Below are 72,089 nucleotides of genomic sequence, written 5' to 3'. Positions count from 1 at the left end.
GAACAAGCAGATTTTTCCATTAAAGTTGTAGGTATTACAAAATGGATAGAGAAGCATCCATTGAATAAGGTTTGAAAGTTGTTCTAGGCCTTGTTGAAATTGATGCATAAGGCCACCACTCTTGAATTAAAATCTCTATAAGCAGTTCTCTATAAAATCTCTAAAAGTCAGTGCCTTTATGGATGCAAGCAACTGAAATGATCAGCCTGGTCTTTGTCAAATTTTTCCATTTTGATGGAGGCAGTCCAGGGAGTTTCTGGGCAGTGACTCTGCTGGGTCTGAGGGACAGTGACTCAGTGTGACCTACTGCTCTGGGGCATTTGCTTGGACATCTTCTATAATCAGAAGAATTATATTTATTTGCAGAATACATTTCTATTTAGACCCTGAGTATATGGACAGTTCAGTGTTATTAACAAAAGGAAAACCTCTAAACTTATCTTCTGCTGAAACGGCCAGCAGGTCATCTTCCAAGAGGAGGGTTTCTTTTGAGTGAGTGGAATTGGATTTCACCCAATTTTAAAAGTAGAAGTATAAAAAACACGATCTGATAATCAGGCAGCACTTGTATCTTGGTGTCCTAATTCTGCCAGTTCTTTAGCAACCTCCTAGAGTTTTTCAAGGAAAACTGCATAAACAACAACAATGGCAAAAATAGCAAGGCTGCTCTTAGAGAAACAAACACAATTAGTAAAATGGAAAATAAAGGTGCAATCTTTAGAGGTTAAAATGCTGTAACAACCTTCCCACAAAAGGAATATCCATAAACCTCCTGGAGACTGCAGTCTATGGGGTATCACCTGGGTAGGGATATTGCCAGAGAGGTGGGATTTGAGAGGACAGACCTGGGAATGAAGCCATGGTGCTTTGGCTCTGGTTAGCTCAAGGTTCTCTAGGAAGCCCAGTTGAAGGCCTTGGCTCAGGAAGGTCGCAGCTGTCCCTGGGCAGTGCGGAGCCAGCGCTGCACAGCACGCTCGGCTGTGCCTCTGGAGAGGAAAACAGCCTGAAATTCAGTTCTCCCAAGAGAGCAAAACCCGTCTGGAGACACTGTCTCATGACTGGACAGAGCTAGAGATTTTTCTGGCTTATTTAAAATAATCTGGGTAAGCTCCACTGAAATAGAGCAGCCATTTGTTCCCCTGAGGAGATCTGACGTCGTCCCAAGTGTGAGCAGTGCCCGTGGGTCAGTTCCTACAACAGATTTACAACCCTGCCACAAGCAGCAGGAGTAAGGCTGGGTATGTCATGCTTGCTTGGCATGACATGGCTTGATGTAAGAAATACAGAATGGAGCTAATATAGTTACTAAGCTGTTTGTGTCCAGGGAATGCTGAGCACATGCGGAGCAGATGGAAGAGATTTAAAAACCATAGAATTATAGATGAGAAATGCTTACAATTAAGCAACAAACATGAGATTTCTCTGTAGTCTCTTTCCTGATTATTTTGAAGGGTGTTTAGGTGAAAAAGGCTTGACATACAAAAGCTACTGTTAACTCCATTTACAATCAAATTAATTCAACTCAAACAACGCTTTTCAAAATGATCTTTGTTTCCATTCACTCCAGCCTAGCAAAGGAAAATCAATGTGTTTGACATCACCACTTAATTTAGAACATTTTTAGTTGTCTGATGAATCTGATAATTCAGCTTGTCCTCTACTGTTTCAACTACTAAGGAAATTCCAACTAAGGAACTGCTAGATCAGGTATCCTGTGTCCCAGGTGACCCAAAATCCCCATGATGGTTTTAGCACCATTCTTAAGAGAGCCATGCAGACTTAGTGAATAAGAGACTTGTTCACCTGAATATGGCAGAGCATTTAGTTTAAAGGACATTGGCATCAGTATTAGAAAACTCAGAATTAAAGGATGATGTATTGAATATTCTTTTTATTTTTCTGCTAGTAGTGCAATTCATTAGTAACTATTCAGTAGAAAACAAAAGAAGCTTAATAGTTCCTTCTTGGTGGGAAAGTCTCTCCACAAAAATCATGAAGTATATATCTTTCTATGACCCTTAAATGATTTTTTTCCCTAAATTCTAGTTTCTAAGGTTCATGTGTGTTCCTCCCACTGTGCTCATAACTGAGCAAAGCTGAATAATCCTGCAGCAAGAACTTGTGCTTGTGCTGCTGCTCACAAGCCTCGTGGTGTGATCTTGGCACAAAACCAACAGTACAAAATTGAAAAAGACCACGAATTTTACTCTAGCCCCAGGGTTTTCTAAAAGCACAGGCTCTCAGCCTAGTTTGTGTTAAGACTGTTTTTTCAGATCACTGACAGGGTGTAAAATTACAGACTGGTCAATGCAGATAAAGCTGACATATATTTTCAAGCACAGTGAGAGTTTAAGGCTATATTTAACAAAAACACTGAGTTCTGTGTTTGGGGAATACACTCTGCCTCCATACCCAAAAGAGTCCCCAGAATCCAAATTCTCTCTAGCTTCTGTTGATCACATCCCACACACTGGTTTCAAATTTTATCAGATTGTGCCTGTTTAGGGAAAGAGGTATGTTTTTGAGGTAAATACATGAAAGATGGATTTTTTAAATGAATCCAATTTTTAACTCTCAAGGACTTAGTGTCTTTTCTCTATAGTGCTGCTAAAAATGCAGCCTTGGATTTCCTTTTCATGCAAGAGAAAACGTGCAGTCTTGACAAGCTTGAGAAAAGGGACATATTTTCTGATGTTGCCTAGAGCACATCTGTGCATAGAGCTATTTCTGCCTTTATCTCTGATAACATTAGACTTCTAGGGTTAGGAAGGAGCTGCAGACCAAATGCTGAGTTTTACAAATCTGTCTGTAAATATCATAGTAGAACTCCTGGTACAGTGAAAAACCTGGGCAAAGTGATTCTCCTTAACACTGAAAATTAGGTTCCCTCCCCAAACAAATGTACTGCCTGTATTTTATCGACTTCTAAATATTTGCAATTAATACTGTAAAGTCCATTTCTTTGAATCATATATGACAGGAATCTTTCTTTGGTGGTAAAGGTTATTTTTGTTCTGGGGAGCACAGAGCACTTTCCAGATCTTTCTGAGATATTTTGTATTATCTGACATTTCTGCAGGCAACATTTGCTTAGTGGTGAATTGGATTGTAAATTCTACAGCTGTGAAGTCGTAGGAAACGAGTCTTGGCAAATTTCTAAATAAAGCTCTGGTAAGGAGTGATTGGGAATTTAATGAATACAGATTGTGGAATCAATCTCTCAATGTGTTTTGATTAGGGTAAAATGCACATATAATAGGGGTTTTTCTTGAACCACTAAATATGACAACACTGAAATTTATTATGTACTTCTATTTATATTACTTTCTTTTGCTTTTCATTCTTATAAAACCTTTCAAATACAAAAGATTGTTTCTCTTTAAGTTCTTCAGCTGGGAGGATTTAAATACAAGTAGAAAGTTAAGAGGCCACAATTCCAGTGCTGAGAAACTCAAAGGTTTTATAAGAATGAAAAGCAAATAAAGATAATTTTTTCCCTGTGCATGGAAAGAAGGCTCTGTACGTGTGTTGCATGTCAGACTTTACTTTATGATTTTTGTATTTATAGCTTTATAAGAAGAGGATGCTCAGAGAATTGCTCTGGTGGTTTTATTCTGCATTGGGGAGTCTCTCTGATAAGGAGATTTTCTGGGCAAATGAATCAAGTTGAAATCTCAGCACATCTCGCCCTGGGTAGCCCCACAGTCTGTCTGGGCCCAGCCATGTCCCTGTGTCCTTCTTCTCACACAGCACAGTAACAGTCCCTGTGGCTGATGGGGGTGGATACAGCTCTTTCAGATGCTGCTGCTGTCATTCCTCTGTTGTCTGGAGAACAGATTGCAGAATGAAATTAACTTTCCCTGACAGAAATAAATACAATACACAGAAAACACAGTGTTCCTGAGTCCAAAAGAAAGAAATTCCATGGATTTCTACTGGGACTGGAGTAAGATTTAGTCTTGAAAGGAACATCATCATTTATAACTTATAGGGACAAATATCTGAAATTTATAAATGCCTAGTGTATGAAACTTCCTGTTTCCATTGAGGTCAATGGCAAAATTCCCATTTATTTGAGTGCCAACATGATCTGGACCACAATAAGACATGTTTCCCATTAAAATTATGTTATAATTAACATTTGGAAATTGCTTAACAAGATGGATCTGATAGCTACAGAAGATGTGGGTCATTAGAATAAATTGAATCTTTCTTTGTTTCTCTACTACTGAAAATTAAGTAGTGTGCTTGTTTTTACCAAGATCTGTAAACTTTTCATCCTGTACCTCATTATGGTTAAAGCCACCTTAGTATACTTTGTGAACATTGTCAAAACACATGGAAGTTTCTCTTAAGGTGATGTGGTTATCATCAGCCATATTCTTAAATTTACTTCCCAGTCGAAAGAGGAACATTTCAACTCATGGTCAAAGAAATATGGTAATTGTCAGTAGAAGGAGGAACCAGATACTCCTCAGGCAGCAATGGTTGCAGGATGCCCAGGAATGGCAGCAGGCATTTGGCTGAATAGTTCACATGGCTGAGTTCAGGAGTAAGGTCCTACCCTGGTAGGGATCAAGAGGAAACACAGGACTGGACCCCACTCCTGCACCTTTGCAGTTCTGCCTCCAGGGAACACCTGCCTGTGTATGTAAATTGTTTATGCTTTTCAGAGAGAGAAATGCAAAACCCTGGATGCACTTTCTGAATTCTAATTCTGATGTTGATGTTGAGCCTCCCTGTGGCCCTGGACCGCTGATATTTATTGTGTGCTTTGTGCCAGTTTGCCACAGCCATTTAAGTGACAGGCTTTGTCTTTAAAAAAGGGTGAAAGGAAGAGGTCAAAGCTGAAATGGAAAATAATTGATAGTGTCTCAGTGTATGTTGAACAGATTCTTATGCTACAAACTGCCTAATTGCAAGACTGATGATTCCAGGAATCAGATCTGACTCAGTGTAAATGTATCACAAAGATGCTGTTTCCGTCACTTAAGATGCTGTTTCCCCATAAGCAAAACTTGACTAATCTCTTTAATGGCTGAAAGGTTTGTGTGAACTACACAATTACTCAATGATTTCTGGAGATGAAAGATTGTATGGGAATACAGGCTAGATGGTTTTGTTGTCAGGGTGGTTTTGGTTTGGTTTAGCTTTTAGCTTTTCTGTAAGTTCTTCAGTTTAGTAGAAACAGAATTTGAGTTATATTGGTCATGAGTCTTTGCTTATCCCTATATTGACAGAGTTTCAGCTTTTGCCTGATTAAGGGCTGCCTTATGGTAGATTTGATCCATGCATGAATTTTCCCAGCTATCAAGATGGTATTTTATTTTAAACTGAAATAGTTCCATCTGATCTGCTATGCAAGCCAATAATAAATGGCAAAGTACTCAATTCAGAAAAATAAAATAATGGGGGGATTTTTTTTCTGTACTTCATTTTGTTCTGTGCAGTTCATCTTGGGCTAGGGAGAGAAACAAATATTGTTATGGAAAGCAAAGAACAGCAAATATGTTTATGTATTTCTAATTTTGTCTTGGGTGTTGAATTGCCCTGGGTTCAGTTGCATAATGATAAGTAAAGCAACTGGACACAGTCCAGGGCAAAGTGATGCATGAAACCAGCACTTTTCTCCCCTAGTGTGTGAAAATTTGTATCAGCAAGAAACAGATAGTCTAACTTGTATGTAGCTGGAGAACTGCCTGCATTTTGATACCTACATTCTTTTAAAATGACTCATTCTTCAGGGCAGACACCGGATCCTAGTGCTGAGGCCCAGCAGTGACATGCTGACACTGGGCTTCATTAACCCTCCACCCTCCCCCTGCGCTGACGTGACCCCAGCAGGGCCACCAGGGAAACTGCGGGCAAGGCTGGGGGAGAGGCTTCTTGGGTGGGGATAAAGCTCAAAATTCCACCTCACAAATCCATACTGGAGCCAGGGTTCAGTCTGCACTCTGCTACCTTCTTGTCATAGCCCTGCATGCCAGGTCCTCACCACTGGAACTCCTGTGTGTGACTGCCTGTGGTGGTCTGGCTGCAAAACCCAACATCCTGGTCAGCTGCCTTCTGTCCAAGAGATGGGACAAGGTGCTGCCTTTATAAGGAAAAGGCCAGCCATTGCTTTTCTGCTGCTAATCAAATATATTGGTTGTTAAAGGATCAACAATTTTTAAAAAAATCCCCACCTATGGGAATGATTCTTTTCTTTCAGCATGTTTCACCAGGAAAAACTGATATGTGACTTTCTGAGAACTATGTAAAATGAAAGACTTGTGAAAAAAGGCCTGTGGTGTTTAAAGGAAATTACATTTTTTAATAAACAAATTACCTTTAAAACAACCCTCAATCATCAGACAGAGTAATCAAAGAATAATTTCTCTGTTTTGCCTTTTTTAAGAAAAGTAAGAAATGTAAAGCATTCTGTTTTTTACACAGCACCCTAACAGCTACTTTTATATGGCACAGAATAATAGTATTTGTGTGAAAGAAGGAGGGGGAGGTTCAATTCTGGAATGAATCTCCTATTTAGTTCTGGGTGTATATTTTTTATTCCAAATCCACATCCAATCTCTAGGAGGTAGATCTTGTAGTAGGATTTGAAGTGGCGCAAGAATAAGTATGTAAATAAGTCAGATTAGTGTCAGGAGTGAGGAATGTTTTAACTAATGCTACAGACTAAGCTGGTGTAAAAATGTGGCTAAAGATCACACAGATTTGGATTGTTACTAATCAGCCAGTCTGCAACTCTGTACTTTGGTTTTTCACACTGTGACTCTTTTAAATAAGACACAAACATACAAACACATTGCAGATTTATCTGTGGTAGGTGGAGATCTGGAGCCTAATTGTAATTAGTAGTAGCTGTTTATGGCTGGCTTACACACCTCCCAAGGCTGAATTAGCAGCAGCAAAGCGAGCACATCTTCCCCCACTGTGAGAGACAGCTCTGACCTTTGAGTGTTCAGCAGGCCTTTGTGAAACTGCTGGGATTTATTAATCACTTGGATTGTTTGGATTGACAAAAGGACAACTCGAAAGATGGTAAGTCATCATGAATGTGGGAGTTCATTTCTGTGATCTCTGAATGGTGTTTAAAGGTTCATAATTTATTCCCAAGTGACTGAATGACTGAAGCAGCGGGGCAGGAGTAATGTCTTCCCGCTTTTTTTTTTTTTTTTTTTTTTTTTTTTTTTTAGATGCATAGTATTGCACTTTTGGATAAGGTGTAACAAACCCTGCTCTTGGAGCCTCAGCTGTGGAGTATTCTGCTCTTACAATGGTCCAAGGAGTGCTGTATGCTGGAAGTCATTGATGGAGCAGTAGAGGGATCAAACTGGGCAAATTGCTCTAACTAAAACCAAAGCAGAAGGATAAACACTGTCTCCTCCAGCTCAGTTGAGCTATTCAGCAGTGGCTGAAAGTTGTCATCAAGGCTGAGGGGCACAGTGCCACCCGAGGCTTTGTAATGGCTTTGGTGCTGCTGTGGTGCTCCTGGAGGGTGATGCAGAGCAGTGGACTATTATTAATCCCAAATAAGCACCTTGCACTCCATGACACATCCTTGGTATGCAGCAGTCAACAAGCCTGGAACTCATCTGTGCTGAGTATAAACTCATTGAATTCTGCACCTACTTGACAGCCAGTCCTTGCAGATTAGATTATTTTTCTTAGAGCAGGCAAGATTTGCCTAAGAGGAAATGTCATAAGAATGGGATGGAAAAGAAGAGTGAATTATGTTGCTTAAAGGCTGGTCCTGCTAGAATAGAAGGGATAATGCACTAATCAAATTTTGACAAGGTATTAAGGAGAAAAGATGGGAAAGCATTTTTGAGCTGCCTGCACTAAAGCTGGATGCCTGAAAAAATAAGGCAGTTCTTATGCATAAACATAATTTTGATTTAGTTGGCATTACCCAGGGATAAGTCATACATCTATAGCAGCCATAAACGTCAGTGCCTGAAAGAATGGGCCTCACACATGCTGGTGATGCCAAGAAATCAGGGAGACCACCTGTTCCAAGATGAAGTACAATATAAATAAATACAGATACCTCATCTCGCCCAGCTGGTACCAGCACAGGTAGCACGTGTTGCTTGTGGACATGATTGTGTGACTGAAGCACACATGGCCTGACCTGCTTGTACAGGACAAAGAGAAGTAACAGAGGGAGGGATCATAATAAAGAACTGTTTTGGGAGAATGTTTCGCTGTGATCAGCCTCCTTCAAAAAAAAAAGGCTGGTTTTCAGGCTTTCAGGCAGGGAAGGAAAGGTGACCCATGAATTGCACTCGGAAGTGGGGCTCCTAGTGGCAAAGATGGAGAGATGAAAGTATTGGACTTATCAGTCAGGGCTTGGCTTGTTGAGTCCTCTTCCTTTGTGCTTTCTGAGAGACAATACAGCCAAAGCTGAGAATGGAGACTGAAGAGAAATAAATAGGCAGGGAGCAGGGAATGACGAAAAGACAGAAAAATAACAAGAGTGAAAAGGTGAACAAGATGTTGTTGTGTAGTACTGCTGCTGTTGTCTGAGCCTGGCAGGAAGAACAAGACAAGGCTGGTAGTCTGCAAACACTGACTTAGGAGCCCTGGCAGGATTGACATCAGTGTGTTATGTCTCTTGCCTCAATTTTCTTTCCCTTACTGCGTCTCCTTAATATGTTTGTTACACTTCATAAGACTTCTTAAAACCTAAAGCCTTTAGTCGTGGAGGATTTGCATTGATGTAGGAAACACTTGTTCAAGGACTAAGAGTGTTCAGTCCTTGCCCAGCTTGGCTCCTGGCCTCTGGCCTGTCCCCAGCCTAGTTCTGCATCCCTTTGGAATGCCCAGCATTCTACCATTGAGAATGCCCAGTTCCACATCCCGGTGCTGGGAATGCCCAGCTCCCGTCCCACCGTCGGGAAGGCACGGTTCCCCGTCCCGCCGTCGGGAAGGCGCGGTTCCCCGTCCCACCGTCGGGAAGGCGCGGTTCCCCGTCCCGCCGTCGGGAAGGCGCGGTTCCCGTGCCGCCGTCGGGAAGGCGCGGTTCCCCGTCCCGCCGTCGGGAAGGCGCGGTTCCCGTCCCGCCGTCGGGAAGGCGCGGTTCCCGTGCCGCCGTCGGGGAGGCGCGGTTCCCCGTCCCGCCGTCGGGAAGGCACGGTTCCCGCTGTTGGAATGCTCCGCTCCCTGCGCAGGGAGGCTGCTGGGCGCCACCTCGTGTCTGCCGCGCTGGGGCCGCGGCCGCGGGGTTTTTGGGAAGGGAGGATGACTGGGTCGTCGCTCGGCGCTGGGAAACAGCAGGATCGAGCAGCGGGATCAGGTGCTGGGCTCTGCCTTCCCGCGGAACACTCGGCAGCCGCCGGGGTCCGCGTGCGAGCGGCACAGAGCAGCTGAGGTCGTAATCAGGTAAAAAACATTGAGCCTCTAAAGCTTATTTGAAAATCGTATTTTATGGAAAAAGCTGTCCCTCTTACACTGCTGAGTCAGCCAGGAGGATGGATATGAGGATTTAGTGATAGGACACTAAATTCTGCTCTGCAGTGCAAAAAGCGAGAGACAAAATATCAGCAGCAAGGTCAAGGAAGCTTCCAGGGCTGCCCCTTCTAACTGCTCTGCTGTTTTGTGTCACCTCAGTCTGTGACTCCTCTGGCTCCCTCAGGTGAGCACAGAGCTGCTCTGACATAACCCAGACCCTTTCCATCCTGCCAGGGTGTCTTGTACGTGATCCTTCATTCCCCTGTGATCTTTTCTGGTGCATTCCTCTGCAGTGGAGGTTCAGCTTTCCAGAAAGATTTTCCCCTAAGGTCTTGGTTCTCTCATTAAGCTGTGAAAAGCTCCCATTGGCATCAGTACCTGATTTACATCACCCATGCTAAACCTTATGTAGATGCCTTCTATTATGTAGACAAACATTGGATCCTCAGATGAATGAAGAGCCCAATTTCAAACAAAGCAGGTCTTTGGGATTTGAAATATCCTGCAGTGTCATATCCACTGGGACACAGGAGTGTCTAAGTGCATAGGCAGGGACTATTGGAATTATGCTTATTCTAAGCAAAAAAAATCACCTTATCCTGATAGGCTACAACTTACACAGGATTTTATTATTAAATCAGAATTATTCATAACAATTTCATGTTCAAAACTCCAGAAAAATAAGAAATTATTTCATGTGTTGGAAAACCCAAGTAGGCTGTGTGAGAGCCCCAGAGTCACATTATGATATCATTGGGAAAGGGCTGAAAAGCAGCATAATAGAGTGAGATCAAACCATGGCACATGTGTTGTTGCTACTGTTACTAATACTGTTTCCACAACTGTTTGAGATGTTGTAGGTATTTCTCAGACATAAAAGAAAGAATTACATTTGGCCAGGTAGTTCACAGTTGGATATGAGCTGTTTATTTCAGTTTGACATGGAAACAAATAAAACAAACACAACATTAGCAATTATTTGGCTTCCTGTTGAGAACATGTTATGTAACTACTCTGGCTTTCCTCATAACACAGGGTGGGGAAGATGATAACTGTAGAGAAAGGAATAATGCAGACATACACCCTGCAGTATGTCAGAGAATCTCCCTTGGCAGGTGCAGAAAAGGCGTCCTTGAACTTCCGCAGTGTCACAGCTTTATCGCATTCCATACTGTGATAAAAGAGCAGAATCAATAACTCAGGGGATGGCGACTGTGCAGCTGATGCTGAATAGAAGTCTTAGGAGGTAAAGAGTATTTAAGAAGAACATAATAAGCAACCCAAATTTCTCCAGTCTTCTGTAACCCGTTTAATTTCAGTTAGCAGGGACCAGCCCACAGGACAGTTACTCCAGATTTATACCAATACAAGCAAGAATGGAAAAACAGGCAATTGAGAAATGAAAATTCAGCAATAAGATTGTTCCATTGCCCAAACTAATCATTGGATGACATTTTGTTCTGTACAGAGTGCATTATGTTTGAAAAGGGGGAGCCACACTGCACTAGTAGGTGCTCCAGTGCTGCAGAAAGGTCCTGGAGAGGAGGAGTTGGTCCATCTACACACCTACACAAATCCTTCTACACATCAGTGCAGCCAGGTGCAAATCCCAGCTGCCTGGGAGGAGAAATACATCATTTGGCTATGTGTCATCCAATGTACTCTGCACTTCCCAGGCAGATGTAATGTTTTGGAGGTGAAGTTGAATAACTGGCAAAGGCCCACTATTTCAGAGAAATGTGAAAAAATCTCAGAAGCTAACTTGTGCAGCAATGAGGATGTGCTGGGAGGAGCTTGCTGGTCCTTTGCTGGTGGAACACTTTGGGAATCAGAAAACTCTGTGAAGCATGGGATCCACACACAAGAAATACAGAACAAGACAGATCAAGCCTTGTTTCAAGCCTCTGTTTGTATATCCCAAACATTGATTGCCCACAGACTCATTTTCTTAGTTATGAAATTCTTCAGTGGGAATACCAAGTTCCATTAAGATTGCTTAGGTTCTTTACCCTTACTTCTCCCTTTGAAACACCATGCAAGAGTGTGCTCTCCTTCAAGAGCTAGAATTGTTTTCTATAGTTTTCAGTCTAAACATCTTGCTGACCAGATTATAAAAATTTTATCTCAGTCATGTTAACCTTTAACTTAATTCTTTTCCCACTCTATTTATCATAAGATCTATTTATAAAAGACTTGCATATTGTTCCTCCACTGTCACACTGAAGATGTTCATGTTCTTTTTATCTCTCCCTAAGACTGCTAATTCTGTAATTGCTTTAATAGCCAGTCTGCACTGATTCCAGTTTAAGCTAATCTTTTTCAACACTGTTGACAGGAACTGTATAAATATTTCACACAAAATCTTATCAGTGCCTTGCCTAAAAGTGCCAATATTTCCTTCTCTGCTAAAAATCTCACCTAACCCATCTGAACACTACATTATCTGTTTCCACAGCTGTGTTGTGCTGGCAGATTTGGCACACTGTCAGTCTATCAGAACACTCGGATCTTTTTCCTTCTCTGTTGCTTCCAGCTGATGAATCCCAAGAACATGACTTTGCAGTTCACGTTATTAAATTTCTATCACTGCAGGCAAGAAGGTCATCTAATTCCAGTGTGGTGATCTGCTCCTCCTCAGGACTAGCAATACCCTCCAGCTTTTTATCACATGCACAATTTTTGAGGCTGGGCCTGATGATGCGCCTAGTTCATGGAAATGTGGATTATACGGTATTGCTCCAAAGAGTGATCCCTGAGAACTGTTGGGTAATTTGCTCCATTCTTGTAACTCCCTTTTTATTATAACCTGTTGCTCCTTCTTCGCATTGTTTTTATATTAATCCCTAACACCTCCACTTTCAGTAAGGAATTCCTGCAGATCACTGTATCAAATGATCTGTTTGAACTTCAATAGACTGATTTCACTGCATTATTTCATTCCAGAGAGACAATTATCTTACTCAAGATACACCAGCTCAGTCTGATTTCCTCTGCTCTGGAAAACCATGTATGTTTTCTCACATTCTGTTTGCCTCCCTACAATTAATTTGTTCTAAGACTTGGCATTATACTGAATTTCTAAAATACATTTTAGAATATGTATACTTTCTAAAAATACACTTCAGAATATAAACATTGTATTTGCTATGCTGAAATTCCTAGGCAAGCTTTCATTGAAATTCATTAAACACTGGTTGCTTTCACTTGTAAATTCATATATCAGTTATTTCAGTATGCTAGGGAGGAGATTGTATGTATTCCTCAATAGTTTTTTGCATTAAGAAGTATACTCTGTTTTTCCTAAGACTTGTAATTTCTGTTAGACTACTGCTTCCTTTATATGTCAATCCCATCTGTTATTAGCCTAATGTCAAAGCAAAGGATCATTGCTTATTCTCAAGCAACACCATCTCTTGTTAGCTGATTTATTATTTAAGAAAACCACCTTATATCATCCCTGTGTCTATGATGGAGCTCTGCTATCAGTGGTAGCATTAATTTTCTGCTTTAGGTCTGGGAAGTGAAAGTCTTCCTTAAACAAGGAATTGCAGTTATTACTTTGCTGTAATTTTATCTCTCTTATAATTTATATTCAAGTTTGAATAGAGGAAGGAGGCTGTAAAAGATCCTCAGCACTATCCTGCTGGGGCAGTTTTTGTCATCCCTAGTCCGAGTTATTGCCACCCTAACAGAATTTGTTTGGTCAGTATGATCACAGATTGCTTTATACTCCGTCATTTCCTCAACATTCAGTGACAGCCTCCTTCTCCTCTCATTTCTGTCTTCCCTAACAAACTCCCTACATACTGCATTAGAGGGAATTTTCCGTTCTCAGCAGAAATGCAGAAGACGTGTCCATGCTCCAGCAGAGCTGCTGATGAGCTCCTGATATCTCGCCTTGCCTTTGGCATTGCCATTCTGTCTGGGCAAGACAACTTTCAAGGGAGACAGGGCATGTCCTGTGTGAGGCCCAGGGGGAGGCTGTGTCTTGCCATGCCCAGATGATAACCAAGCCCTTTTCACAATCAAAGATGACCTGAAAATAGATATTTGATAGCTTAGCTGCCTGTGTGAACACCCTGACTCCACAGGTCTTCAGGCCCTGACTACCTTCTCAGGATTGTAGTAGAGAAGTATTAATATGAAGAAAGAGTACAAAAACACTGATTTTTGGGCTTATTGATTTGCTCCCCTGTGGATGTCATATTTCCAGTATTTTTCTGGCATTCACAGCCAATGAGAATAGTCAGAGCACCTCCTATGGAGAGATCTACTTGAGCAAATCTGCATGTCTTACTTGTTCTTCAGAGAAATTATTTTAGCCACATCACAAAGCCATTCACTGAGGTTATAAATTTCAGCAGAGCCAGGGGAGAAATATGCTCCTACATACTTGATCTCCTGAATCCATCAGAGATTTGCTTCTTGGCACTGACTGCAACATCAAACAAAAAATAAAGGACTTGTTGAGAAATGACATTGCTGGAGTTCTTTTGGCCCAGTCACTTGTGTCTGCACACACCCAGTTGCTGTGGCTGGGAGTGCCTCCAGACAGAGCTGGGTGATGCAAAGCATTTTCCAAATGTTTGCACCATGAAGAATTGCCATTATAGGCTCAGGAGCAACTGTTTTCAGAAAGTAAATATTGTGCATTTCTAGATTAGATAATAGCTAAGGGCAGCACGCGTTGTGGCTGGAGCCTGAAGGAAAAGCATAGCAGCAAGTCTGAAGAGCAATTCTTGTCTCCTACAGCAGGATGAGACTTGGGCTCTGCTGCTCAAGGAATGCTCTCCCTTTCAGCCATTATCAGTGGCTGCAATGCATCATGCTTAATTTTTCAGAGATGTAAAATTAAATTAGACAGGAGGACAGCAGTAAAAGGTTTGGTGAATTGGAGGAAAAGTAATAAGTTTGTATCTGATTCATCTTCAAACCATTCCATCAGAGCAAAAGCAGCCCAGTTCTCTTCAAAGTGCCAGCAGCTCCACAGTGTTCACAGTTTAGCAGCTCTGGTCAGAACTTCTGCCTTTCTCCATGCAGCAAGAACAGTTCTTTAACTGCAACATTATTAATTCAGATACAATAGCTCTCCTGTTGTCTGGTAACATTTTTGGACTATGTTTCCTTATTGCTGTTCTCATGCCTTTCCATTGTAGTATGTTACAGAAAAGATTACCATTTACCTGGTATATTGTATCTGCAAAACAGTTTGGTAGGTCTTAATTAGTAGTTCTCAGAGTGTATTAGGAGGTAATTTCTCAATGGAGAGGATAGGAACAGCAATTTCAGTATTGAAATGTCCCATTGGTATTTCTGTGGACTGTTTGTGGCTCCGAATATTTTTTAGAGATATTTGGTCAGAGGTACGTCTTTAGAGGAGTTTGGGGATTGATTACTGCAAAAGGAAAATATGGTTTAAAGTCACACCACCAGTGCAGTAGTTTCTAAAATAGAGTGGTTGGTAAAGAAGTTTTGGCCTATTGGTAACAAAGTACCAAAATACAGGCCTTCTTCCCATCAGCAGAATGTCAGGAAACTATCTGAAATTTCTTGTTGTCTTGGCAAGGCACCTGCATCTCTAAGAGTTCTTTTTGCTTGCCTGTGTGGAAAGGTGGCTGAGACAGGAGGTTGTTTCACCTGGGGGAAGAATTGCACGTGGGAAATGGCTGCTGAAATAAACACTTGATCTTATGTCTGCAGTTTTAGGATGGAGACTGAACAGGAGTCTTACCTAAAGCTGGTCAAACAGTCCAGCTTGTGTGATTCATAGCAGAAATTCCATGCAGGAATTCTATGCAGTCTGTATAATTCTACTTGGGCTGGATGCCCCATTGGGCAGATAGGGTTTTGTCCATGATTTCAGCACTTAGGAAGGGTGTCCCTGCAAATTATACCAGAATTAAAAACTTATGAAGAAAATTGGGCAAATGTGTGCTCTGTTTCTGAACATCATCTTTCAGCTCCAGCTCAGTGGAGTTTTGCACATGTAGCAGTATGTGTGACAGCTTAATAGAGATGGCAAGGATACCACAGTATTAATGACACTGTAATTAATACCAGCAGTATTTTAATAGTACCTAACTGCCAATATATGTCCCAGGTCCAATTCAGGGTGACTGATTGGTTCAGAAAAGCATGTTGTTTTCGGGCCTCTACACTCAAGGCAATTACTATTTCAGCTTCTAGTCTGCAGCATCAATCTACCTCTTTTCAAAGCATTATATTCACATTGGTTTTTTGATAAAACGAACTTTGCAATGGAAACTCTTGTTCTGACTGCCAGGCAGTATTACCAAATCAGGGCTGTGACCCTGTAAGATGCACATGAGTCAGCATTGGGTTCAAGTCCTGACTGCAGAATCAAAGTGCAAAGACTTATTTGGCTTGTGGGATAGAGAAGCCTTATTCAATATCTCACATCTCATTCTGTAACCTGAAGATGCACAGTGTGAGTTTCCAGGGGTTCATTGCTTGAGGGTTAAGCAGAAAGGAAGGTCCCAGCATCTTTGCCTGTTTTTTTAGTTCACCATAGGTTCATTAGCATTTAGGGAAAATGCTTTATGAGTGATCACACACTTCTTTGTTCCAAACTGTATTGTAATGTGAACTACATGTCACAGAATAATCTTTCCTGTTTACAGAACTAGACAGTCTAGACTTCAATTTATTTATGATATTTATTTAAAGCTTCAGTTTTGACCTAGATCCAGTTCTCATTTCTGAAAGATACATAAAGTTCTGACTTTTTTCAGCAGCAATTTTCTTCATAAGGCTGTTATTATATATTTATGTAGAACCAAGAATTCTGACCTCTTATTATCTTATTACATGAACCATGTAGTATTTTTAACAACAGTCAATTGATTCTATGTAAAATTATGCACAGGCTACTGCAGTCAGGGGGAAAAAACCTTGTGGTCCACACGTATTTGTTATTAACTGCTTTAATTTGACATACATAGTTTTAATAGCAGCAGTGTCAGAGGAATTATTTGCATCAGAGTCTGTGGAGAGAAAAATCAAGGAGGAATTCTATTCACCCCAAATTAAGCTTTAACGCTGCAAAGCTGTCATTATGTGTATCAAAGGCTGTTGAAAGTCATGTTGCTGGGAATAACTAGGGGGCTTGTTAATGCAGTCATGATCATCTTTCTGACAGAAGCTCACTTTCAGGAAACGTGATATGAAATTTTCCTTAGGTTCTCATCTCATTCCCATACTGTGTTTATTTCACTCTTAGTGTGCTTCATCTTTAATTTCCCAGTTAGGAACTAATTATCTACAAAACTGTATAATGAAAGATGAGCAAGTCTGAAAGGAGTCTTAAGTGAATCCAAGTTACATTTTCTTTTCCTAATTTTGGGAATGGGAGTTTCTTTAACTTATTTGGGTTGAGGCCCTCACGTAAATGGGATCATATTGTGCTTCTAAACATAGCCAGAGATTCTGATTTCTGCTCCTTGTAGTTCCATTTGAAAGGCACTTTTTTTCTTCCATGTTCTTTTCAAGTGGGTGTATTTCTTTCTAGTAATCTTTGCAATATCTTATCAGTCTCAGGGGCTGACCCTTCCCTGTGTGAATGGCTGGAACTGCAGGGAAGTTCGTAGTGTTAAACAAAGGGCAGAATCAATGGGGTATTCTTCTGGCAGCCTAAAGGCTTACAGAATTTGTAGCACTAATGTAGGCATTGTTTCATTGGGATTTTGTATGCATTCTTACACATGTATCTGTGCAATTCTGTTCCATCCTTCCTCAGTAATTTTTATTTTTTTTAAGATCAGGCAGGAGTCTGAGCTCTTCTGCCAAATATAGTTCCATGAAGCAAAAAGCAAAAGCATATCCATAATAATGCAGTAGACAGAGAACACAGGAATGACTGTTCTACTTCAAATCCATTTGACATTTGACTGTGTCTCCTTTATGCTGAAATCACTGCACAAAACAATCAGTTGCAGTAAGAGTCTCTTTCTGTAAATAAATGTGGCTATATATGATAGTTGTTCCCAGGCCAGATGATGAATTAGACTCAAAATTACATACACAAAATGCATGACCAATTGCATATTTTAATTTGTAATTATCACAAGTGCTTGTGCTAATTACTTGTTGTGCAGTAGCAATAAAATAAAACATAACTGGGTTGGTGTTTGTTGTCAAGCCATTTTCAGTGTATAACAACTGATTTATTGGTCCTGTGAACCAATGAATATTCTTTCTCTATGTGAATGATCTATATATACCTAGAAATCATTAAATGCAAGATTCCTTCATCATAGAATCAGCAAATCTGTAAGTTATTATCTATATGCTGTGTTTCAAATGGTGACCTTTGTATCTACGTCTTATTTAGATTTTTGCCTCTAACAGGGAGCATTGTTTTTTCATTGTACAGCACTAAACATACTTTCATATTCTGTAATGTCATGCAGTTCTATACAGCAGCACAAAACTCTGCTGAAGGGAAGAAAATAGCCAGAGCCATCTGGAGAGGCACTGAATTTCTCAGTAGTGGACAAAGTGCATTCCAGACAAGGACAGGAAAGACAGAGCATAAAAGAAGTTAGAGCACATATGGGAAACAAGATCTCTTGGTGAGCTCTTTGGACATTAAACCAATCTGTGGCAGAGCTCTTGAGTGTTCCTCACTCAGAGTTTGCTCTATAAGGAGAGCTGTGTGCATTAATTGAGCCACCTGCATAAGTGCCACAGCACAAGAGCAGAGGTGAGCCTGGGTTCAGGCTGGAACTGTTCAGATCTCTCTGGGAGTCATTGGCAGGTGATGGTGGGGCACAGACAGGATCTCCTGCCTTGCAGTGATCAGCTTAATGTTCTAGAGACCTTCCTTCTCGTTATGGTTCAACCCCAGATGGAAACTCAGTCCCATGCAGTCACTCACTCACGCCTGCCTGGTGGGATGGGGAGAGAATTGAAAGGGTAAAATTGAGGAAACTCATGAGTTGATATAAAGGCAGTTTAATGGGTAAAGAAAATTCACAGCCACAAGCAAAGCAAAACAAGGAGTTAATTTACCACTTCCCATGGGCAGTCAGGTTGAACCACCCCAGGAAAGCAGAGCTCCATCACATGTGACTTGGGAAAGTAAATGACACCACTCTGAAAGTCCCCCCTTCTCTATTCTTTCACCAGCTTTGAACAAGGAACATGAAGCCTTGTGGTCTGGGATATCCCTTGGGTCAGTGAGGCTCAGCTGTCCTGGCTGTGTCCCCTCCCAGCTCCTCATGCACCCCCATTCTCCTGGCAGGTGTGTGGGGTGAGGAGCAGAAAATGCATTGACTCTGTGTGAGCTCTGCTCTGCAATAACAAAAACATCTCGTGTTATCAACACTGTTTCCAGCACAAATACAAAACACAGCCCCATACCAGCTACTGTGATGAAAATTAACTCTATCCCAGCCAAACCAGCACACTTCTCCCCTTTCTCTCCCATTAGCACCTTGTCTACAGGATAAGGCTCGCAGTACATGAGACCAGGAATCCCAGAGCGGATATTTCCTCTGCAGTGGGTCTGCCCAGGCAGGGAATCTAGATCAGCATGGAGAATGTTAACAGATGGCTGCCAGGCTCGTGTTTGCCAGCTGGAGAAAAGCACAATGCAGCAGGGATGTGTGTCCAAGCCCTTTGCCAGTGGTGGGACCAGCCAGTGAGGAGGAAAGCTCTTGTAACTGTCCTGATCTCCAACAATTATAAGCAAATCTAGGCAGAGGAAAAATCAGATATCACACACTGATGTTACTGCTTATGCACAGAGAGCATTGCTATGTTTTCTAGTATGACAGGAGTATTTAATATGTAGGAATGTAATATGACTTGTGTTAATTTGCTGGATAAAAATAATATTTTCTATACCTACGTTCAGAGAATCAGCCTTTTGAGACATGTCTTTAAGAAAAATAAATATATCTAATGGTTTGTGTGGAATGAAGATTATATTTGGGTCAAATTAAAAAGTGGTCTATACTTTGGTGAGTAGTTAAGCTGTATAATTTAACCAATGAAAGGATAAAAGTGATAATCTTGCTTTTACCAGCTCAGCAGTAAGCAGAGCAGGTGCAAGCCATGTTAAATCCATGACCCCTGGGAAATGGTAATGTTCATTTCTGTTGTCTTCCTGTGCCAGATGCCAGGCTCTCCAAATTTCTAATTGAGAGCACTGACTAGAAAGAATGACAGGACACAACTGAGCACCTGGGTCGCATCAAAATGAGAAAAGCTCTTTAACTGCTGCTTAGTGTAATATGCTACTGTAGGCAACACCTGTGGTAGGACTTTATAAATAGATAACCTGAGCTGTGCTCACACAAGGGGAATTCAGAAGCTGTCAGCTTGTTAGGCAGTTTTCCAGCAGTGTGCTGATGGCACATGCCCATAACCCAAGAGGAAAGAATTCCTCATGTTTATGTGGTACATCATGACACAAATTTGTGGGGGTTTTGTTATCTTTAAAATTCCTAGTCTGCTTTGGCATTAAAGGAAGTTCCAAGCAGATGTGACATGAGCATTTTCTAATGTGTTGGAGCAGGTATGTCACCTGTCATGTTCTAAAACATTTGTGTGGTCAAAATTTCTTAGCCATGGTAGCTTACACTTGCAGAGGAAGTAAACTTTTGGCAAAGGTGCTGATGACTGTTTTCATATGTAGTTTAATCTCTTACAATATTTTTTCTCAATTTGCAGTGGTAGTCACTGTACCCTCTGGAGTTCACATCCCTTTTGTATTGTGTACAGATATGAAAGAGATTCTTCTGCTGAACATACTATAGCCCGTGGGCTTTGATTAGCTTTAGACCTTTAGATTGAATTTCCTTCATGTTCAAATAATCTACATTCGAAAATATGAAGAATAAAATGTGTTTTTCAGGCACCATTGATTCCTGATTACTCAGTGAATATAGAGGTTGATTAATGAGATTCATATATAGTCGGCAAATTGTCATCAAACCCCTTTCTACTCTTCAGAAGTCATTTAGATTCTGTATTGTCTGATATACCATAAACATCCCACTAAGGTTTATTTGTTGGTTTTTATATTGCTTTGATATGAAAAGAAAACACCAGCTCCCTGTGAAGATAAATGCCTTTTTTTTTATCTGGACCAATTTTTCTTTTCTGGGACTGGAGAGATTTTTCTTTGCTCTGGAGAGCAAAATTGTAACTATTGGCATTTAATGAATGAAATTAGACCTTTTCACTTTGGTCAAAGCTTTGAAAAGCAACTTCATCTGTAAGACTACAGAATGTAAATAATTTTGTAAACCTGTTTCTGTTGAATGAGCTTTATTAAAAAGATAAAGGGATTTTGGAAGAGAGAAGGGCTTTGGTTCTCGGATGATCTTTGGACTCTCAGACTGCAAGGATAAGGAAAATGAGCTACATATTTTGGGTTTGTTTTTGTAAGTAACCAGTTAATAAGTAAACTTTTAAAGTAAGGTGCTGTTCTTAAGAGGGTCAAGGTTTTTTAAAATGCATCTGATATTTGTTTTTAGTGAGGTGCTCTTTGTCTGTGGCATAAGCTTTGCTTATTAGTTTTTATTTCTTTCTCTAATAAATTAGCACTGAAGTGTTTTATACTTCTTTCTCTTCTGATTAACAAATAGCACAGAAATTTACAACCAATTGTTACCTTCTGTAAATGGTTCTTGTTCTGAACCTTTTGAACCAATAATTATTAATAATAATGAAAGTATCAAAAATTTTGTTTTCCATTTTACATGTGCAGGATATATTGGTTGACAAGATTCTTCCTGATCATATTTAAGTTGTCTTGATTCACCTCTGTGAATCCTCTATGTAATTGTTCATGTTGAAATGTCAGTGCTCTGGAAGACAACATTCATTAATGTGAGAAAAATACATAAGAAAACATCAAATTTCAGTACAAGGTACATCCTTCCCTTGCAGTGCAGCAATGAGCTGCACCTTCCTCTAAATCTTGGATCCTTGTGCTTTTCTTCCAGGTGTGCACTCCAGCTGCAGGCATTAAGACACCAATGCTCTGTTAGCAGCTTCCTTACTCTGTTCTTTTATCCTTTTCTTGATCTGCTCTCCACATCCAAGTACTTCTTTTAAAAATTCCTTTTGCCAGTATTACAGATTATTTTCAAATTCAGATGAGCTTCCCCCCCATGCACAGAGGGTCCTTAGCCTGAAGCCTTTGCTTGTGCTTTCACTAAAACTGAGTGTGGAAGCCAGTGAGAGACTGTTGAAAGGAAATGCAAGTGGTCTAAGGTAATTTCTGGTTTAATTTTAGAGCACTTGCATAGGATTGGGTTATTAAGGCTACTTAAAATGAAAGGTGAGTGCCTGCATATGTAAAAAAAAAAAAATCCTTTAATCTTCAGTGAATTTCAGCTTGCTCAATGTTAATGAGAACTAGTACTTGTATGAGACTTTTTCTTGATTGTTTTCTCTAGTTAGGTATAAAGTGGTATGGAAATGGAAAAGACTACCTTAATAGACAGGCTGATCAAGAATTCCCTGTTTGGTGGGACTCCAAACAATTTTTGGCTTTCAGTAGGTGACACATTCAGATGGTGACATATAACACTAATCAAAATTTAGTATTAGAATTCCTATTTAGACAGACATGCAAATCATGTTTTATCTTGCGCTCAAAAGTTTGCCTTCCTTGATTGAAAGGATTTTTGATGAAGAGATTCCTTCTGTTCAAGAGGTCTAAAAGGAGATAATGCTCTTTTGACATTTTGTAAGCAGAGTCTACATCAGCAAATACTTAGTTAAACATGGCTAATTACAGGAGCATTCTGCAGCCTGGAGATGGTTTGTTTCTCAGAGGCACTGCCTGGTTCTGTACCTTATGGGTAGCTTTACTAAACCCTTACACTTGGGCAGAAGTGGTGCTGAACTGTTCCTCTGCAGAAGCGCTGTTGTTGTCACCTACACCTCCAGTGTAAGAACACCCCGAGCCCCATGCGGTGACATTTGCTTTTCTGAGCCATCTCAGACAGGACAAGTTCCTGAGAGCTGCTGAGCACCTTCCCCAGCTATTGCCTTCATGAAAGTGTTGCATGAGGAGATGCTGAACTGCAACCTCCTTGCTTGATCTCCTGCTTCTTACTTGGTCTGTTTGTGAGAATATTCTTTCTGCTTTGCTTTTTTTCCCTTGACACACATACAATGTATATTTAGATCAGGACTGCATTAGGCATTCATTTGGTTAAATGGTTTCTCACTCTATTCAGTCCTGCTTTGCTGCATCTGGAGCAAAATGTAATAGTCTATAGAGTTTAATATTTGCTAAAAATAAATAGGAGAGGGTGGAAGGAATTTCTAATGTAGCTGAGAAAGTTTTACAACAGCTTCTTTACACAAAAATCATAACTTTGCATTTCCTTTTGCGTTAATGGAAATTAATTAAATCTCCTGTACCTGAGGAGGGAATAGTCACATATAATTTCTCTCTTAAAATTTTGAAGGAAGGTTGTATAGGAAGCTTTAAAATAGAGGTTTATCACCACAGACATATATTTTTATTTCAGCATTAGGTAGTTGTCAGTGGCATAAAATACAGCTTCAAAATTGGCATGAATTTACAATTTGGATGGCAACATCATGAGAGTAACGTGGGGAAAGAAATGTACCCACTCTTGACTCTGTTTTTGTAAATCAGGATGGAATCCTGTTGAGAATAAATTTATACTGATGTTGGCACTTATACTTTTTTGAGGGAGTATTTAAGTTCTCCTTCATAAAAATTAGTTCTTTTAACTAACTACATCGATTTCATCCATTTTCATATCTTAATGTTAAAACTTACTGAAAGTCTACCTGTTTGAAGTCAAAGTAAGCAGAACCTTCCTAATCAAGCTCATAAAAATCTACTGGGTATTCCTGAGTCAACAGAAATGAAACCTGTACTAAATTTTGCAGGATGTTAGGGGCAGATGCAAATCCAAATATTAAATACTTCCCAAGAAGAATGTAATTCCTTAATGATTTACAAGGAATGGATTTAAAAATTGCTGTTTTATCTCTATTTAACACATGTTAAAATTAATGCAAACTGAATTTTCTACCAGCAATTGAAAATATGCAATATCATATAATCCAGAGGTTTGTTTCTCCAAGTGCAAGTTTAATCATTTGTGGGAAGAAATCAGAGTCCTGACCTAGACCCATTTTAGAATGACAGATAGATACAAAGAGAAAACAATTGACACAAATGAGAAGATTTCTTTTACTGTGTAACTTTTAAATGCAATTTTCTTCAGCCAATTTTCCTTAAAATGTGAAATTCTGGATGCTGGACTTTGAAATGGAGCAAAAAGCCTCCAGTTATATAAAAACACTATTAGGTCACTGATGACTGAAGGTGGAGGTTAAAACCAGTGATATTTATTTTGTCTCTGTCAGGTGGAGAAGCAAATCACTTTGTTAAATGCAAAAAGACAGCGCTGACAGGGAAAGAAAGGTTATATTTGAAAGCAGGAGATGTGATTGTTTTGTGGGGAGGGAGAGCAGAGTGTGTGTCTCAGTATTCCTAAATAGAGAAGCCAATCTTTGAGCTTAAAACAGTGATCTGGAATAAGAGCTGGGTCCTGTGATCAGCTCAGTTCCTGGTGCTTGGAGGTGCTGCTTTGTAGTAAATGGATTGTGATTCTTTTGGGGCTTTGTTCACAGTTACACTGAGGACCTTTAACACCCCTCTGGCAGCTCGCTGAGCCTGCTAGACAAATATTCCTTCTGCATGAATAATGTTATCAAAAATATTGAAGAAAACCAACTGAAAATAAAACTATCAACATCCTTTTGTTGATCCAATTATCTGTCTCTAAAAAAAGGCTTTAACACCTCCCACGCTGAACAGCAAGCTTCAGTAATTTGGCCATGATAACAGTGCATAATGAAGAAACCCGAGGCAGTGATACGTGGTGACATGTCCCATTTTGTGTACAGGAAGAGTTTGGCTTAAGTAAATATCGTTTCTTTGTAAGTACCTTTTGGATTACTTGCTATTATGTTGCTCATCCCATTAGTCTTGTGTAGTTACCACAGATGTTTAATTGCAGAAATTGTAAATGAGTGAATCTAGCATTCCTGAGGATGGAGATAGGAGATGAGGCTTTGCATTCTTGGATTGTTTTTTGGTGTTCGTGGTGTATTTGAAGATGGGGAGTAAACTGTGACTAACGTGTAGAACAAAGGATTGGAAGTTTGGTTATTTTAACTTCTGCCAGTGACTAATTCACAGCAAACCTTAAGTGTCCTGTCATTATAGAATAGTGCTCTAACAAGTCCCTGTAATAATATGCTGCCATAATGCCCCAGATGATATTACAACATGATGTTTTATCAGAAAATTACATCAAAGAGCCCAGCATTCAATTATGATAGGCTGGGTTGGGAAATCAAGCAGCCTGTTGTGCTGAGATGCAATTAATTGTTTTCAGCACTGAAATGAGAACACCTTTGCACTGTAACCTGCTGGAAGGCTACAAAGGAAGGTTTAAACTTCATGTCTGTAGCTGCTATCAATCTCAACATTTTTTCTGTGTGGAATTTGCCTGAGGTCAGTGGCAGAGCCAAGGCTCTGCAGGGATCAGAACACGGGATCTGCCCAGGTTACACCACAGAAACACAGTGCTGTTTGAATAACCATCACTACAAAGCGTGGCTCTAACTTCAGCTCCAAGGAGCCACACTCATGTCCAGAGGCCCCAGCCCTGATGTCCATGCTCATGGGAGATGGGATAGAGTGAAGGATAAATTACTAACCTTGATGTTTCCACTGGATATTTACAGTACCTACAGAAAAAACCCCAGCTTTGTCATCACCAGCCTCAGTATTCCAGCAGCAAAGAGCTATTTCAATGGAGATGGTGGCTGTTTGTACATGAAAAAATCATGTCATAAATATTATGTATTGCACATAACATATCACTAATTTTAAAGGGAAGGGGTCACATTTTGCCTCCTACCCATGACATCCACAGACAACCAGACAAAAAATATTCTGGGATTATTTTAGAAAGTAATTCATTATAAATAGGATAATGAATTAGTAATATTTTACTAAAGCAACAAAAGAGATGATTGTATTCAATTTTATTATTCAAGTTAAATATTTCCTTTGGAAGGAAAATGAATTAGAATGTTTCAAAAAATATGGGTCATTTGGTAACACAATTAGTGTCTTCAGCCAGAGAGAAGATAGAAGACTGAGGTTAAACACACACTTTGTAAGAATAGTTTGATTCAGGTATATCCCCTTGGTAGAACAAATTCAGAGGGACAGCAGGGATTTAGGTTTATGTTTTGTCTTCCTGGACACCATGTTCCAAATATTACTTTGAACGCAAAACTTTCCTTTCATGTATTCCCAGGGGTGCACTCATTGTACATTTCTTTGGACAATCTGTACTCCCAAAGTCATTATATAATCTTGACATAATTAGCCTTTTTGTTAAATTATTTGGAAAACGGAAATCGAGTTTGTTAGTCATACGGTATTTCCCTGTTTCCTCACTGCAGAGAGCCCTGGTGGCTTAGGATTAACACTTCCATTTATGCTGCTTAGAGCTGACACCTCATTTTCATGTACTCCAAGTTCAGCATAATCACAGACCTAAACGAGAATAATCTTTACTTCTAAACCCTGCTGGTATCAATAATTCAACAAGGTCACCTCCAGCCTTGGAAGCGCTCGGCTGCAGAGGGAGGGTGGTGTGCCCATCCCAGTGTCTGACCTGGGGCTCATCAGCTCCGCAGAGCAGCAGGAACAGGCCGGGCTCATCCCGAGGGATGGCGGCAGGGGCTGTGCTCCCCAGGGCAGATCCCGAGGGATGGCGGCAGGGGCTGTGCTCCCCAGGGCTGATCCTGAGGGATGGCCGGGCTCTGTGCTCCCCAGAGCAGATCCCGAGGGATGGCGGCAGGGGCTGTGCTCCCCAGGGCTGATTCTGACCGGCTCGGTTCCCTCAGGGCCGGTCAGTCCCGAGGCAGCTCTGAGGAGGCTCCACGCCCGCTCCGGCCCTTAGGGGACACTCAGCCGCCAGGGGGAGCTGCTCCCGCCGCGCCCTCGAGTCCTGCGCGCGGTCTCGGCCAAGCCCCGCCTTCCCCGCCCCGCCCCGCCAGCGGGTTGGCGGAGGGAGCCGTCAATCTGAGTGACGCCCCGCCCTGCTCCAACTGTTCGGAACGCTGCTTGATTGGCAACCGCGCGCCGCTGCTCTCGCGCCGCACCCTTCCCCCGCCCTAGCTCGCCTTCTGCAGAGCGATTGGTCGGTACAGCTGTCAATCACGGATTAGCACATTCCCAACCAGTGGAGCCGCCTCCTGAGCGCGAGACCCAGTTTGATTGGTTCTTCGGGTTGTCAATCAGTGGCGCGCCCCGCCCTGTCGCGGTCAGGTAGCCCGGAAGATGGCGGCGGCGGCGGCCGGCGGGGTTCTGTGAGACGAGCGGCGGCGGGGCCGATGCCGCGGAGTCGGGGGGCAGCGGCTGCCGCGGGGGCTCCCCGGAGTCGCTGAGAACCTTGAGCCCCTCGTTCGGCGCCGGGCCTCGGTCCGGGAGCGGACGGCATGCGGCAGCGCGGGGGGCTCGGCGGGAGCGCCCGGCGGCGGGGGGGCGGTGGCCCGTGGCTCCTCGGCCCGCGACACCTGCTCGGGCTCGTCCTTCTGCTGTGGCCGCTCGTGGGGAGCGGCGAGGCGGCTCCGCTGCCGCCAGCAGGTGCAGGTGAGCGCGGGGGAGCGGGGCTGGGGGTGCGGCTCCGCGGCGGGGCCCGGGAGCGGCGGCACTGCGGGTTTCCGAGCCCCCGTCCCTCCCCCGTGCTGCGGGCAGGGCTCCGCCGAAGCGTCGGGAAGGGCACGGCGGGCGGATGGGGCTCCCCGGCTGTCGGTCACGGCTCTGCCGCCGGCAGTGAGCGATATCGCGCTGTGGATCGCTCAGACCCCTGACACTGAGCTGCGGGCTTGTTCTGTCTGTGTGTTTACCGCAGACCTTCTGCCTGTAGTGCTGCTGCTTTCACCTGTTCTGAGCTCGGCGGGATTTGTCTTTTTTCTGGTTTTGCCTGTGAATCACCGGGACTCCCGTTCCTGGGTGGAGGCTCTTCGGGGCAGACGGCGCTTCCCTGTTTTCCGGTCAGATTAGTCGGATTCCCCCCCGCCCCCCCCCCCGGGCCAGGCTCTCTAAATAGTCATGTAGTTCACATTTATTTCTCTCGTATGTTAGGTAACGCTGAGTTCCTTCGATTTCCCTGCTTATTTTCCTGTTTGTCTTAAAGGCACAAACTAAAGAATATGTCCTCACAATCATAGGACTGACTGATCAGAGGTTTATTAGGATTCACAGGTACCAACTGTGTCTTTGATTCATTTTTATTGTTGGTGTTTCATTGGGACTTGTAAGCATAACATTGTATTGAGACTGAATTTTGTTAGGGTTGGGTTGGTTACAATGTGTGCTGAGATTCCCTTCTAGCCGTGAGGAGTTGTACAGCTTAACTAGACAAGATGTTGAGGGAGGAGCAGGAGCAGTGGGAAGGGAAAGATACAAAGCACAAAGATTAGGTAATTTGGCTCCTCTTCCACGTGAAGTATCAAAACTGGGAGTGGAACCCATGTTTCCTTTATTTTTCGACCTGTGTCTCTTTCCCAGTTTTTCCTTCCCAGAACACTTATGAATTGTTCATAAGTCACTCCCTCCATCAGCCTGCTTTTAGGTCTTTCGTACTTTGTGTGAAAGTGAACCTCTGAAAAAGAGAAAACTGTCAGTCAAATCTTTATTTCCTTTGATGCTACATGATAATTTTTTTCATTTATAAAATACTTGAGGTTTATCCAAATAATATTAATTTGTCATTGAGCTGTAAGGCAAGACAGCAGAATCAGTTCTGTATGAAGGATTTTATAATGTCTTTCCTGGGTCTTACTTTCCTTGAAAATTATTCCTTGAAAGTTATTTTTTCTATTTAAAGGGAAATGTCAAATGTTATTTTCTTTCATACAATTTTCTCTTTCCTATGAGATTTATGCATGTACCTTACAAAGATGGGGGAACAAAGCACAACTTCCATGGCACTGATAAAAAGCTTTATTCTCAAAATGAAAAGCTGATTGGACAAATTGCAGGACATAGTATTAAAGTGTTGTTGTTTAGTTTTGGTTTTTTTTTTCTATAATTTAAAAGACTCAATCAGCTGTGCCAACTGCAGTACTGCTAAGGGAAATATTTATGATGCTGTGATATTGGGCTCATACAACATGAATGAGATACTGTAATTTTATACATAGGTTTTGGTTATATTTAGGCCACAGTATGTATACATGGGATGTTATCTCAAGTTTAGCCAACTGTCCAGATGCTGTCATGGGAAACCCAGTGAACTCCAGGAAATGAAGCTGCTGCTTTCTCCTGTGTCTTTGTCCATGTAAGAGACAATGTATTTGGATTACTTTATTGATGGATATTTAGTATTGAAACTTTGGGGCCTCATTAGGTGGCTTTTCCAGTTTCACTGGCATTACTTTTGCTGGGAGGACTTCCTCCTGCCTGAAATAATGTGTGCCTGGTGGGTTTGAGTGCAACAGGTTCTTAGGCTGCAACATGTCCTGTATCATCACATGCATGAGCAGCAGGAGCTGGGGGAAAGCTACAAGGCCTTTGTTTTTTTTCCCTTCCTGTTAATATCTTCCCGGTGGATGACAATGAGACTGGTTCAGCTTGAACCTTCTCTGTCATTCTGGGCAGGTTTTAAACCTGTCTGAAGACAAACCTGTGACGTTATTTTGCAGGGTTAGGAGTCATGGGTTGTGTTTAAAAACAATTCAGCCGTATTGTGAATGTCTCTTGTGTCCCATGACAGGTTGCTTTGATTTCCTCTGCTGGGGCTGGCAGGTGGTAGTGGGCTCCATTCTGGACCTTAGCAGTTTTTGCAGTTGACTGCAACACTTGGTCTGATACTTGAGAGAAATTTAATGGGCTTTTCATAGAGTGATTGCTAACTGGTTTCAAAATTACTTTAGAATCCCACAGTTCTTCACCTAGCAGGAATGGTTGCTTCTTTGGCAAGGGAGAAACATTTTTATGCGTGTTGCTTGTAATAGGAAAGATGGGATCCACAGAAAAGGGAGGAAAGTGCCTGTAGTTATTGTAAGGAATTTTATAGAATCTTTCATGAAGTGTACCTGTAATAAATTCTCCTTTGGGGAGGAAGCTGGAATGCTGGAAGTGGTGATGGGCAGGTTCTAGCAAGACTAGATTGGATTCCTTGAGCAAAACTGCTCCAATTTGTGGGTATGCAGTGGAAGTTTGCCAGCCTGGGTGGCTGGGGAGCTGTCAGGTTCCAGGGCCCTGATGGAGAGGAATGGTGCTGCTCTTCTCAAGTGTGGCTTCATAGTGCTTGCAAATGAAGGCATGCATTTGGCAAGGTGTTCTGTATTTGTACTACATTTTTGATGCTATATTTCTAAACTAATTTAATATTTTTTTTATCCAACAGCAAGGAAAGAAGCTAAAGGAAATCAATCTTGAACTGTTTCCTTGTTAAGGTTCATAGCAATTATTATAGGAAATATGAAAAACAAGCTGTTGAAGATGCTGCTGCCTAAAAATACTTTAACCAACTTAGATTTAATTTATTCTGTGAGTGGAAAAAAAGGATACTGATATGTAGTGTGCTAGTTCTGAACTTAAGGTTTGACTTTATACTGGAGGTAAGAGCTGCGGCAGTTGTGCTGGGAAGGAGTTTCAAGGCTGAAGTGTTGAAGATGTCTTTCACCTGCAGAGTATTGGTGATTTTCCCCAAGTGCATCAGCCTAACATGACTTCCACTACCAGCTGTGTGGCTGAAGGAAGGACATTTGGGCACTGCTTTTCTGCAGCAGTGTTTAGCAGCCAAACTGCATCACAAACTGCCATGGCTGCTTTGCTGTGCTAAAGCTTTACATGTACATTCAGGCTCTCAGTTCTGACTTGGATTTCCATACTTGACCTTAATTCCACTGAGCATCTGAATCAAGTGTGTGTGTAATGTCAGACAAAGTGTTTTCATCATCTCTGTGCTCTATGAAGTCTTTGCAAATACAAAGAGGGACTCAAAAATACTTTTATTATCCTGTAAAACTTGAATAGGTGTAGCATTTTTAGCAGGTGTGTTCAGTTTCACACTTGTGATGACTGCACAGTCTGATCAGTTGAAGTGAGGAGCTGGACTCGGTGCCTACATGATTGCTTTTTGAGAGCCTTGGCCTTGGAACTGAGGGGCCCAGTTGGGTGTCAGTGGCAGGGAGTCTCTGCTGATGGACTTGGCCATGTAGAATCCAGGAGGAGATTATTAGAATTTGGTATATAGGATCCGGAGATGTTCATCTGGAGTGTCTAAATATTCATGCTATGAATCTGAAGTATCTAAATATTCAGTCAGCTGGCCTCAGATGACAAGTTAAAACTTTGAGATGAAGTCCCTTTTTTTTGTTGTTTTTGCATGAAGATGAACTCTATAGTACATGTATACTCCTGGGAAAATTGTTGCTTTTGGGTTGCTTTGGCTTGATGTTTCACTTGGAGTTCTGTCAGACTGGGGCCAAATTGCAGTTGTGGCCATTGGTTTGGTACAATGGAAAATGTCTGTGACTTCCACATAATAAGAAAAGCCATTTTCTAAGTGTATGCAAGTTAGCAACTCGGATCACTGGAAGTTAAGGAAAATCTTGCTTTTATAGTGAGGATTTTAATTGTGGTCTGTGCCTTTCATGGGAATGGTCTATCTTCCTCCCCTTTCAAGCTGAACTTGTTTACTTGGCCCTGTATTTCTTTCTATAGCTTCTGTCGCAGGCATTTAATAATCATAGAACTAAAAAAAATTGAACTGGATGGAAATTTGTCTTTTATCTTTCACTTGTATCTGTGAGTTTGAGGTAAGAAGCCAACCCTGACTTTGGCCTGCAGGGATGTTCCACGCAGAGCTTTGTTCACAGGCTTGGTTTGCTTTCTCTGCCTGTGGCTGTAAAGTGTCTGGACTTTGCTACAACTAAAGGAGTCCTCAAGGGACAAGGTCACTTTCTAAAGCAATTTCTCATGTCTTGAATGCTTGGGTGTATTTAATAATTCCCCAGGTATCATTGCAGCATATTAAGATAGCACTGATCAGAGAATGTTTGAAGGTTTGTTGGCGCAACATCAGGCGCTGGGCATTGGTGTGAAAGGACCCATTGCTGGGTACTGTTTTTTTCCTGCATAAAAATAAAAAAGATTTTGTGAGATCCACCATTCTGGTTAGGTAAATATGATTGGGAGTAATTTTTGGATGCTTGCTGTAGTCTGGTTTCAGTCACTATTCACACACAGTTTATCTGCGTGGGATAAAGGGACCTCAGGCAGTGTAATGCCAGAGCTGCAAAAATCCCAGTTCTGTTTCAGTACTAACACTGCAGTTCTGCAGCAGAATCACGGCACATGGAGTCCTGGAGTCCTCCTTAGGTTTTATTTTGGGGCTGCCTTTCTGTTTGGTCTGGGCACTTAGTGTCTGGAGCTTGATACAGTTCTGGATACAATTTGCAAAAGCTTCAGTGCTTTTGTTGCTCTGTATGAGTTCTTTGTTTTCATTGTACTGCTGTTATGAAAGGTCTTGAGCAACTAGATACAAGAAACATTTTGTCAACTTTTATAAGCAGAAATGTACAAAATGTGTCAGGATAGTCCTTTCAGCCTGCATGTGTGCTTTAAGTGCTGTCTGTAGCAAGGTGTTGTGCCATATATAGCTTAGGCAAGGCAGTGGTGGGAAGCACATTGTCAGTAAATGGTCTTCTGAGTGATTTTCAGTATGAAATGCTGTACAAAGTAACACCTTGTCCAACACTGCTGCACTTACAAAAGTTTCCTTCCTGATAAGAAAACATCATTGTAGTGACTTAACAGTGACATGAATCTTTTGGGACTACCACTGCAGCGTGGTATGAAAGATGTGTAGAAAATAGTAACAGTAGATTTTTTTAGTGCTGACTTTTAAGCTTTCAGCCTGTAGATCAGATCCAGTTCTCCAAAATCAATCACTTTCTTGATAGCCTGTTCTGCCCAGGGATCCTTTAGCAATGAATAGGGATGAGAAATAGATCTAATAAGCTCTTTTTACAAAATGCTGCTGCTTCCTTTCTCTCCTGCATTTCTTAACTCGGCTGTACATTGAAGTTGGAAAGGCATTTGCTATAAAATCAAGATTCTGGAAAATCCCATGACATGAAAGTTGCATTTATGGATTTCTTTCCTGTGAACTGAAATTAGTCTCTTCAAAGGCATTGTATCTTAATAGCTTGTGTTGCTATCAAATGGTAGGAGAAGGAGATACTGTTGTTTTGGTTTCCATGCTGCAGATAATTTGAGGAACCATGATGTGTGATCATCTCATGCTACTTTGAATTATTGTGGTCTATCCTGTTTTAAAAAAAACCAAACTGCAACTCCTGTGCCTCATTGTTGGAGAAATGGTATAGCAGATGAAAAAAAAAGTACTTGAGCAGGAATTAATTGTCAAATCCAACAACTAGCAGAATAAAGTGTGCTCAGCAGAATTTTGTGAGTGTATGTACATGTATGCACATACATGCAATTAAGAGTCAGTGATGCATTTGCAAGATGATAATGTTACCCAGATTTTCCAGAAACACTGCCATGAAGGCATAAGGCACATAATTATTTAACATGGATATTTTTTGCCTTGTCTTAAGATGCCTTTGTGCAAACATGAGATTCTAGCACTGAAACTTCAAACAGATCTCACTCTGTAAACACTTGAAGTACCAGCCTATATTTAGTCCTTATTAAAATTGAGCAGTATGCTGTTATGTGAGTAATTCTCTGACATTACTGGGAAGACTTGTAGGATAATAGAATAAGGTCAGTAATGTAAAACTAATCCCAGCTCAGAGTTTTGCTGCTTACTAACTGTTCAGCCAATATGCAGGCCAGGACAAGTGCTCAGAAACAGGAGGATCAGGGCAGTGCTGTTCTGAGATGCTGTGCTCCAGGAGAGTCCAGCTTTGCCCTGGATATCCTTGCCTTAGGATATGTAACATGTGCCACCCTAACGCACTGAGTGGATTTAAGCACATGTAGAAGAAACTCATTTGAAGCACATTGTAAAAGCATTTAGGGGAACATGGGATAAAGCAGTTTGAAAAAAATATTGGCTTATACTGCAGGATAGACTCCTGTTCTTTTTAAGGACAAATGGGAGGACAGAAATAATTTGCCAAGAATTGTTGACATAGAATTACGTATCCAGTTGTGATATGAAGTGGCTAAGATTTCTTCTTGAAAATATTGTAACTTTTTGGATAGGACAGTGATATTTCAGGGTCATGTGTCCATAAAACACACATTTAACTGTGCAACTGGCTTTTGACACTGTAGAAATATATCCAGAACTCAAGATATGTTGGAGGAGTGTCAGAGGCGTTTTTATTGTTCCATGGGGAACACTGTAAGAAATGGCCTTGTTGCTGTCTTTGTTACCCTTTTTTCTGACGGTTAATTGTTGGAAAGAAGAAAAAAGCTGTTGGCTTTTCAAAAGAATCGTCTCTGCATGTGCCTTGGCCTTTCATCCCACCCACCTGCCCCATGAGGGACCTAATGGAGTTCTAGGGTAAGACAGATTGTAATGGACAAGTTGAGTTGAGGGATGAAATGTCTCAGTTTCTGTCTAGAGGAATATGGGAACAGACTTGTATTTGACTTTTGAGTTTTTCCCCACACTACTGCTGAAGTCTTGTCATTTTACTTGTATCTTTCCAAGTGCCAGACTTTGATTTAGGCCATGTGGCACAATTCAGGTTTAGCCTAGAAATTGTTTTATTGACAAGCTATTAGTTATGGCTTCTTGTTTTCAGTAGTAAGTACAATTGTGCACAAGTAGCTTGGATAGCTGTAGCTTTAAGTCCCTGAGAGTTTTTTTTCTTAAGGCTATATCTAGAAATACAATTTTTCATAGAAGGAAGAATAAAATCAGGTGATAAAGTGCTTTTGCAAAATGGTACATTATAGTGAAGGTTACTTTTATTAGTAATGCATTAGACATTTGCATTATCCAATGTAAGGGTAGCAATAATGTCATGAGAAGACAGACTTTTGAAACAACTCTTCAGTTAATAATATTTTCAACAGTTTGTTCTAGGTTATTTTCTTAAGATAGTAAACGTTGTGCTTTAGTTGAGTGTCTTAAGTACTAAGAATCTGAAAATTTCAGGTGTAGACTGAGAAACAAAGTTCCTTTAGCAGTGTTGTGTGTTTATTCTTAGAGATTTGCTCAATGAAGGAACATTTCCAGTCTCTTTCTGAAATACTTCGGGCATTTGGGACCCTTTTAGATTTCACTGAGGTGCTGCCATTGTGTTGAGGACAGCAAGCCAATGAAGATCTCTGAGATCTTGGGAATGTTTCTTCCTGTAATAGTGGTACTGTACTGGTAATGGCCATTCAAAGCAAAGGGCTGATTGGAATTTGGAGTGTCTTTCTCACACTAAAATTCTCTTCATTTTATTTTCAAAAGAATGTCTGAAATGCAAATAACACTCCTTCAAAACTTCTGTTTGCGTGTGTTATATCTCAGTTGAAGGTTGGTGATTTGAATGCCCTTCCAATGTAGTGTTTTAAAGCCCATTGTGCTAAAGCATTGCACAACTCAATAATGATACTGCACCCATTTCTTCTGAAACTTAATCTTGAAAATGATGCTTTTTTTTGGCTCAGTTGTTAAATGGAGCATAGCAGGAGAAAATTGAGATTACAGGAATGTGGTAACCAATGGCATGTGCTTGAGTTTGGTTGGGGTTTTTTTTTGTTGTGAAATGGAGGAGTTGCAATGTCTGTTGTGCTTTACCTTGTCATCCAAATCAGGCATTACACAACAGATGTGTCTAAAATAATTTTGAATAGAGGTTTGGCTTAGTATTCTGCCTGTTACCTGCAGGCCATCTGAATTTATAGGCCTGGTTCTGTCTGTATGGTTTTGTGCTTATTAGTAGTAAACCTCTGAAGACTTCAGGGTGTAAATAAATGCAGGAGAAACTCTTTATGAGGGAAAGATAATGATCTGCATCTGACTTGTGGAGAGCTGGGTAGGAGTCGATAGCACTTTCCCACTTAATTGCTGGCGTAGAACAGAATGACAGCATTATTTAGGAAAGTTGGGATAGCTTTTAAAATCACATTTGTCAAAACCACTATAAATTAGGGTGATATTACACTTTTAAATGTGGTTACTTGAATATTTGTTAAAAGCAGAGTAAGTAAACTGACAAAGTTTATGAAAGATGCCCTGGGTTTAGCTAGGGAACAAAATTGGATTTGGTCATTCATTAGTATTTTAAAGACTGTGCTGTTCTGACTTGGTGTCATAAAGTAGAATCTTAGTTCATGATCATATAATTTGAGTGTGTCCAAGAGACAGTTTAAGTGACTGCTGTCATGCTAGATTTGTGCTGGAAATAGTTATAGCTATTAGTGCCAGTTATATAGCTGCTCTTGAAAGGAAATGGGCTCTTGCTTATGCAGTGGGACTGTTGTTGCATAGCAACTACTGTGCTGAAAGCTTAAAATCAGATGCTCCCTTGAAGTTCACTGTGCCCCAATAATGCTTAATTTATCTGTGCCTTACGCTGCCTTTATCGCAGTAGTGAACGCCTTTTATGAGTGCACTCCCTCATGTCTGGAATATACATTTACTTTTCTTTCTCCCTCTGCTTAGAACTCTGTGGTATCATGAATTTTTTATCCCAGTTTTCTGAAGGTGGAGACCTTAATAATGTGATTATTCACATTGAACCAAAATCAAGAGTTCAGGCATCCTGGCCTTTCATAATCTGTAGAAAAAAGGCAAGCCCAGCATCCTTCATGTAGGGGCAGCTACACCTGGTCCTGTGTTGTTCTGAGTGGAGGCTGTTGCTTGACAAGTAAACAGATGGAATATTTGGCTAGTTGGCATGCTCATTACTTGTAATTAATGATACCAAAGGATGCCACAGGTGGATACATGAAAGTATTTGAGTATTGGGGGCAGACTGGGAGATGGGATAGAGAAGGGAAACAGTCATAGTGAAAAAAGAACTTGTTTGCTTAGGTGTTGAATTTGGTGGTTGGAGAACTGTCTTAGGAAGAATGGAGATGTAAAAGAAAGTCAGGAAGGTATAGGGAATCCTGGCCTATAGAAGTTGCTTTGAAATATGCTTTGTATGAAAATAACACATACTTTGTATGAAAATAACATTTTCCAGCCCTTGAAACATTGTAATAAACACTGAGGGGTGTGTTCTCAGGTCTGTACTTGATCCTGAGAATGCCAGTGCAGTTAGTTCATCATCATCGTTTCCTCAGTGAGCCTGTTCATGTACTTGCCTGTGTACAGCCTTTGACTTCACATGTGCTGTGCTCAGATTGGGGCTTTAGTGAAGAACGCGCTTAGGAAATGGCATCTTCAGAGGTGCTGAGGAATCTCCTTCAGCAGCTGCTAATTAAATATCTGCCTCAGCCAGGGCTTTGACTTGTTTATGATACAGTGTACTTTTAAAAAGTGGGTAAATAACATAGTTGTATTTAATCCTGTGTAGCTTTGAAAGAATACCTGGTTTTCTGTGTTGATAATTTAGGACCATCTAGGTGCCATTTTGGGATGGAACATGTCCTAGCACTGAGCTTTGGAAAGCATTATGTTGTGCTCACCTTGCAGTAACACAGAGTGACGCAGCTGCACTTCATCTCCTGCTTATTTTAATACAGGACTGATATAATCCAGGCCTCTTCCTCTGGCTTAAGTAGTTTGGATATACCAAAGCAAACTAGTCTAGACTGTTTGTATTAGCTGGCAGGAAGCCTTTTACTGTTGGCATGTTAGAGAGAGTATTTTTTAATATGTTTGGTGGTTCCTCTCTTAAAGTACAGATTCTGACTTCTGGGTAGATATTAAGATGCCTTAAGTTGTTACTGCATAGGGTTACAGTAAATATGGCAAGGTTTTAAACAGCTATGCTAAGTAAATCTATTAACTTCTCCAGAACGTATGATATTAAGAATCTTAACTTCTGCAATAATTATGAATTTGAGTGTTTATTGGAGTTTATCCAGGTTTATATTACAGTTATTTCAATTTACCATGTTTTTTAACAGGTTTTTTAATTTAGGAAAATTCTTGTGTGATGACTTTATAAAATGGTCCTCTGCATTAATTAGAATGGATTTCTTGCTGGTTGCTTTTTTCAGTCAGGAACATAAAATAAATGTCGTTGCTTCATACTTCCACAATTTACAAACAAAAGGGTGTATTAAACATCTCCTAGTTCCAAGTCATTTTACTAAGCTCCAGTGAATTAATCATTGGATGGAAATAGTTGAAAAATGCAAATGAGGTTATACTGCAGCAGATTTTCAGCACTTTGTCACAAAGACCAGTTCCAATACTTAATCAGTAACTTCTGTCACTGAATATATATTCATGCAAGCTATTAAAATAGCTTCACTTAAATTTTAGCCCAATTACAGGTTGCCATAATTTAATATTTTACATTATTTTTTTAAAACCCCTGCAAATTAAAAATATTACTTATTAATTACTATGTAAGAAACTTCAAAGTTTATCCAAACAGAGATGGGTTCTGTAATTCTTAGTAAATGGCTTTTACTTGTGTGAGTCATCTGGAATGCTGTTCTGTAACTGTTGCAGAAACTTGCCCAGGATAATTGGCATTTTTCTTGTATTAAAGCTTCTGTTCATAATTTTCTATGTGAAAATTACCTTGTGCTTTTGGAAGTTTAGATGACTTCCATCTTAACAGACCATTAATGATTAGCTGCCTTTTCAAAGGTGATCTTTGCTTAAAAAAAGAATCATTACTTTCTCCAATTAATTGCTGCTCATTCACACAGTTTCATTTCTAGAGAATTATGAAAGGTTTTAAAGGTTAGGAAGTAACATAATGAACAGCAGCAATATTTTTCTTTTCTGTATTCTTTCCAGGACACTTAAAAGAGATGGTTGCCTTATGGGGAACAGTGTAACTTGCATGAAAGGCTTAGACTTTAGACTTGATAAGTGTGTAGTTTCTTTCACAGAAGGAATTCCAGCAAAAATGTTATCTTTTTGCTGGAATACACATGCAGTGTATCTAACATGTACAATAAATGCAGCTTGTGATTGATACTGCTCATTATGTCTCACTTTGAGTTAAATAAACCACTTTGAGTTAAGTAAATGTCTCACTTTATTGTGCATAAGATCATCAGGAGCTTGAATCCTGCTAGCTGGATTTGCTGTGATAACTTGTAACTGCTGGGGGTCAGAAGTGGGGATCCTGAGTTGGTGTGAGCATGGTAATGTTTATGTAAATACAAGTTGTGGTTGTGCTACTGTAGCTGGGGTAGTGCAGGGCTGAGAGTTTGTGGGTAGAAGGACCATCATGACCAGCTGGTGTACTTGCAGTAGATGAACTTCTGGGGGCACAAACCCCTGGCCAGGTCTTGAAAACAAACAGTAGAATTGAGGGAAGTAAAGCAAACTCTGAAGAGCTGCTTCAAGTTTTGGTAGAGGCTGCCAGAAAGGCCACCTGGAAGGTGACATGGTGTTTGGAGCAGAAGGTTCTGGTGAGAAGGGAATTGTCTCCTCAGTTTCTGTGGGGAATAGGAAGTCACTGTAAAATTCATGTTAGCCAAGAGACCTTAGAGAGTACCAGAAACCCAAAATAAAGTTTGATAGTATTTTTTAGTATTTTATACACTTGGCAGTTGAGGTGCTTTGCACCCTGCTCTCAAGGAGCTGGTCTGAAGTCCTCAAATAGCAGGAATGCTTTCTGTGAGTAATGACAGTGCTTGTGTGCCTGAGTTCAGTGTGCAGGGATTGGCTTGGCCAACTTTGCCAATGCATGAAACATTTGAGGGTGTTCAAGAGTCTTGTTCTTTACTGGGAGGAGTATATTGTGATTGTGGTGATGTGTTCCTGGCTGCTTGTTAGGGAAAATTTGCATCTGTTCATTAGGTAGTCTGAGGTGAGTTGACTTCTTGTTTCAATGAAATTGTTGGTGAAGGTGAGGAAGTAGTTTGGAAATCAAGTGTGATGGGTTTGGAAAAACGTCTGAAAAAATAATTCTAATTTGTAATACCTGGTAATGTAATTTTTCTTGGTGGTGTTTTTTGGTCTTTTTTTGTCGTAAAGCTACCTTTTGTTATTTGGTTTCAATTAGGAGTTTAAAGGAATTACTTTAATTTATCTGCAGCTATATTACCTGTGTGTGTGTGTTGCAGTAATTTAGCTAATTAATTTATTTACAGTTCAGGTAATTTTTAGTCTCCTAAGTAAGGCTACTGAACATCTGGAGGAAGTAAACACAAATTAGCTGTTATCTTCCCTTTTTTTCTTGTTGATGCTTAGAAATGGGAAAATATCCATTGTGTTAAATAAAAGACTTGATTTAAATGAATACAAATTGTTCTATTGAGAGCCCTCTTCAGAGATACTTTGTTCTGTTCAGAATTATGACTAAAAGCTGGTGAGTGGCCTCACATGGTTGTTGATCTGTGTTTGAACAATGCTCAGTATCTGCAGTGAAGTATTCCTAGTCCCTAATGAGGTTAGAATGCCACAGCTGTTGTGGAAACTAGAAATCACTTGTTTGAAAACCTTCCATTTTTGCTAACTTTTATTTGTTGTATTGATAATAGTCCTAATTGTGCAGAAAATGTGACCATCTGGAAGTGTGCTGACACACTTTAAAGCAGGATTTTCATTATGTCAATTTAGACTTTACACGTAATTAAAATAAGTAAATATCCTGTAAGTGTTCAGTGGAACATGATGAAAAGCTTTTTCTGCAAATCTCTCAAATTTTGCAGTTTTTTTAAGGTTTAAGCGGTAGGCGGACAAGTTTGTGTCCCTTGACAAGTGATCAACTTCTGCTTTTCTTACTTTTGAGGCTTCATTTACACCCTGTCCTGTTGCCAGATGTTCCCATTGATACTCAGATGCTCTTGTAAAATCCAGTCAGTCCAGGTCACCTGACATTGTTAAACTCTGACAGTGATGTAATAGCTTAATACATTTTAATCAGATGTCGTCCAACTACTCCTCTGATCGCTGTGGCAGTACCTGTTTGAAAAGAAACAGCAACAACAAAACTCCTCCAGATGTGTGCTCTGGTCTCCTAGGGAACCACATGTCTTTGTTCTCTACTGAAGATGAAAACAGGGATGAAAATAGGTTTAATACCCCTGGCAATAACTTAAGATTTTTCTAAAATGCCATTTGAGGCTTTTGATCCTGTGAGTAATAACCTGGCTTAATCTCAGGAAATGTGTTGTAGAATGTTTGTATATAAAATTTTGGAAAATTATTTGAAGTGTTTGTAAAACAGCTAGAAATCTCAAGTTCTTGAAATGAAGACAATCACCTAGTGAATCACAAGGAACAGAAATGTTGTGGAGCTGATTACATCCATTGCACTTGTGACAGCAACTTGTGTGCTTGGCAGACTGTCACAAATGCATTTATTGAAAGAGAGAGTACTGTCTTGTAGTGATAGATTTTACATGTTGTGCAGTTTAAGAGAGGATTTCTTCTAGCTGCTTCTTCCTGTAGGTCAGGTGTTTTAGCTCTTGGGAAATATCTTCCAAAAGACCAAATTTCTACTCTGTGTTTGGATATTTGTATTAATTTATTGACTTAAACATAATGCCAAGGCTTGGTGCTATCACTGTTCATCATAAACTTCAGCGAATCACTTTGGCTGAGGCATCTTAGCTGGAACCAAGTAAGTCCAGAATGGTGCAGGCAGGTGTTGAAGCACAGATGTGTTTTGCCAGTTTGTCCTCTCTGTTCAGTTTCTTCTGAGCTTTGATCATGTTCATGGGATTAAATGTTCAGACTCCCATTTTTAAATAAATGCAGGTGGGTAATATGTTTTGGAGGAACTTCTTAGGGTGTTAAACATATTTCTATAATATTGCATACATGTTTATTTCCAGGAGAAGGAGCTACAGCAGAAGTTCCTTCATCTTTTGTGATTCTGTCTCTGTGCACTCTGGTAGTCCTGGTCATTCTGCTGGCAAACTGTGTCTCCTGCTGTAAAGACCCTGAGATAGATTTCAAGGTAAGACCTGAAGTTATCAGTGTGTGTACAGGTGATATTCTCAGCTGCATCCTGGTATCCAGAACACTTGATTGGTTGTGCTGATGCTCTGTAGTGTCACTGTATATCCTCTCTCCTGAAACAGCCAGTAACTGTATTCCCACAGCCTGTGGGTCCTGATGCAGCTGTTTATTTTAACTAATTGCTCCCTGCTGCAGTAAGGATCTTTAATGTCTTTTCAAAATAATAACTAGCTATCAAAATTAGTAGTAAAAGTTGCACCTTTAAGACAATCTGCTGTGAAGAACCTTTTTGTTGTTTTTCTGTGTTTTGTTTTTTCCTTAGTCTGCAGGTGGGGTCTGCCAAATAAGAATACTGAACATGCATATCGACTGTAGCAAAACTCTTGAGAAATTGTCATCAGAGAATTGTTACTTTTGGAACATCTGTAATCAGTGTTCCTAAAATTGAGTTTTGCTCTCATTTCTAAATGGAGAATATTTGGCCTCAGCAGTCCATGTAATTGATTCAAAGCCAGGGCTAGCATTTAAAGTGAAAACAAAACAAAGCAAAAAAGCCAACAACACCAAGACCCAAACCACCAAACCCACAAAAACCCAACTAAACAAAAACCCCTTGACTATTAAAAGCAATGCTTTAATCTCTAAGACAGCAATTAATGGAAAGTAAGGAATAGAACGCTAAATATCTGTCACTATTCTTGAAAAAAAGCTAAGCTTCCTTAGCAGTGCTCCTTCAAACTGAAGAAATGTATTAGTGCTTATTTAAAGGCAAGGATCAGCTTGTTTACTAAGACTTCTTTTGTTTAGGAGTTTGAAGATAACTTTGATGATGAAATAGATTTTACACCTCCAGCAGAAGATACTCCATCTGTTCAGTCTCCAGCAGAAGTGTTTACTCTTTCAGTCCCCAATATTGCTTTACCAACTCCCTCCCAGTTTCCATCTCGTACAGGTAAAATACTGCTTTTCAGTGCAAAAACAAAAGTAGGCATTTTCAGTGTCTGAAGTGGAGTGTGGCTGTTTGTTTGACTTCACTGTAATAAATAAATTGTTGCCAATTTCCATAAACTGAGCCAATATATTTTGTAGGGTAAAGGATTAAAGGGGAAATATTACTTATAAGATGTTAACCTGTGGCAGGGTTAAGAGAGCTTAAGAGAACAAAACTGCCTTAAAAGCCCCTCTCTAGATTGCTGTCATTATATCTCTATATACCTAAAGAGTTTGAAATACCCTGGGACATTAGTGACTTCTGCTCTTTAGTGGTTTTCTTCATGGCTAAGTTGTCATTGGATTTTAACCACCTCCCTTAAATAGAAATAAGAGTGATTTCTTTACTTGAGAGCAGTGCTACTGCTGAGCTGCATCACTTCCATGATGCCACTGTAGTCTATTTGTGCAGTAAATGTGATCTTGGTAAGACAGAGCATTAGGTTTCATCTCCCTGTGTGGAAGGGGTTTTGGAATGTATTCTTTACAATTTTGGTAAAAGGAAACTTAAGCATCTTATCATATTATAAGAACAGTTTAGCCTAAAGTACTTACTCTCAAATTGTGCTATTTCACATAATTTTACATACTACTTGGGTTGCTTGATACTACTTGGGTGACATGTTCAGGGAAGCTTCTAGTAAAATTCCTGTACAAATTTCAAGAAACTCTCAGTGTGCTTTTAATACAAATGACACAGTTGTACAAATGACTCAATATTTTAAAGAGCTGGGAAAAATTGAGTGAAAATTTTTGTCAGCTCTTCTGTGTAGCCATAATTTTTAAAATGAAGCTGTCACAATAAGTGTTTTGCCAGAAGGAAGGCAATGTGCCTGAGTACTTGGATAAAGTGTGGTTGCACTGCTGTGGCCTCCACCATGCTTAGGAGCACATGGGTAGTGATTTATACAGCTCTGGCTCTTGCAGTACAACAGTACTGCTCTAAATGTAGTTCATGGAAATAAATTGTGGGCTAGAGTTCTCAGACAAGAGAAGGTTTTGTTTACATCAATTAGTGTTCCTCACCAATTGGGCAGCAGAGGGGTCAACACTGCTGAATCTCTTCTGGTGAATGAGGTCTGCCATTGTTACTGCCCATCCTCTGCCAAGATCTGGGTTTTCTTTTCTGTCCTCCTCTCTGGGCTCTTACGTGAAATATTTTTAGTTGAAAAATGTCCTCCTTCCAGATGCTAGCTACAAATAGGGCAGTTGGGCTGAAGAATAAAGCAGGCAAACCTTTTCTCTTGAAATGGTAACTCTATATGACTGCAATTGTTAAGATGTACAAACAATGAGTTTTGTCTTGGCTTTTCTATTTTATTTACATAGGAGACTTTTGTAAGTAGGTTATTTTCTCTACGCAGATACAGGCTATAATATACTTCTATATTGGATGCAGAACTTAGCCTTTTTGCTTTCTTGCTGAGTGTGTTAACCCTGTAAGTTCATGTTAAAAACATATAAGTTCACATTTCATCAGGACAATTGCTGTGGTTTTGTTGGGGGTGTGTTCTGGTGTAGTTTAGAAACTGGACCTGAAAAAAGCTTCACTTGAGAGCTGTTGTCACAACATTACCTTCCTATTTTATGTACATCTGACTAGGGTTTGGTGCTTGGGCTGAATGTGTGCACCCAGCTGGGTATAAATCCTGTAGAAGCTTGCACTGTTTCCTCAGCAGTTGCTAACTGTGGCCATCAGGGTGGTTTGATACGTGTTACGTTTGTTTCCTTGTGTGACAGATGGATCAAAGTCTCAAGTTGCACGTCAGAGTCTAAACTACATCCAGGAAATTGGAAATGGCTGGTTTGGAAAGGTGAGGAGTTATGTCTTCATATTGCACAGATTGAGGCTTATTCTCAGGTGACTAGGCCTCTGTATTTACTTTAAAATGCTACTCAAGAAAGGAAAAAAAAAACCCATAAAAAATTTTAGTTGAAATTAGATATTTCCTTGCATGCATTTTTTTAGCTGTAATCACAGCACTAATCTGTGCTTTTTAATACCTGTGGATTCTTACTAGACACTAGTTAGACATTTCAATTCCATGGATTTGATTTAATACACTCCTGTTTTTACCAATTCTTTTTAGGGAAAAAATTAAATAAATAAGTGGTCTTCACTAGAAAATGTTTTCTGAAAGCTGACTTGTAGATCAGTTGTCAAGATTAAAGTATGTGTATTTAATTATCAAAGCTCTGTTTGTGTTTGTAAAATAGCCAGGAAAACTCTCCTGCAACATGTTTTTAGCTCTTGTTTTTCTTTTCTGGAAGATTACAAATGTTTTTTCCCCTTGGATTTAAGACACAATGTCTCTTGCAGGTTCTCCTGGGAGAGATCTACACAGGCACTAGTGTAGCAAGGGTAATAGTGAAGGAGTTAAAGGCAAGTGCAGGTCCCAAGGAGCAAGAACAATTCTTAAGAAATGGAGAACCTTATTAGTAAGTAATGTTTCACAGCTTCATTCTGCTGCAGATAAATTATGGATATTGTTTTTGTTCAGTGTTATTGTCTCTACTTCCCCTTCCATATAACTGTAATGTTTTTATTTAAAATGTAAAATACGCTCAACCCAAAGTGAGCAAAAGTTGTGTTCACATAACTTAGTATGCTTTACCTTGCCTGGATGTGCTGTAAAAGCTGGTCAGTGAAGAGCTTTCTCTTCTTGGTGCTTTCTAACATCCTGGCTATATTTGCATTTAGGATTAGGTTGTTGGCATTTGTCAGAAGAAACTTCATGCCTTCTGCTGCATTGGCACAAGTGGTTTTTGGAGCAATTTTGGAAAAGTAACTGATCTGGCTGGGAACTAAACTTGGCTAAAAAAAGGTTTATCTTGTAGCCAACTCTGTACCTTGGTGTAGTTCATGAGTTGCATGCTTTTATTTTTGGGATGAGGCTTGTGGGAGGATGAGTGTGACTCTCATGTGGCAGTCCTGGCTTTTGTGGGATTGAGATCCTGTGAGTTTTGGCTGCTGTCAGTGATACACTTCAGCAATACAAAGGTACAAATGGAATCTGTGCCTTTGGTACTTGCACCTTCTGTTCCTGCCACCCCCCTCCAATGTAATGTGTTGAAACTTCTGGTAGGAATTTCAGTGTGTTGCCTTCTACTGTGATCTTCCTGGCTTTAACTGTATTTTTTCCCTCCAGCATTCTTCAGCATCCAAATGTTCTCCAGTGTATTGGGCAATGTGTGGAAGCCATTCCTTATCTCCTAGTTTTTGAGTTCTGTGACTTGGTAAGTGCACTGACACGAGATGCTGCAGTTGTTTTTCCACTGGTCTAAATTGTGTGTGGTATATTTACTGCCCTTTGCTCATGAAATTATTCTTTTGCTTTCTTGTTTTTTGATTAACCAGAATTTTGGAAGGCTTTTGTTTATTTTTTTAGAGGAACCACGATTACAATTTTTTATTTGTACTCCTTTCAGTTCATCATGTATGTTCTAAGTGCTTGTGGAGTGTTCTGAAGAGGCAAATAGCTGTTCTTTGATAATGGAGTTACCAGTCTCTCTGTCTGCCTTTAGCAAGGAGCTTGGAGGGCAGAGGGTGTCATAGCAGGGAGTTTTTTATCACAGTCCAGTATCACGTGCACACACCAACATCACATCCAAAATATTTGCTGTCTGCAATCTTAATGTGCTTTTATTACCATTTATGTGAAAATGTTAATTTAGGAAAATGGAAGAATTTCTTCCCTTCTGCCTTCTACTCTACCTCCAGAGTGCCCAAATTTTACCCATGCTGTGCTGCTTTGTGCGAAAATGCAATGGTGTGCTCACTTCTGATATCAGTCATGTGGATTCTAATAGCTGGAATTTTCAGTTTCAGTCTTCATTCTCTTCCTGATCTTTTCTCTTATGGTACTCTTCTTTTCCCTGCATTCTTATCCTTTTATTTCCTTTCTCATGCCCTTTTTACCCTCCGAGTAGCTACCTTGTGCCTCCTGGCACCAAAAGAAAAGCTGGGAACACACTGAAGGGGGTTCCTACTGCTTTCAGTGCCACATGGTCCCTGGAGTGGGAGGGACAGCTCAAAGCCTTGCTCAGCCACTGCAGTCCTTGGAATGTTTCTGAATGTTGTGAGGAAGGGGGGGCATTTACAGAGCCTTTGAGCTGTGCCCAGCGTGCAGAGCTGTGAGAGACAAAAATTTGGATCCATGGCCTGGAAAGACTTGAATTGTTTTATTGTGGCATAACACATTACTAAAACCAAACAAACCCCAGAGTCCAAGTGGCTGTCTAAACATTGGCTCAGTGGCTGCTTTTAAGGTTTGTTGTGTAGATGTCACCCAAAGCAGAGTTCCTTGGGAAATGTCAAGACAGAAATTATGTCAGAAGTGCACAGATGTTACTAAGGAATGAGCCTTTCAGAAATGAGACAGATTGCATTTATCAATTTCAGCAAGATCTTTTTTACCAGTTTCACTACTGCAGAATTTTTCTCTTTTAACTCAGGTGCAAAAATCTGCTTCTAGTTGCCTCAGGCAATTTAAATTACTTAGCATGAACTTGAGGTTTTGGAGAAATATCAATTAATCTGTTACCTTAAATAACTATATTTTTCCATGCTGCTCTTTTGCTCAAACATATTAACTGTGGTAAATTAATGAGGCAGAAGTGCTGATAAAATCCTTCTTTTCCAAGTGGAAGAAATGCCAGAACTTTTTAAGTGACTGATCAAAGTGAAGTGTTCTGGGTTTTCTAACGATTAAAAACTCTGTGCCTAAGGTTAACAGATAAGGTTTTTCATAGTTTTTCAATGTAGAAATAGAATGCTACTTACTGGTTTTTAAACCTGCTATTCAAATTGGAATTTCTTTAAAAGGATCCTGGAAAGTGAGTTGCATTTTATAGAGTCTATGAGATATACATCCAAATCAGATTTTATTGCTGCCATGTTTTCAAATAGTTATGTGATTTAATCCAAATTTAAAGTTGAAGATGGAGTAGCTTTTAAAGATTGCCCTACTTTAGGTATACAGGAAAAAATAATATACTTGTTCGATTCTTCATTTTTTATGCCAGAAGTTGTCATGATCCTGTAGAGTAATCTGGAAAGGATTTTATTTAAGGGGATAAAATAGATTTTCACTTTAACTGGGAGCAGTAAGCTTGACAGTTAAAGTGGTAGTTTTACAAATTTGAGTGTAGTTAGGTAATTTCTTTGGAATGGAAAATAAATCTCTGTGTTCATTATTCTATTCCAAGTGAGCTAAAACTTGGTTTTAGAAAATTATATATTACAGTCAGTTAAACATAACTTTTATATTAAAGTCTGGCTCACTTAGAGAGTTCTGACTTGGTAGAGCTGAGTATCTCCTAGACATGATGGTGTTTGTTTCTTTGTGCACACAAATACTCAGGGGTGGGCAGACAGGACCATGTTCCCTTTGCAGTTTGGTGCAGAGCCTGGGTCAAAGGAGCAGCTCAGTATCCCTGTCCATCTCTAACTCTTGTTGTGGGTCAGGGCCAGGAGTGGGAGGTGGCAATGTTGGAGTAAGTGCAGAGAAGAGACAGGAAGGGAGGAATGTGAGGGAAGCATGATGGACTAGATGTGGTTAAATAGGTTTTTTCAGTAAAAAGGTTTTTAAGGGAATGTCCGGGAGATTTTTATCACTGCAGTTAGAATGGTGATTATTTTGGATTTTTAGACTTCTAGTAATTGATCTCAAAGGTCTGTTTTTTTTCCCCTGAAATTGGGTGAATTGGGGTGCATGGAGATGCTTCCAGAACACACAGGAGTGATTCTTCAGCAGAAGAAGCATAAGGACAGGTGGAACTGAAGTAGTGGACTAAAGGCTCCAGTGTCTGTGGTGACTGTTGTTCAAATGGGAAGGATGAGGAACGTGGTCCTGTTCAGCTGGCAGCAGTTTAATGCTGAGCTAAAGCTCTTTCCCTTATGTTATGGTGCTGTCTGTGTATATCCAGCAAAGTAAACTTATTTTAATCCGTTGTGTGTTTAAGAATTCAGTAGTTCTGGAAAAACATGGCAGGAAGATGAGCTGTATTGGATAGGAAGTTTCAATATCTTCTGGTGACAAGTTCTTTTGAGGCTCAGGTGGCAGTGTTGACCTTGTTTAGCAAATTTGGCATACTAAGTAACAAAAATGTGTCTATTCTGCTGACCAACTCAGTCTGGAGGGTACAGAGGTTGTTTCATTCACACCCCTTCAAACTCGTAGCATATCACAGAGTGTCCTCCTTTTGCTACTTCTCTTGCTTGGATTTGTAGCCTTTTTAGGGCCAGTTGACCTTGTCTTGGTGCTCAGGCAGCCCTGTTGGATTATCAGTCCCCAGGCTCCTTGGCATTGAAAGGTTTTGATCAGAGGCAGTGGAAACTGTAGTGCAGAGACACCACAGCTGTCAGGGTGGCAATGCTGTGTGTCAGGCAGGCTGGTGTACTTGTTTTCTTGGCCTGATACTTTTCTGTTACACAAGATTGGTGGTTTCATGTGCAAGAACTGTTTTGGCTAGCATTTAGTCTGTTTTGTAATGTAACCCAAGTTGCTCTGTATCCCTTGCTTTGCAGAGCTGGGAAAGAAACAGGAGAAGTCAGTGGTACATAAGTGATTTAAGCTGTTAAATTCTGTGCTTTGCCTGTGTTAAAATTATTTAAAAAACAGTAAATATAAAAAGAAAGGCTCAAAAAGGTCTAACAGCCCCTTTCCCCATATTAGTTGCCTTGTATGTTGGTGCAGTCTGCTATGAATAGTTAACTGTTCACTGTTAAACACTGCAGAATGATGCCAGGTTAAAAATAGTGGTAGCTGTCTTATTAACTTTAATATATTACTCAGCCCTGTGTGTGGCCAGCATTTTGTCAGCACAGCAAATCCTCTAATGGATTGACATAATTTATGAGTAAAAGGAAAGTTATTCAAATGTGGAAGTTGCATGTATATTGTGAGGCTGATTTGCCTATCAAATTCTTACAGAAATTCTTCAAGTGTTGAAATTCCCTGGGCAGATGACATCAGCAGGATGCAGTATTTGCCTGGAATGCTCTGTAGCTTACTTAAGGATGTTGCTGTTAGGGGAAGGTGTCTGCTTGCAATGATTGGTTCTTTTTTTAATTACTACCCCTTGAAAGCATGTTCTAATCAAAAAAGAATCTTTGCAATGAAAACATCATAATCAAAGAGTTCAGTGAATCTATTTAATGATCATGGTCAGTATGGATATGAGCCAAAGAGGAGGTTTATCAGTGGTATGTGGTTTAACAATAAAGGAGGGATTTGTCAGTTTATGACAATTTGGTAGAATGTTCAGTAGATGTAATTTGGCAACTGTTTCACATTTTTAAAACCTCATCAGTTTTAAAACCATCAGTGCCTTCTGGTTAGAAGGTCATGTCAGCCATTTGGGTGTTCACATGAACCCAGTATGGAATTTGCACAAACAAAAAGCTGCCAAAGAGTGCTGACTGTAAGTGTGCCCCAGCTTCTGGCTGTAACAGAGCAAAGGTGTATTAAAACTTACAAAAATGGCTGAACGGAGAAGGATGGGAAGAAAGGCAAAATATAGTTCTTCATGGAATCCCAGGAGAGGAGGGAAAAGGCAGAGTGACAGAGGAGGTTGGAGAGAAAGTAGAGCCCTCCTCAAGCATGATTATTGAGCTTTTTATATTTAGATGTCTCTGCAGTGAGTTTTGCAGAACTGCATTTATTCAGATATATATAACCTTTGATATTTACTGTGTTAAAAAGTCTGTCAATAAAGGGCCATTTTGTGGCTCTCAAAATAGTGCAGGGATAATGTTGCTGTTTTGCTACAGTCTGCTTTTAGGCAGGGAAGCATCATAGGATAATTCAGGCTAGCAAGGAGCTCAGGAGGTCTCCAGCCTCCTCCTCAAAGCAATATCATCCTGAGGTCAGACTGGATTTCTCCGACTTTGTCCAGCTGAATCCTGAAAACACCCAGGAATGGAAACTGCGTGTTTCTTCTGGGCAGCCTGCACTTCTGTTCATATCCTTATGTGAAAAACTGTTTTCCTTACACTCAGTCTGAGCTGTCCATGTTTCAGCTCATGCCTGTTCTCTCTCATCCTCCATCCATGGAGGAGCCTGGCTTAGTCTTTAATAACTTATACTGGGCAGACATTATGCTGAAGTCTTTCTTTCTCCATGCTGAATGAACCTGGTTCCCTCAGCCTCTCCTCATGGGGAAATCTCTGACCCCTGACTGTCGTGGTGGCTCTTTGCTGAACTTGCTCCAGTTTGTCTTGTTCTGGAGCAGCCAGTTCTGAGCACAGGATCTTTGTGATCTGACCAGTGCTGAGAAGGTGGTGAGACCTGCCCTGGCCCTGGCCATGCAGCCCAGGAGCTGCTCCCAGCCTGCTGCCAGGGCACACAGGGCTCATTGGAGCTGCCCACCAGGATGCCCAGGTCCCTTCCTGCAGAGCTGCTGCCCAGCTCACCACTGCTCACTTTGTGCTGTTGAAAGGAATTTTTCCTTCCCAGCTGTGAGAGTTTGCATTTGTCTTTCTGGAGTTTCATAAGGTCTCTGTTGAAACATTCTTCAGCTTCTCCAGGTTCTTCTGAAGGGCAGTTCAGACCCTGAGTGTGACCATTGGTTCATCCCAGTTTGGGACAAGCAATGTTCTTTTTTAGGCAGTGCCAAAAGTTACTATTTTATATTTCTAACCTTGATTGTAGCCTTAATTAGAGCAGAATGGGAACATACAACCAGTATATTTCAAGGTGCTGGATTTAATAAAAGTTGGCTTTCCTACAAAAATATGTGCCTACATGAATAATTTACTCAGTAAAGGATGTCACACAGCCCTGCTGTTGCTAATGCATTTAAAAATTAAAAAGTAATTCCTGGGTGCATTTCAGGCATCCTAGGAACTTAATCCACCTGGGACAAGCCCTAAGCAAGCAGTTGCTGTTTTAATGAATGACAATTTCAGAATCTGACTTTCTTCAGGCTCTTGCTGCCACCTACAGTCAGCTCAGCTGGGAGTTCAGGGCTTGTGTTCCTTGGGCTCTGCTGTTTGGAACCTGTGTGTTTCAAACACTGTCCCTTTCCTAATTGTTTGGAACTCTGCTCTGGCAAGAGCTTCCTGGCCCAGGGATTTGGGAAGACAATGGACATAGACAAAGCCCAGGATGTTATGGTGGAAAAAAAAGTTGTGATATATGTAGTGCAATACAGTCTCAATATAGAAATGTCTTTAAAATAACTTGATAACCTTTCAGAAAGTCTATATTTTAAATAACAAAAATACAGGACTGGTGGATTGAAAATCAAACTGTGAGAAAATGAACAACAGTGGCATGAGAAACTTGTTTTTTCCCTTGCTTGGATTCTCTTACTACAGAAGTCTTCCATTTCCTGAATGTTTGGACAGTATTCAATTATTTTCCTCTATTTCAAAGCTTCTTTTTTTTTTTTTTTTTTTTTTTTTTTTTTTTAATAATTTATGGAGTGCTTCTGTGGGCTCATTAATTACATATCTATTGCTCAGCATTGCCTGGGTTCAGTAAAACTGCTGCCATCATCAGAATTCTCTTGACTGGAATGGGCTGTATTACCATGCTTTTTATATAGAAAGCTGGTGAGCTGGCAGTGTCTGAAACTCTCTTCTTTAGTCTCTCCCTTCCAGCCCTGTACAAATTTCCGGACAGACAGCTTTGCTGATTTGGAGCACTTGAAAACTCATCTAATTTAAAAGCAGAGGCTGTTTTTTTTAATGGAAGTTATTAATGCATGACAGGTTTTATGTGGCAGTCTGATTTAGGTTGTTAATTACCAAATGATTAGATTAAAAACCCTTAAGGACAATACCAAATGCCTTAGATGACTTTTGTAAGATCCTTTATGGAGACTGGAAACTTGAGGAGCTTTATTTTTTTTGAGCATAAATGTGGTGAATAAATAATGTGGTCAGTTGAATTTTTATTAAAAATAAAATTTTTGGATTCAGCCAACATATAAGGCTAATAAATATCTTCAACTTCTTTTACAGGGTGACCTGAAAACTTACATCTGCAATGAGCAGGAGCACATTAGGGGAGAGTCTCAGATAATGCTGCTGCAGAGAATGGCGTGTGAGATTGCTGCTGGCCTCGCTGTAATGCACAAACACAACTTTGTGCACAGGTAGGCTCCAGAGAAGTGCCAGTCAGTCCAGAGGCACTCTGAAATTCAGCTGAGTGTTTTCATTAAAATCCAGGGGTGTTGAAGACTCTGTTTGCACAGACATGTGAAATAGCCTGAGGCATGAAGGTGTGATGCTAATGAAGGTGCTAATTGAGCTTCAGTGCTGTGGTGTTCAGCTCCACCTGCCTGAAAGCTGATCAGCTGCTCTTTGGGTATAGCCCATAGAACACAACCTGGTGCCAAGCCAGTCCACATGTAGTTGTTTGATTAATTCTTGACCAAGTCAAATTAATTTCGTTTATTGTGAAAGCAGGGATGTTAAAATTCAGTTACAGTGAATCTTATGTGCTGTGAATTTTTATTAGATTGTAGAAATTTAGAACTTCTTTGATAATGTTACCTGTATTACTAAAAATGGGGGGGAAACCCCTTTCTAATGCAGTAAGGAGGAAACTGAGTTTAGAAGGAAAATCTGACTGAAAGGGGTATTCTCTCACTGATGTTATGTAACCTTTAAATCTTCACTGAAGGAGGTAGTCAGATTTCAAAGTAATCATGCTAGGAGAAGAATCTTGTTCCCATCCGGGGAAATGCTAGATTTATTTTTAATTAATATAATTGTTTTTAATTAGCGTACTGAATACTGAAAGAATGGCAGTAGCTGCAAAAGGCTGGGAAAATTCATTCGTGAAACAAGTTGCCCAAAAAATACAAAGTTGGGTTTTTTTTTTTTCTTTAAATGTAAAAGTATTGAGGAACTGGAAGTTATTAACCTCTAAGATGACTAAAATATCAAGGAGTACTTGTTCTCCAAATGTGGCTTTCACGGTGAAACCTTGGGTGCCACAAGACAGTTACTTTGTCAGTCTGTTCTCTGCTGTAGAACCAGCACTTGCATCACCCTTTCAGCAAGTCAGGAGCTTGTGTTGGAGCTTATTAATGCACATGTTGCTGCTTAGGGAAGGCAGAGATCTTGTGTTCAGGGAGAATGAACTCTCAAACCTAAGTCTTAAAAGGTTCAGGTTTAAAACAGCAGCAAAACCCTGAAAAAAAACCCAAAGCCTGGACTCAGCTGGTGGCTGATGAACAGAACTCTTCTTTTAACCTATTTAACAATTTCAAATCACTTGAAGGTAATACCAGTTGTACCTGTCTAACAGAGGGATCAGTTTCTTGTCTTGCAACAGCATGGCTCTATAGGTATTCAATTTAACAGTACATTTTTGGGGAAATACAGATAAACTTGGGAAATAATTAATCTGTGGATCTGCAAGATTTTCATTTTAATGTTTACTTCTAGCAACACTATCCTGATGCTGTCAGAGTAAGTGGTAAAGCTCCAGCATCAGTGATTTTGTTGTTAGTGGTAAATTCAAGCAGCCAACAATTTTTCTCTTCCAGGATATTTATTTAAATAGTATAAAACAATTTGGCAAGCTCTGGGACATACTTGAAGGTTATAGATGTGTTTCTGACCTGTGTAGTTCAATGACTCTGGAAAGGAAAACATCATCATCTGTCTTTGTAGCAGACAAGCTGTGGCTTTCAGACCATTTGTACTTTAGAGACTTTTTTTAAGCCAACAGAAGCAAAGGTAGAGTTCTTCCAGGGCATTTAATTGCCTAGTCCCTCTGTGAAACTGAAAAGTGAAATATTTGAGCAATTAGTCTGCTGAGCTCTTTGCTCTCGCAGCCACAGTTCCAGCTTCATTAAACTTGCATAAATTTCTGAGTTTGCATGATGGGTTTCTTAAAACTGCCTCTTTGTATTATTACAGCAGCAGTGCTGGTTCATGAGTTTTTGTGGACTGGTTTATGGTAGAAACTGGAAGCAAATTCTGTGTCTATTCAAGAGCTTTGTGATTTGTTTATTGGAGGACTTCTATGAAATATATTATTTTTTCTGTTGGTCTTTTTCAAAGGCTGTCTGTAGTTCTGGTTCACGTGTAACATATGGGTTTGTTACTTGAGGAACTTAACTGTAGATGTAAGATATTACTGGTTGCTCAGTATGATATTGTAATTATTATTTAATCTGAATTGCTGATAGATTTTGCTTGTGGCAGTTAAAATACAAGCCATGCAGTGATAGGTGTGAAGAGGGGTGACATCACTGTAGCATGTGAACAGCCCACATAATCTCCAGGAGAGGATTGTGAGCAGAATGAAATAGTTGCATGTAAATGCTGTGTGTAGTTTGAATGCTTAAGAGTGTACAACACTGCTCTAGAGAAGTGATTGCACCTTGACCTTTTTTATAGAGGACAGCGTAATAGTCCAGGGTTTTTGTATGAAAGCTTTAAATGTGATTGCCTTGTCACTGGGTTTAGTTTTCTTTGGATTCCAGAATGCAGAGTCTGCTTGGCTCTGTGGCTCTAAACTGATTTTCCTTTGAAGCAGTAGGAGTGCCCAAGGGAAATCACAGCCTTTTGGCCATAAAAGAAATCTTGTCCAATACATCATCTCTAAGGAGAAACCCTTTCAGTGTTAGTTTTTTCTGGAAGTGATGAGTGTTTGTATAGAACTGCAGCAGCCACAGTATTCCAGTGAGATATGGAATCAATTGTTGGCATGTGTAGGTTCTAAAACTTAATAAAAGTGTAAGCAACAAAAAAACTACCTTAATGTTTGGTTTAGATCACAGTTGCATTTTAGAAATTACTTTCCCCAGTTCCTGTGCTTGGGTTTGCACTGCATATGAGTTGGTTTTTCAGAGTGCAGGGACTGGTTTAATTTGCTCAGAAGAGGATCAGGAAGGGAGCTGCAGGAGCTCCAGGAGCACACCTTGCTTGCACCCAGCTTGCCTCAGCCTTCAGCAGGTTTTAGGTCTATGGGATCAGGCTATAGCTCATGCACAGAGGATTGCTGAAGTGTCTCTAGAGTGGATGCTGAGTCCTTAGCACCATTTTGCGTTACTGATCTGCTCCTGTTACTTGCAACTGTAGCCTGTAACTCTGCATAAGTGCTTGACTTCAGATTCTACCTTTCTAAAAAATAGTTTTCTTGGTTTTTCATTTGATACTTGAAACTGTGACCTGACTGTTCTAAGAATTGAAACTTCTGTTCAGCCATTTGAATTTGCATTAAGACATCCTGGTCTCACTGTTTGTTTGTTTGCATTTGCAGTGACTTGGCCTTACGGAATTGCTTCCTTACATCCGATTTAAATGTCAAAGTAGGAGATTATGGTATAGGATTCAGTAGGTATAAGGTGAGTTAATCTTGTCATGAACCACTTTTTTTAAAGGATTCAGGGTCCAAGGTTACACCAAGCATGCTTGAAAGTTGTGAACTGATACTAGATTGTCCTTTATTTGAATGATGAACTTTCAAAGTATTACTGGCAAATAACTGTAGCGAGTTCATGTACCAGAATAGGTACCTTTCTAGAGATGAGTAGAGATTTTGCTTCTGGAATCTTCTGCTAAATCTACCCTTTTTTGGTCCTATTTACAGTGGTCCTACAATATGAACAAACTAATTTGAATGTGTTTTAAGGACGCATTTGAAAGAAAAGCTAATGTTAATGTTAAAGTTAATGTTTCCTAATGAAAATATTCAAAATATTAAAGTATATCAATAAAGTGAAAAATTAAGGACATTATTTAAAACATTTTGTAAATGCCAAACCTTAAACAAGAAATTGGCATTCAGTTTTCTGCTACGCAGTGACCAGTGAATGACTTTCCTCCATCTGCTACATAGGGAAAATGGGATTATTTTTTTTAATTATAATTTTTTACATAGGCATCACTGAAAAACGTATTAAGGAAAGGATTGTCACTGTCTGGAAGTTGAACCAATGTATGTTCAGCCTTTTTATGGTTTTTTTTTAGGAGGATTATATTGAGACAGATGAGAAGAAACTTGTTCCTCTACGATGGACTGCACCTGAGTTAGTAACGAGTTTTCAAGACAGACTGTTATCAGCAGAGCAAAATAAATACAGTAACATATGGTATGTGGAAGGCTTTAAGAAATTTCAATGAGAGATCTGTGGACATATTTTCAAATGTTACATGAAGGAGTAAATAATATTTAAATTAGCCTGATGCATCAGATGTACAGTAGGCTAATCACTGTAAACCTGAAACTATATCCTGCTTTGGAAAGATGCTTAGAAATCTGTTGGGAGAAAGTTGGAGCAAGCAAAAATGTTTAGCAGAATAATAATAGGTGTTTATATTAATAAGCATAAACATTTTCTATTAATAAGCACTTTAATTAATAAACATTAATTTACCATTATATTAATTATTTTTATTAATTAATAAACATTTTATATTAATAAAAATATCTTCAGATGTTTATAAAGAAATGGTAAATGATTTTTCCAAGAATAAGTAGCTCTGAGGGACATAAAAATATGATCCCACTAGAGCCTGATAAAGTTAAATTGGTAGAACAGTGGCATTTTAATTAAAATGCTGTGTTCTTGCTGCAGCATTTGAGAGCAGCAATTAACTGATGGCTTCTGCTGCCAAAGAGCTGATAGACAATGGCTGGTGAACTCTTGAGGATGGGTATTTTTGAAGTAGCCAAGTTCCACTTCTGTTCTCAAGCCCCAAGAAATTTGGATAATGGAAATTGTGGATTAGGCTAACATTTCTGAAAACATTGTAGTTAATTCCTGCTTTATGTTTTAAGAATATTAAATAGTAAACTAGGGTTTGTTTGGTGTTTTAAAAGTAGGGTTGCAGAAAGAAGTTATTTAAAAACTAATTTTCTTCCATCCTCCAAGGAGGCTTCCTCAGCTCATACTGTTAATCTGGACTGCAAGCAGCCAGGGTCTTAAGGTTTCCAACTTGTATTTTAGTGCCTCTTATGCAGAGCTGCTTTGAACAGGTTTGAACTAGGTGATTCCAAATGCCCCTTCCAACCTAAGTTATTCTATGTGCAGAGTCAGTTACTTTGCATTTTGAGCCCAGAAAGATTCCCCCAAGATTATCATTGACTGTACTCAGTGAAAATGTGATTAGTGTTGGATACAATACAGGTGCAGCACTGAGCAGAGGCAGCTTTTGACCACTGCAGCTTGACAATATTCTATGAACTCTGGAAGAAAGATGAGTTTTCTAGCAGTTCGACCTATAACTGCAATTTCTTATGAAAGCTTTTTTTCTTCTATTGGACTAACTGTAAGGTTTTTAAATCTCATTTCTATACACCATAGTTAAAAAAAATATAACAATATTTTTTATTTTTAAAATGTTGAAAAGATAGTATTTTATTATATGTGGGGGTTTTCCATGATCAAATAATTTGAGACCTTCTATGTTTTGTTGCCTTCAAGCAACTTTATTCTTCAGGCTTTTAGCATTCTGTCAAAATGAATTAAGTTCTGAAGTTATTCTAGAGACAATGGGGAGTAATATTTATTTCTTCTTTCCAGTTATGCTTTGCATATCCTTTCTGAGAAAAGCCACTCTAAAATAGTTCTGAGAGTGCCCATTCCTGTGCTGTCCTTTTGCAGGTCCCTGGGTGTGACGTTGTGGGAGCTGTTTGAGAATGGTGCTCGGCCTTACTCAGACTTCTCTGACAGGGAGGTCCTAACCCATGTCATCAAGGAGAAGCAGGTTAAACCCTTCAAGCCACGTCTGGAGCAGCCATACTCTGATAGATGGTAAACTTTAAGTTTTTCTATTTATTCTTAAAGCTGCTGAAGAAGTTTCTGAAATGACTCAGTTCTCTTAAACACATTGAAATTGCTACATGGAAACTCAGCAAACAAATCCTGGGTAAAGGGGGTGTAGGGACTTGCTGGAGATGGAATTTTGCCAGTGATACTGGTACTCTGAGGCATGTTAGGTATCTGAATTCTATAAATTCCTTTTCAGTGTGAAACCTATTGAAAATGTTTTTATTTGTGTAGGTATGAAGTTCTGCAGTTCTGTTGGCTGCCTCCAGAAAAGAGACCGACGGCAGAAGAAGTGCACAGACTTTTAACTTACCTCCGCATGCAAAGCCAAAGGGACCCAGAGATTGATTTTGAACAGCAGTGGAATGCTCTGAAACCAAACACCTCAAATAGAGAAGCAAGTAATTCTGCATTCCCAATCTTGGATCACTTCACAGGAGATAGACTTGGCCATGAGCTGGAGGAGGTTCTGACTGTAACTGAAACAAGCCATGGTCTGAGCTTTGAATACATCTGGGAGGCAGCTAAACATGATCACTTTGATGAATGTGGTCATGTGAATCCTGATGAAGCCATGAACTACACAAGTATTTTCTATCCAGTGGAGGTTTTTGAGAGGTCACTTTCAGAGCAAGGACCAGGAGCACAGGATGGAAGTGGTCAAGAGGCATCACTTGCTGTTCCTGGGGTGTTACCTGTGTTTGATGCACACAAACTTTCTGTTGGAAATGACTACTATATCCAGTTAGAGGAAAAAGGAAGCGGCTGCAGCATGAATTTTGATAACCAATCAGTTGTATTAACCACAGAAGTTGATCATCAAGAAGCTGTACAAGAAAAAAGTTCTCATTTCACCGTTCTCAGGGATCTTGATGTTGAAGAATCTAGTACCGATGGGGACTTCTTCCACTACAATACAGATCCTAAAGAGGAATTTTTGACTGCTGCCAATAGTCCAGAAAGTCCTTTCCAGAGTATATTTAATGACATTGATAGAGCAGAAGAATTGACAAATAGAAAAACACTTGGGTTTGCTGAAACAAATGATTCTCCTAAAGACTTTAAACCAGCTGTTTTGAACTCAAACACAGATGCTAGAAAGGCAATAGGCTGTTCTGAGAAGGAGCATTCTAATCATGCTTCTGAAAATGAAACTGTTTCCTTATGTGAAAATATCTCTAACCAGTCAGAGCTGGTAACTTTAGAAGAACTTTCTGATAACTTCTTATTTCTTCAAGAGAAAAACTTATTAACAGGGTTATTGCCTAAAAAAAACAGCAGTGATTTTGGGCAGTACTCAGATGGTGTTCTAAAAAGTATATTAGAAACCTCAAAAAGAAACTCTGTAGAGCCTGAGCCTGTGCTGGCTGAAAATGCACAGGTCTTTTCTTTAATACACGAAAGTCTTAGAACAGTGAAAGATGAAAATTTTAACCCAGTGACAATGAGTAAAGATTCCAGTTCCCAGTCTCAGACTACTGTAGAAATGCAGGCATCCTCTAGTCCACCCACAGCACATAATTCATCTGATAGCTGTGCAAATCTTCCTATTTTGAAGGATGAGGGGAGATTTCTAAATGTAGAAGTGAATGAAGTCATGTCCTGTAACACCGATGTTCTCTGTCAAGAAGAGCTATCTTATAATGCCAAAAATAATAATGTTGGAGACAGTCCATATTACAGTGTTGCTATTGAAACAGATGAGTGTGATGCACAGGTGAAACAGGGAATGCTTTTCAAGTCTGAGGAAACAACTTTTAACAAAGAAAAATGTAGCGATCAGGAAGATAGGAAAAGAAATGTGCAAGATAGTTCTCCCATATTTAAAAAAAATGAATGCTTGTTGGAGGAAATACAAGAAACATCAAATCATTTTGAGAACTGTAAGGATGTTCCAGAAGAGGTGACCTCAATTTCTGTTGCTGCTTCAGATTGTACCAGTCAGGACAGCCTTTTGGAAGACAGCCCATCTCCTATACAAACTGTAGAACAAGCCTTAGAGACACCTGATTCTTTGGATTCTTTAGATGTAAATGAGGTTTTAGAATCTTTACAGGCTCAAAGTCCTCAGAAACTTTTGCCACCAGATAAACCTGCTGACAGTGGCTATGAAACAGAAAACCTGGAATCTCCAGAATGGACTTCCCATGTCCCTGTTGAGGACACTTCCAATGTGGAAACTGCTCTGTGCGTGAATGAGAACAGTGTTAGTGCTTTGCCTTCTAACCCAGTCATCATTGTGTCAGAAGCAGCAGCTTGTTTGGATGCAGTGAACAGCAATTTTGAAATAACCCCAGTGGTTTTTCTGAGTGGAAATCAAAACTCTTATAGAGATTCAGCCTATTTTTCTGATAATGATTCTGAGCCAGATAAAAAACCAGAAGAGTCTGTAAATGTGTCCAGAGAGACTGTGTGTGTTGTTTCCTCCAACAGAGGAGAGAATCACACTGAAGAGGTTTGTGGTTTTGAAGAGAGACAGCAAACGTGTGATGTGAGGAATTACCAGGATGATGATAATCAAAACTCGAAACTGGAACTAAATCACAATTTAGAGATCCAAGAGATGGATGAAAGGATGCAGGGGTGTCCTGATGAGTGGGCTGAGGCAACTCTGACTTCCCTGGAAATAGTGATGGAAGGTAACCTGAGGGATGAAATAAAAATATCTGAGACTTCCCATAAAAGTGTCTCTTGTGTTGGCACTAACACTTCAGAGCTCCTTTCACACAGAGACTTAAAGCCTGTGCACAACATGGCTTTAGATCTGAGTAACAGTGAGAAGTCCTTCTATCACATGGAAGGACAAAAGCTGAAAGAGCCAGATATTGAAGGAAAATACCTCGGCAAACTCAGCGTGGCTGGAATGCTTGATTTAGAAGACGGCGATGATGCAGATGAGGAAGATGAAAACAGTGATTCTGAGGATGACATGAGGACTTTTCATATGCATAGTCTGAGTTCTGACAGTGAAGATGAAACTGTTCATCAAGTACCTGAGATAGTTACTGAAAAAGATGATGGAAAACATTTGAGAAGCTTGTTGAAACTTCCAAAACCTCTTAATGAAAGGCAGCCTGAACTTTGGAAAGATGAGAAAAAGGCTGTAACGTTCTTTGATGATGTGACAGTCTATTTGTTTGATCAGGTATCCTTCTTTTTAATTACTAAAAAAAATTTTTGTTGGCTTGCCTTTTTTTTTTTTTTTTTTTTTTGTTTAAACAAGAAGCAATTGAATAAATTGCTTAATATTTGGGAAAACCTTGTTACAAAAGCACCTTTCTTGTTTTGGCAGGGTTACAGCTTGTTCATGATGTGGGCTATTTTTTCTTTATATATATATTAAGGCTAGGTAAGAATTTATGTACGTAAAAGAATAATATTTGTATATAAAGAAAAAAGAACTTTGTGACTTGGCTAGGTACAGTTTAGTGCTGCTGGTAGAATAGCTGCACTAATCTGAAGTGAAGGAGGATTTTGCTTTGGTTTCCAAATCATGAGTCTCCTTTGCTGTTGGACCTGTGACTGCATGTGCTGAATGAAACATGGTTTTAGTGATGTTTTTCTGCTGTTTATAAGATGTATTTCATTTGAATATGTGAGACAGCATTGCTATGGACAAGATATATAATTATTTTATTTTGACAGAATATTGCTGCAACTTTATAGAAACAGCTTATATGTTTAATGAGTTTGAAGTCTTTAAGATGCTTTATAAAAGAAAGGAAGAAAGCAAAAAAGCCAATAATTAAACAAAAACAACCCCAAAACTCAAACTGAAGCCTAAGTCTGAATCTTATGTTAGTTAGCACTAAGGTAAATTTATCTAAGATCATAATCAAAGATGAGAACAGTATTTTGATGGTAATGCTGATTTTTATTAATCCTGTGGGATTCATGTTCAGTGACACAGTGATCTGCTTATAAAATTCAAAGTTACTTTTGTTTCCCTATCAGCTTTATAAATTTTTAACTTCTGTAACTGGATACAGAGGGGATTGTATTTTAGCATTATGGCAACTAAACTAGTCCAGTGAGTTTAAAAGAACAGTCACATTGTCAAGCTTTGGAAATGTTGCTTATGATGACGCACCAAAATATTACAGCTAACTGTGTTTTGGAATAGAAAACATAGGTGATTTATTTGGGTTTAGGCAGCCTGTAGAATAGTAATCCTTTTGTCAGAGGGGAAGGAAAAAATCAGCTGTGTTTAAACTGCTCTTAGTTGTTGGACTCTTTACTTTTTATTACAATAACTGATAAAATGTTGGCTGCTTCCAATACCGGCTGTACAAAGTCTGGCTCTTTATCCTGAACATGACCAGGGGATTAAAAAAAATAAAATGTTGGGATAAGGCTTTATTTAAAAGGAAAAAAAAAAGCCCTACCCATGTTAAGCTGATATGGGAACTGTTTTCAGTTGGAAGGTATTTGTTCCTACAAATATGAAACCATTTTATATAGTAAATAATATTTAAATGGTCATTTCCTGTGTGCATTTTAGCATAGATTTCATGCAGCTTTCTTTAGAAGTACTTGCATGTGCTAATCTGTAACTCAAAGTCTTCTTGTAACAGTTTACAGGCCTTTTAATCTCACATTTGACTTGATGGCAGGATGGGGGAGTGTATTTGTGGGTGCTGGCATCTGAAGGCATGGAGACATTGTGTGTAAAAAGAGTTAAATAAGTGACTTTGTTTGCCGTAGGAAACACCAACGAAGGAGCTGGGAAGCCGTGGGATAGACGTGAACGGGGAAGGTGCTGGCAGCTCTCCTGTTCCATCTTCCAGCCCTGGTTACTTAAACAGATTTGCAAATTCAGAAAGCTCAACAGATGAAGAAGGTACATGAATATATTTATACTCAGCAGGGGCCGAGACTGTTTGATGCAGAGCCTTTTATGAGAAGTCATTAAACTATGTGTGATCTGTAAATTCACTGGACCATGTTGGCTTCAATTTTGCATCCTAAGCACACACTGCAGCTGGGCTCAGATTCCCTTGTTCCTGAGGAGCAAAGCTGGGATGTGATACTGGTTGTTTATATATTGGTGTGTTCATGGTTGCCTGAGAGGCAGCCAAACTTGGGTGACAAATCTTAGGGACTTTTGGGCCAGAACCCTGTCTAGGGATACAGGTTTTGTTTGGGGTTAATGCAATCTTCCAGTCTCCTTGTACACTTCTGGGTGACCTTACATGACATTATTGTAATGCTGCTTTTTTCTTCTTTCTTACTTTTTTTTTTCCTTCCCCTCCCCAAGGTGGGGGTTTTGAGTGGGATGATGACTTCTCTTCTCCAGAGCCATCCTTTATATCCAAGGCAGCTAACAGTCTCATTGGTTCCAAACCACCCCTTCAGCCATCAAAGTACTTCTCTCCACCTCCTCCGTCCCGGACTCTTGATCAGAACTGGTCACATTCATCCCCTTATTCCAGATTCTCCATCTCTCCTGCAAACATGGCAAGCTTTTCTCTTACACATCTTACAGATTCAGATATAGAGCAAGGAGGTAAGTGATTTAGTCATAATAATTACTTTAATGATACAAATTAAAATCATTATGAAAAGATAAAGGAACAGATACAAGAAGTCTTGTTCTATTCAAATACCAAATGTAGAAGTACATTTTTAACACTATGAAAGTTTGTCTGGTCTTGTGTTTCAGTTAAGACATACTTTTCCATGGAGATTGAGATTATTTGCATCCAAGTTGGTACAAAATTGTGGTAGAACAGCCTGTGGAACATTTACAAGACAAGCTCTCAGTTTGTGTTAAAAACCCAAGTGCTGTATTTGGATAAATGAACCCTCTGCAATCCTGCAGCGCTGCTGTTGCACCTGCCACACTATGGCAGTTATTAATTCTGGTTATTGCACTGTCTTAAGTCACAATTGTGTTTTCATTGCACAGGATGAGGATGCCAGGAACATAATGTTTCTGTTACCATTGTGTAAGCTTATTTTACAGTTTAGTTTTCTTTTCGTATTGCTTTTTAGACATTGCATTCTTGACATTCTCTCGAGAGCTGCAGCATGTTTTCTAGAGCTGTGAATAGGATAGCTTTTGTTAGGAGAGCCAAACAATCCATTCAGAGCAATATTGAGTACTAGCAGTGTTTATTAACAAGCCTTCTTGTCAGTAACCAAAAACTTTTTTACCCTTTGATATGTTTTTGAGGGTTAAGAGAAGCAAAAATAAGCACACTTTAATTGGTCTGGCATATTATTAATCTTGATAACACATTGCATTATTAAAAATAAATATTACTGATAGCAGAGCCTTGCTTATGGTCAATGTCTATAAATATGTAATCAGTGTTATATAGCGTTGTATTGTTCTTGTATTGTGCTTATTGATTAGATAATATTTGCTGCTTAGTAACTTACAGATAAGAGAGAGCATTTTGGAGATCCTGTGTTGCCTTATGTGTCCTAAGAAGTGACATTGAACTGTGTGATTGAGACAGATGTCTATGAATAAATGAACCAAATGTTTACAGTAGTTGAAAGTGTAGGGAAAAATTAACCAAAACTTGGAAGGGCAAAACAGCAGAATGCCAAGTTCTAGCAAGAGTCTTACAAAGAAGTGAGGGTTGTGCAGAAAAATCTCACTGTATCTTATGACCTTTCCTTTACTAATAGGAAGCAGTGAAGATGGAGAAAAAGATTAAGTCAATTTAAATGTGCTTGGACTCCATACATAAAACACATAGACTTTGTGTTTGAAACTTCTTTATCTAAACTCTGGATCCTCCTGGAGTAACACAGGTAATCAAGAAGTACTGAGAAGTGGAAGTAAACACTGAAAGCAATGTTAAATCAGGACATTAATTTGAATGTGTATTTAACTTTGTAATGTATTTTTAAATCAGTGCAATTTTGCTTTTCATTGAAAGACGATTCTGCCGCTGTTTTCAAGTACTTGAAGTATTTTTCAGATAACTTAAACAAGTAAAGCAATTACACTACAGTCTGGTTTATGTATGAGATTGTATAATATTCTTTTTATATTTTTCCATGTAGTTCATTATCTATTTGAACATACACCTGTTGTAGAATTGTGTATACCTGTCCTGTGCAACAGGTGGCTGTGTTGATGGAACTGTTTGAATGATAGTTGATCAGTAGTGAGCCATATTTATTCAAAAAGATATCACTACATATTACTTTGCTTATTACAATTGCACTATGGATTATTCTTCCTTTATTTCCTGATGATGTACAGAATCAAAATCTTGAATCTTTCAAGGAAAATAAGACAAGTTGAATTGGCCCAGTTATCCAGTTTAATTTGTCCTTTTTGTAGCCTTTTGCTATGCACGGTACTCGTAAAACGTACATAACTTCTGAGTATTATGTTAGACTTGCTGAAATCTTATATTCAGTACCATTTCTAAAATGATAATGGTTATAAAATGGTTGTTAGTGTTCATGTTTTATAGGAAACTGGAAAAGAATATATGATATACTCTGGAATTTTTAGATGAAAGAGATAATGTCTCTTAATTCCTACATATGATCCTACTGACTGCTTAAACTGTAATAGCATCTGACTATATCAAAGTTAAGGGCCTTCCAGTTTTTACTACAATTTCTGCCTTGGAGAAAGAAGAGGAAAAATTGGTTGTACAAAACTCTGGAATTTATGAATCTTACATAAAGACTAATTTCAATAGACTGGATTTGGGTACACTTGGCCCTTCAGCTGTACATTCTGTGAATTTTGAAGCCCATTCTGCTGACTGCAGATCTGGGCTCCATTCAGAGGCCTGTGGTAAATCTACCTCTCGGTGATGTTATGACAATTAAGATTTTGATTAATGTTTAATGCCCAGTTTTGCACCCATTATGGGGCCAGATCCATTTTAAGATGTCTGCAGAGCTCCATGGTACATCTTGAAGTGCATTCTGAACAAAGGCTGCAATACAATAGGTTTGCTCTGAAGCCTGTAGGGAAGGGAAGACAGTGGGAGGCTTAACCTTCCTGCTCTACCATGCATTTAGCTGATTTAATCCTCTAAACTGCTTGGAAAAAAATATCCTTAATTATTATTCCAAAGTGAGTTCAGTTGAGAAACAAATCCCTGACTTCTTGGAATGCCTTATGCAGTTCAGATCTGTAGGAGACACTGATAGGAACAGTTTACCTGGCTTTGTATTTGTTTACTTGTACTAAAATACAAGTGCACTGAAATATGAAGTACTTTGTATTTTAGTGGCTGTTTTGGCAGGACTTGAGATAATGGTGGTCCAAGTGCTCTGTGTCCAGATCCAGTCACCAGAGAATTTTCATCATATGGAGATGGAAGGACTAGATATTTTCAGATGTTTGATTTCTTTTTTTTGTATACCTCTGTGTTAATTTTGATTTTTAAGTATGTTTTAAAAATGACAAGAATATGTTAACTGGTTTTTTTCCAACATTATTTAGCCCTTAAACCAGAATGGCTTCCATACTGATTAAAAGGGAATGATTTAGTTAATCATGTTGTTTGAAGTTGCCAATGAATTGAGATATCTTTTTCTGATGAGGCACTCAGGTTCAGAGTTAGTCAGAAGTGTTCTTCAGTATGAAGTGAGGAACTGAATTTTCCTATGGACCTTTCCCAAAGCATTATTTAGAAGGCAAAGTCAAGTAGTTCTTAATACAGGCTTACAGTATATACTGTAGAGGGTTTAAGGAAGCTGTGCGCTACTGAAAATATTTTTAAATGTTGGTAATAGACCTTGTGCACAAACTATTGCTTAGAAACTCCATAATTCCAACATGAAACTCCTTGATACAGCTAGATTTAGGGTACCTCATCTGTCTTTAAATTTTCACCATAGTAAGAACGACACTCCATAAGGGTCTGCAGGGAACCTGTGGGCCCGTCTGCCTTACGTGGTGAAAAACTTGTCAGACCTGGAGTTCAGCCTTAATTTTGAATCATTTTATTTAAAAAATAATTCTGGGTTAAATAAAAGCTTATGCTCCGGAATGTCGTCACTTGGTTGTGCATTTTGTTTCTTGTAATTCTGGAAAATCAGATGTTTATCTTGCACATCAGGAATTTCCATTGCTTGATGGAAATATAAGATTTTTATTCTTTACCCGTGTTTAAAGAAAAGCTTACACAGGAAGTAAAAGTTTACTCCTTTGTCCAAATGGACTCATTGCTAATGAATTGCCAAAGGAGCGTTTTTTCCAAAACAAGATGTGTATGATATTAAGCAAGGTAATGTCCTTTTTAGCTGTACAATGAAAAAAAAATAAATATTTAAAGTTAACTCAGATCACTTAAACATAAATTTTAATTTCAGTAATCCAGTAGGCTGGATTGCAATAATATAAACTATCTTTTGGGGTAAAAAAAAATAACACTTAAAGATCTGATCAACTACTAGCAATACTTAAATATCTGCCTGGCAGTTAAGTGGCACAATGAAGAAGAATTAGTAATTCCAACATGTTACATTATAATGAGGGGATTTGTTCCAAATCATTCATTACTCTCTATGTAATTTCTTGCACTAGCTACTTAAGCCTGCAATCTCCATTTTAGAAGTACATGTATCTATTTTCAATGGTTTATTATGAGGACTGGTTACAGCTTAATTCCTTCTCTAGTAGAATACCTGGATTGTTTGAATAATGAAGGCATTGTCTCAATTTGGCTACTAAAGGTATTTAAAAGATCTGATTTTTTTTCCCACCTAAAGGTGTTTGTTTGAACATTAGAATCTGTAGTGAGAAGCCAAGAGAGCAACAAGTGTGTCCAGTTTCAGTGGGAACACCTGTACTCTCCCAAATGACCCAGCTGCAGATACCCTGTGTATAACTGCATTTATGGAAATTGCCATTTTCATGGAAATGAGCAGATTTAACTGTTTTTTTCATATCCTTGTTGATGCACTAATGAAAGCCATTTAAGCCTCATTCTTTTTATCAGTATTTTTAGCAGATTTTTATGTAATACTCAATCTTTCATGAGGAGGCTGGTTGGTAGAAAGACTTTCTTTTTACGATTAAGCACTATCCTAAAATGTCAGCATTGTCAGGTGTCAGTGACTTGGCTATTTGTGTTGGAGTTGGTGAAAGGTGGAATTCAAGTACATTAGCCTTATAAGAAATAGCCTTAAATAAGAATGGAGTTACTTCAAAAAATTACTTCAGCTTTAAGTCATACATGTTAATGGTTTTGGTACAAAATGGGAAGAAATCTAGAGGAGAGTCAAACATCATATAAACTAATTGAAAATAAGTATTTGTAATACCAGCAGCCTGTTTTTCAGAAACTTGAATATGACTTACGGTTAGTTTTGTTTATGAAATTGTTTGAACTTGCACAGATGTAGGTGTAACTTAAATGATAAATGGTACTGATGTGTGTGTATATATAATGTTCAATTCTATTTGTAAATGAGAAACTATGTAACAAATCATAGGTATGAGGTTTTCCTATTGTAATTTAATACAGGTATGAGGTTTATGGCAATATATCATAGTTAATGAAATTTCAGGTCAAAATGTCTTTAAATTGTGTACATTTTTAAATTGTAATTTCTACTGTATATTGATTATCATGCATAGTGTGATTCAAGAAACTGCTTGTAATTTAAAAATATTTAATATTAAAAATAAAATACAGTTATATATTTATAATCTCTTTGTCTGTTTGTTCATTTTTAAACAGATGCCAGCCAGTGTAGTTCTACTGTAAGATATATTTATTAGTCTCCTGAGGTTGAGAAAGTTCCAAAAGTTCAAAGCCACAGTCCCAGCTGATGAGTCCACGCTAAATAGCGTAGTCACCTTTAAATTCTTCCAGTATCATCACCCTTGTGAAAATTTCAGGTAAAGTGTGTACAGTCGGTAGAGAAGCAATAATTAAAACAGACACAGTGTCATTCTGAATACTGAATTCTGCTTTCAATCATAGAATTAAAGATTTGTAGGAAGAATGGGGATTTTGAAATTTATAACTTCAGAAAACAGGTTAATGATGTTTTCTCAGTGTTCACTGAATTTCTTCCTAGAAGCGTTGCTTGGTTTTTCTATCTAAGTGCATGTGCTGAATGGACCAGAAATCACCAGGTAAATAAATGAAGTACTGGTGTGCACTGGGAGCTCCCTTGGGGAGCTGCTGCAGCTGTTCCAGGCTGGCCAGGAGGAGAGGGGAGTGCTGGTGTCTCCTGCTCTCCAGGAGGGTGGGGATGGCCCAGGGCAGCCCTGGCAGTGTAGATGGGGGCTCTTGTGGAAGCCCCCACCTCTCATGGCAGCTGTTGAGTGCTGGCACCTGTTGTGACCTGGGAATGAGAAACTGATATCAAGATGACTTAACTTCGTTAGGTAAAATATAACTAGTGCGCTGAAATTTGACCAAGGCAGTGGTCATTAATGAGAACAGATGCAAAAGATCCCATGGCACTAAATTGGTCACCTTATATAGAACTTATTATCAAAGAATTTGAGAACTTGCAATCTTTCTGAGCAGCAAGTTCTCAAAGAGATGGCAGTGCTGTGTCTGTGGGCCTGTGTCACACGGGTGCTGTGACAACGTGCAGAACAGAGCTGGGACAGCCTTGTCCTCCTGCAGCCGGGGACGCTCCACCTGCATAGGAGGCCCTGGGCCGGCCCTGCTGCGGTGACAGAGCTGTGCCTGCTCAGTGTCAGCGACACCCGCGCCGCTGCAGCGCCGTGCGCTGTGTCCCCCGTGTCACCGCCGGCGCTGTGGGCACCCCGAGCGCGGGCGGGAGCCGGCAGCGGGGCGCTGTGGCCGTGCCCGGCCCCTCGGCGGGGTGTGCGGGTGCCTGCCCGCCGAGGGACCGGAGCTCCCGCCCGCCGGGCCCGCCCCCGCCGCTAAAGCGACGTGTCCGGGGCAGCGCCGGTTCTGCCTGCGGCTGCCTCCGCCTGCGGGGCTCGGGCAGCGCCTGCCCGGGGCTCCTCGGGCCAGGGCAGGGCCTGGGCCCCTCGCACGCTGCTGCTGCCAGACCCTGCCTCGCTCACAGGACACGCGGCGTTCCCGCCCCGTTGCCCCCACAGCTCTTGCTGCTGTTCCTGGCTTCCCCTGGGTCTCTGCCGCGTTGCCCCTTGGGCCCCAGGCACCTTCTCAGCAGCGGGTGGAGTGGTAAGTCACAGAAGAGGGATGCCAGCCCTGGTAGATGGCTGCACAGGCTGTTAAATGTGTTGGTATTTGGCTGCTCTCTTTGGTTTCTCTTGACCACTCCAGTCTGTTGCTCCTGATCCCCTCACGATCTGTTTGCTCCTTGCACACTCTGATAACACCTTCCTGGGACTCCCAGCAGCTGAGCTGGGGCTCTCTAAGGTTACTTCTCCAGATTACAGCAGTCTAAGAACAAACCTGCCAGCTAGGCACCTTGTTATCCCATTATACCCCATTTGCCTTTGCCCAGCCTGCAGTTTTAAAGACTTCTTTGCTCTCACAGTTTGCTGAAGCTTCCTTTCTCTTGGATCTTCTTCCAACTTTCTCTCCTGGCTGTCTCCATGAGCCCCCTCTTCACCAAGTCTTGTGGGCTGTTTTCTTCCAAACAGCAGCACTCCCCAGCAGTCCTTCTTGCGCTTGGGCCGGGAAACTCCCACTCCTCTGTGCTCTACTGTGGCTGTGCCCTTTCTGCCAAGTGAGTTACACAAAGGGTGCAGAACACCCTTTCTTGCTTGCCTTTGGACCTGTTTTCTCTTTGAAGATACCTGTGTGACTCCAGCATTTTTTTAGGCTCCCACAACACAAGCTGCTTGGTGCTGTCTTTCAGCTGTCATCACCTGGGTGCTACCCTAACCCAGCTGCTTTGTGAATTCCTGTCCTGTTTGGTGAAGTTGCCTCTTTGGTAGTAAGGAGCCTGGGGATGGCCAGGATGTCCTCCCAGGCAGACAACTGAGTCAATGTGCAAGCCCAGCAGCTGAAAATGGCTTTCAAGAAATGAGAAATGAGACAGCAGGGGGTGTGTACAACAGCACAGCCGGGACCTGCCGGACACAGCTGCCACCTGCTCCAGCTGAGGTTGAGGTTGTACTGGGACAGTCTCACATCTGGGGCCAGGTTTTTGTTCTTCTTTTTCCTTCATTTTTTATTGGCTTACCAGCTCTCAAACTGCTCCTACACAATAGTATTGGCATAAAAATGTATTTTATTTACGCCAAACCTCTTTATGATTACATGAACTGGAAGACTGTGGAAAGAACATATTTTGGGAATGTCTCTTAGTAACACTGATTGTTGCTGTTAGAGGCAGGGTTGCTGTGGTGGTGGTGTATTCAGATGTAATGTGGGCACAGAATATGGGCTGAGGGAGGTAAAATAATCAGTGCTGTCACCTAATGCAGAAGAAGGAACATTGCTGTGTTTTTATGGCTAACTTGGAAAATAGCCTGGTCTGCTGCTGTTGTGGGGCAGTAACTGCAGTTAAGCCCTGCCGTTATTGGATTTTTGTTGAAAGAGGGAAGTGCTTTTTGTATGTGTGTGTCTTGTCTTTTGAGGACTAGCCCACAACACTGAAATGCTGCAGCTGAAAACATGTGGTTGGCTCAGAGCTTCTCCCTGAGAGTGTGCATGTTTCCCTCTAGTGGATTCCTCTTGCAGTGGAAACCTGTGCCTACAAAAACCAATTACCAGGAGTTCAAGGAAAAATTACTTTGAGTAAGAGCCTGAGGGTCTAATACCCCCCTAAGCCAGTACATGTACATGGAAGTGGTGCATGGCTTTATTATAATGTGGGGGAGTGACAGCAGCAGCATAAGAGATCAAAGAGAGGCAATGTGTTACCAAACCTCATTGACTGTTGTATTCTGCATATCTTTTGAGCTGTGGTTCACTT

General features: G+C 40.0%; 1 protein-coding gene across 1 annotated transcript; it reads left to right on the top strand.

Annotated features, from left to right (window-relative positions):
- Window positions 1-26,854: 26,854 nt before the first annotated feature.
- Window positions 26,855-68,859, top strand: LMTK2 (lemur tyrosine kinase 2). The gene is made up of 14 exons (XM_084216855.1): window positions 26,855-27,157; window positions 41,420-41,544; window positions 42,354-42,498; window positions 44,277-44,350; window positions 44,857-44,975; window positions 45,686-45,773; window positions 52,507-52,640; window positions 55,766-55,850; window positions 56,476-56,597; window positions 58,113-58,262; window positions 58,512-61,422; window positions 62,982-63,117; window positions 63,535-63,783; window positions 64,917-68,859. Exons 1-14 carry the CDS (start codon window positions 27,004-27,006, stop codon window positions 64,943-64,945), a joined length of 4,521 nt encoding a protein of 1,506 aa, XP_084072981.1. The 5' UTR covers window positions 26,855-27,003; the 3' UTR covers window positions 64,946-68,859.
- Window positions 68,860-72,089: the final 3,230 nt, after the last annotated feature.

This window comes from Fringilla coelebs (genome assembly GCF_963513975.1).
Source record: "Fringilla coelebs genome assembly, chromosome: 16".
Lineage (NCBI taxonomy): Eukaryota > Metazoa > Chordata > Aves > Passeriformes > Fringillidae > Fringilla > Fringilla coelebs.
This window is presented reverse-complemented; position numbering and strand designations above follow the sequence as displayed.

Bases quoted from the DNA above. Each gene is read 5' to 3' on its own strand.
- LMTK2 (XM_084216855.1), top strand. From the start codon at position 27,004: ATGCGGCAGCGCGGGGGGCTCGGCGGGAGCGCCCGGCGGCGGGGGGGC. The intron at 42,499-44,276 runs GTAAAATACTGC...CTTGTGTGACAG, and splicing joins CCAGTTTCCATCTCGTACAG to ATGGATCAAAGTCTCAAGTT. The intron at 52,641-55,765 runs GTAGGCTCCAGA...TTGCATTTGCAG, and splicing joins AAACACAACTTTGTGCACAG to TGACTTGGCCTTACGGAATT.